The sequence below is a fragment of the Argopecten irradians genome, unplaced genomic scaffold (genome assembly GCF_041381155.1).
Source record: "Argopecten irradians isolate NY unplaced genomic scaffold, Ai_NY scaffold_0315, whole genome shotgun sequence".
Taxonomy (NCBI): domain Eukaryota; kingdom Metazoa; phylum Mollusca; class Bivalvia; order Pectinida; family Pectinidae; genus Argopecten; species Argopecten irradians.
Window position 1 is genome coordinate 1 of NW_027187782.1, and position 63,149 is coordinate 63,149.

Below are 63,149 nucleotides of genomic sequence, written 5' to 3' on the forward strand. Positions count from 1 at the left end.
CAAAAAATTAAACACTAAAATAATTATAAATCCCCCAATGTATTATTTCAAATTTAAGAATGTATTCTTCCCCGATCCCTAGCTGTAGCGTATCACCATGACTGTCTAGGTCTTGAATGTACCTGGACACCATGTCCACTTTCGTGGACACTGTGATCACACGTAGTGCCCTCCGTGTCTACCATGTAGTCTAAATCTTGTGCACTCTGTGTCTACCTGTAGTTCTAAAATCTTGTAGCATCCCGTGTCTAAGGTGGCTGTAGTCTAAACCATTGGAGCACTCCGTGTGCAAAAGGGTGTAACCTTTAGTCTACTAGCAACTGTATTTCCATTCTCGCAGGCTACGCATGTGTAATGTACCTTCTTGTCAATACGTGCACACAAATTTGCAGATTTTTTAGTGGAAAATAGCATGCGTACACTGTCACCACACTCATGGACTTCAAGGCACATCATTTCTCAAGTAACCATTGAAGTTCTCGTGCATCCTTGGTTTTGCACAGATCTTTTATCTTTAATTAATAAAAAATATCAGCAAATTAATTTCATTCACAGTCTTGCACGCCTTGATTTCATCAACCTCGACTTAATCGTCATTATATTGACGGCGTCGTGAAAGCCACAGAAGAAGATCTAGAGTGTCTTCTATTAGAAGATTTACTTTTTCTTCTCAGGTTGGGCACAATCCTGCATATGCATATGTATAATCCTGCATTTGAGTAACAGTTACCCAGATATGAAAACACATTTGTACAACCCGTTACAATACACTCTTTCCCCATCTCTGTATGTAACCATATGCCAAGGCCAGCTGACGGCCAATGCCTCTGCCACGATTTTGAAACTCGGGACCTCAGTTACTAGTCTGATGCTCAACAGATTGAGCTAAAGAGAAGTACTCTCTAGTCGAGCGGTATATTGCAGATAGTATTCACAGGGTTACATCAGCATGTTACTCAATTGCCAAAACTGTTACATGGAGATGGAACCTGTTAATTTATGGGAGTGACTACTATCGCCTATAATTTTTTAACCATTGCAATATAATGCTATTGGGGAAAAGCACTATTGCGATAGATCATGATTGAGGACAGTCATCTGGTAGACCGTGTTTCCTGTTTGATTGTATGCATTTTATCGTGATTGTTACACTGTAAACTGTTACTGGAAGACTACCAAATCTCTGAGTTCATCTAGCTACATGAAAATATCTGACTATTAAAACTATTGAAAAGCTTATTAGACACTTTCCAGCTGTTGTTATCGACTTATTGAATTTTCCATTGATTAATCGGAATAGAACAATCACAATATTTGTCGATAGTCCAATATTTTTGTTACACTCGTATTAAAATCAATGTAAAATTTGCATGACAGGCTAATCGTACAGAATACAGATGCGATGGAGAGAAAATGGTTACTTGTCGAGAAATGGTCGCTGACCAGTAAGGGCCTGTAGAGTACCTTATCATTGTTTATATTCAGTCTGTGATCATGGGCCGTGAAAAACTCAAACCAACAAACAAAATATATTGCGTAACTCTATATTTAGCATGATATATATCATATTGTAATCTATATTATGTGTGTATAGTTTACATGTGCATAAATCTCAGTCATTTCAAAGGCTTTAATATGATCGATTAGATTACACAATAATTCTTATCATGTAATTATGATCATATCAAATTATCGTATCTTATACATTTCACATCAAGTCTGTATCATCCATATATATAAGACTGGATTATTTAGGGTTAATGTTTATTACATAAAGGCTTAGGGCCTGTAGTTGCTAGTTTTCTCTTATTTCCAGTTAAAGCCAATGGAATGATCGAAGAGCAAGAACGAAAGCTTATATTACATGAGGTAACTGTTTCATATTTTATATTTTTCAGTGTCAAAGGTCCACATTTCACTTGTGATGACAGAATTGCCGCCGTCATAGAAACTAAGCGTGAAGGAACGAGGAAGAAGCTGGCACAGTGTGGAGTACGCTGGAGCATTATTACAGTGCACAGGCAAAGTAACTCTGGCACAGGATGCTTAGTACTTTTTTCTTTTCCTGGCAATTCCGCTGCGACAAGTAGAGCGATGGCCACCCAACTATTAATTGTGTAAGCCTCTGGATATATACACATACACACACAGTATATAAAATAAACACTTGCTGAAAGAATAAATGCTAAAAAGATCACTGCATCTGTATCAGGGTATTTGTCATATTCACCAATGCATCTCAAGGGGATGAAAAGCATTTGCAAGTTTACAGTGACAGATATTCATGTGCCATGAGTACAGAAAGAATAAATGTATGGATGACCTTTTGTGAGATTAATTTTGTCCACAACTTACATTTTGGTTTCCTTTTAAACCTAGCGTCCCCCATTTGTTACATTTTTAGCCCACCATCATTCATTCAAAATTGCCTTTCGTCCGGGGATCCGTGGTCCGTCGTCCTTTTCGTCCGTCCGTTAACAATTCTTGTTACTGCTAATTTCTCAGAAAAAGTACTGAAGGGATCTGTCTCAAATTTCATATGTATGTTTCTCTAGGGCCTTCGTTGTGCATAATGCATTTTGGAAATGATCGGTCAACATAATGGCTGCCAGGCAACCATCTTGGATTTTGATTGTGAAAGTTTGTTACCGCTATTTCTCAGAAAGTACTGAAGGGATATGTCTCTAAATTTTCATGTAGGTTCCCTATGGGCCCTAGATGTGCATATTACATTTTGGGAACGATCAGTTACCAAGATGGCCAACTGGCCGCCATCTTGGATTTTTTGGTAGTTAAAGTTTTGTTACTGCTATTTCTCAGAAAGTACTGAAGGAATCTGTCTCAAAATTTCATATGTTGGTTCTCCAAGGGCCCCTAGTTGCATTGTGAATATTGCATTTTTGGACCTATATGTGAACAAGATGTCCGACAGACCGCCATCTTGAATTTCGGTAGTTGAAGTTTGCTACCACTATTTCTCAGAAAGCACTGAAGGGATCTGTCTAAAATTTCATGTGCAGGTTCCCCTAAGGCCCTAGTTGTGCATATTGCATTTTGGGACTGATCGATGAACAAGATGGCCGATAGGCCGTCATCTTGAATTTTGATAATTGAAGTAAGTGACCGCTATTTCTTAAAAGCACTGAAGGGATCTGTCTCAAATTTCACATGCAGGTTCCCCTAGGGCCCTCGCTGTGCATATTTGTATTGTTACCAATATGAAAGTGGTTAATTAATAAACCTATAGATATACATTTTGGAATATTCACAGTATTAATTAAAAATTAGGTCAATAAAAACAATGTACAACATTAGGTTTGGTCACACAGTAAAACATGTAATGAACACACTTATAGCAAATTCATTGTTGTCTGTAATAGAATAGCGAACTATGCTTATTTTACAACAGAAATATTATAATTGGTCCATAGAAGTTCCTTATATCCGTGAATTTACTGAATTTTGCTTTGTAGAACCTTGTAATTATTATAACAGAGTTTAGCCTTACTAAATTGTCCATTTATTTTTTATTATTTAATCAAACTTAAAATCTATGTGTTGGAGGCAGTTCTATTTCTTCGAATTCAATCTCCTTTATATATCGGATTGAACATGAGCATTTGTTTTTAATTCTTTACTTACAGGACTTACCCACTGTCTGCAATTTATATATTTTAGACAAACAATGTATGCCCATGGAGTTCTGGACGATGGATGGATAGTTTCTGAGCCTATCTTTGTCCTAAAATCTATGGTGTTTAAATCACTTCTTCGCATTAAAATTTAACAGAACAGGGTATGTTAATTTTGGATTATATTAATTTATTTTAACCTGACTGAAGGGCACATCAGTTACATGTTCATCTAAATGTACACATACCAATACAGGTTCTTTCTTTCCCCAAGGCTAGTAGTAGATTTAGTTATAGTGGTTCACAGCCAGACATCATTTAGTTCACATGTTATAAAGGAAAAATCATAAAGCAGAGTTACAAATTGTGAACATGACATCTTGTAATCAGTTTATGGTAGATATCATTAAATCATGATCAATATGCTTGTTTTGTACATAACTTAATACAAATATGTGGCATATGATATATATACTCACATAAAATAATTGGAAATCTATACAAAATGTATAGGAAAATTGCCCAATTGATTGTCAGAACAGTGCTCCACTAGGGCACATAGGCACCATTTTGTATCTGACCAAAAACGTATATTAGGCCGGTTACTATTTCGTTCTAGTAGTGTAGCAGACCACCGTTAAGCTCAGGTTTGATCCCAACTGGCATTGTTACATGGGGTGCTGTAGAACACTCAAATTGGATGTAAAAGAGAGAGATAACCTGGATTGGTTTGTGTTTTAGGGTGAACACATTTTCAAAGGGGAAATTGTTAAGTAGTGTAACACGTTTTAAATGTAAATAGGCATGTAGAGATACAGGTTAGAGTTGCTTTTTAGCTTTTCACTAGGAGGAAATTTCCTTTAGCTCAGTCAGTAGAGAAACAACCAGTACGCACAAGCCGGAGGTCACAGGTTTGATTCTTTGAGGCACAAGTTTATGCTCTATAGGCCTAAGCTAGTTACTGGTCAAGCTACTGAATTCTAAGGGGAGGATCTTCTTAATTTCAAATTAAAGTTAGGATATGTCCATATAACTGTGTTATAGCATTTTACAAATATACAGTACAGTATTTAGTCAGATAAGTGAAGTTCATTACCATATATTTACATTTTCACTTAAGTCCCAAAATATTGTAACCTTACCAAAACAGTTGGCAGTCATATAAAGTATTAATGAATTCAAGCTTCCGCTAATCATTCACGTCATTATCATTGTGACATCACAATTTACACGATTGCCAGCGATCATGGAAGACGGCAGTTCTAATGAATGTTCCATCCATGACAATAATTGATGATATTTCATTAAAGATGCAAAATTCCTTGGGATTTCATCATAAATTGTAACCAAATGTAATATAAGCATTTAAACGTTTTCAGTTTGCGTTCATAGCCAATATGAATTGGAAACTGGCCAAAGGCAAATTCAACATGAAAGCGACTAGATGTTGGTTAGTGGGAATGCTTAAGTGAACTTTTAGTCATTCACACTGAAGACATAATTTGAATGCTTTGAAAATTCAAAATCTGAAACAGTTAATGTGTACTTTCAGGATTGAATGAGTATACTGTATTCAGTTGCTATTAAAGTGGGAGTTGAATGTCAAAAATTTTGCATCAATAAATCGAATAAAGATGTTTCACTCCCATGCAAAGGGTTTAATCACAAAACAAGGATTATCCCATGGGGGATTGGAACAAGATAACAGGAATTGTGACTCATCAAAGCATGCGATGTGGCAAATTGTGAATCGTTATATTGTTGATATAATAAACGACATGGTTGTTTAAAATGGCGTAATGAAAAAGCTGGAAAGCCATGAAAATTTCATATTTTATCCACTGGTATGGGAGAAAAAAAAGAAAAACCTGGATCTGTTCAATACCGGTCAAAGATATTTTTCAACCCTTGAACCAATTGGTAGGAAGAAAAATTGAAGTTTTTGACTACTTTTGTTGGTGAGTCATCCGTTGTCTACACTTTGTGTAACCATGTATGTTCAAAATTTATCTTCATACATTTCGACTTCTTTCCCAAAGGTACTTCAGGCATAAATTTGGACTAAACTTCACTAAAACCTTCTATAAAGAAAAAGCCAATCAGAAATATTTTGAATTTACTGTAGTTGGTTCAAACCCCCATGGAGCTGTGAGATGGGCCAAAGGGGATAAAATTGAATAAACTTTCAAAACTCTTCTTATGAACTCACAGATTCATGATGAAATTGAATACTGTTTAAAAATTGACTGGTCTAATTAAGCTAAGGTCCTTTACAAACAAGAGGCCCAAGGGCCTTAAACGGTCATTTGACTATCTTGGCAATAGCTTTGTATAGGAAAAATTAATTAGATATTGTCATTGTAGCCATCTCCAATCTGGGATCAACCAGAGATATTTCACAACAATCTTTGACAAGATCATATCAGTCCATCGCATTTCATGTTTCAAGTTTCAGTTAAATTTGCACTGGTTAGAAACTTGAGAAGAAGTTCAAATGTGTTTTCAAGATTTATTATCTGTGGCAGCCATCTTGGATCATCTGTGGCAGCCATCTTGTTATGTGATTTTGTGGATCAACATAAAATATAACAACACTTGGTCGGGACCATGTCAGGATCATTTCATGCAGGTTTCAGCTTAATGCACACTGGAACTTGAGAAGAAGTTCAAAATTCAAGATTTTGGAATATTTGACTCTCGTAACCTTGAAAAGTAGGTCAAGGTTATTCATTTCCACAACTTTGATAGCCCCTTTATCTCAGCATGCTACATTTATACTAAATATGAATACCCCGGACCTTTTGGCTAATTAAAAAAGGTGTAGTTAAAAGATTTTAGCTTATTATTGACCCCTGTGACCTTGAAAAGAAGGTCAGGGTCATTCATTTTTATAACTATGGTAACCCTTCATCCCAGCATGCCACCAGCAAAATATGAGTACCCTGGGACTTTTTGGGGCCTTAGTTAACAAAAAATCGTTCAACAGATTTTAAAGCCTATTTGACCCCTGTGACCTTCAAAGATAGGTCAAGGTCATTCATTTTCACAACTTTGGTAGCCCTTCATCCCAGCATTTATTTGAGGCCAAATATGAGTACCCTGGATCTTTCGGTTAGTTAAAAGAGAAGTCGTTCAAAGATTTTAGCCTATTTGACCCCATGGTAACCTTGACAATATTTCAAGGTCATTAAGTTTCACAACTTTTTTTGTAGCCCTTCATCCCAGCATGCTACAGTCCTAAACAAATATGAGTACCAGGACCTTTTGGTTGTGGTTAGTTTAAAAGAAGTCGTTCAAAGATTTTAGCCTATTTGACCCCCCGTGACCTTGACAAAAATGCGTCAAGGTCATTAATTTTCACAAAATTTTGTAGCCCTTCATCCCAGCATGCTAACTGGCTAAAATATGAGTACCCTGGACCTTTTGGTTAACATTAAGAAGAAGTCGTTCAAAAAGATTTCAGCCTATTTGACCCCTTGACCTTGAAAGTAGGTCAAGGTCATTTTATTTTCACAACGTTTTGGTAACCCTTCATACCAGCATTGCTACAAGGCAAATATGAGTTACCCTGGACCATTTCGGTTAGTTAGAAGAATAGTAGTCACGTTCAAAGATTTTAGCCTATTTCCGACCCACACGCCATGCGACCTTGACAAACACGCGAAGTACGTTCAAGGTCAATTAAATTTTCACAATCTATTAAATATGGTAGACCTTTTTTTGTTAGAAGAAGGTTTTCAAAGAATGCCTATGTACAGGCTAAATATGAGTATCACTAATTTACACAACTGACACCTTTCAGGTTATTAGAAGAAGTCGTTGAGCCAACTCCAAAGAATCAAAAATTTAGCCTATTTGACCTGTCCTGTGACCTTGAATAGTAGATCAAGGTCATGGTAAGATTTTTTCAAGCAACTTTTGTAGCCCTTTTATCCCAGAATGCTACAGGCCAAATATGAGTACCCTGGACCTTTCAATTAGTTAGAAGAAGTATGTTCAAAAAAACTTTTAGCCTATTATGACCCCTGGTGACCTTGAAAGCAGGCCAAGGTCAAGGTATTATTTTCACAACTTTGCTGATAGCCCTTCATTCAAGTTATGCTAACAGGCCAAATGGTCTAATGAGTACAGTGGGCAGGTTAAGGGATATTGAGAAGAAACAAATCGACAAGTTTAGAACTGTTAGGAAGCGACGTTCAATACGAACGGATTTTGCATGATGACTATAGGTTGCATCCAAGACCCTTTGGTTCGTGATGACCTAAAAATGTGGATTTTATTGGTCCTGGGATCTCATATCATATTTTTATTCTCTGGGATTTATTTATTATACATAGGGAAAGGGATATCAATATTGCATGGCCTAATTCAATTGCCTATTGCCACCTAGCCATAGGAAATGTGGGGTCGAACATGGAAAATGAGAATTTAATTTATATAGTAGAAACAGTAAAAACAAATATTGTTTACCCCAAAAATTACAGTGGTTGTTAAAAAGTTTGTAGCTATTCCCAGAGACAGGCCTGTGAATGCTTCCACCTGGTTTGGAATTTTCAACTGTAAATGTTTTCTGAAAACAATGAACTCAATTGTTTCTATGTGCTGGAATCAAGGAATTTATATTTAATCCTCTATTTCCCCTGATTGGGGGACCCACTACCTGCCCACAGGGGCGGTTCGACACGCCAAAATTTATAATACAAGTTACATGTTCCCTATTCCCCAAATATGGGAATGTTTATGCCGAAGCCATCATACTTAAATATGGGTTATTACAACTCCTTTCAAGTAGAAATTGGTCATAGGTACAAATTTAAGGCATTTATTGGCTGGCTTATTTAACCCCGGGGGGACTCTTTAAACAAATAAATCGGGTACTTGATCCTAGCAACATTTGCATGTTCCCCCAAAAATTGCTGATAAAACTAGTGAGTGATTAGTAACCTCTAGCCGATCTGTTGGGGGTCAAAAAAATTTAGCAAGTTCTGTTCCACCTGACCTGGGATGAAACATTGAACTGGAGAAAAACTAATAAATCCCTCATGATTACTTTTTGTTAGAAATTGACTAAGGGTACAGGAGTTACCCATTTATGACCGATATGGACCAATCCCTCATGAAATATGACCAGTTCCAGAGCCAAAATTTAACATCTTCGGATTTATTAATTGATTTTCCCTTATTCGAATTACATACTACATGCAATCACCGGGGAATCAGAAAATTTTACCTACTATTAAAATGATTTACCTCTTCCCTATTCCCCCGCCTCCGGTAACAAACTTTGTTGAAAATATAAAAGCTTTATAAAGTTCCTGTTTCCCTGATATCTTTCTGGCGGCCAAATTTGGTTACATTCCATGCTAAAAAACTTTACAATTTCGGACAAGTTAGCATTTAAAAAATTCCCAGTATATTTTTATAGGGCCTCAAAATCCGTCCCCTACTGGGAGACCCTGTGATTATACCTCGCTGTTAGTCTATAATGCATTGAGGAATTTTAGCTTAAACAAGTAGTCTACCTCAACTAATGGATGACAAGTTTTGCATCTGCCAAATTTATAAGTTATAATCCTGCAGAACTGAAACGAAAAAAGGATTCTAAAAACCATTAACTTTATTATCCCCCCCTAAAGGGCCCCTTCAACCAGGCCCCTCCTATTTCAACATACCCTCAACCAAAATTTATAGAAAGGTGTTTCTGTTCCCCTTATTATTCCCTTGGAACCTTTTTTGTACGCTTAAATATTTGATTTTGAGGTTTTTACATTCAATGCAATTGTGTCTTTAATAATAGTAGCGGATATAGATTGCTTAAAGACCTTAACGTCTCTAAATCCCCTAATTGGGGTGCTCAAACCCCAGGGGCGTTTTAGCACGGGTGGGGGTGGGGGTCTTTCAGAGCCAAAATGCAGCCCTAATTTATTCCATTCCCCCCCCCAAGGATTGTTTGTGGCCTAAAAAAATTTGGTTATAGATCAATGTTAAAAATTTGGGTAAAGTCAAGGGTTTCCAGTGATTTAAAGGAATTTCACCTTATTTTCAGGAAGGGTTGAACTTCCATGGGGCTTTAATATTTTGGTAGTATTGTGCCCCGGGGGGGAAATTGATCTTAAGGTCCAAAAAGAACCTTGGCGATACAAGTTTGTTCCCTTCCCCCAAGGATTGGTTTGTAGGCACCAAATTTGGTTACATTGGTCAAAGGGCCATTTATCTGGGGAGAAGGAGAACCTCTAGGATATGTAGCCGTTTTAAGGATTTGAATTTCAGTGATATTAGTTAAATTATTTTACTATTGAAACGGACGTGCCCCGACCCCTTGAATTAATATGGAAGGTAAAGAGACCCAAGCCAGTAACTTTATAGACAAGTTTGTTGCCCTTTAATCATCAGAATGGATGTTTAGGCCAAATTTTTCAATCTATGAGCAATTAACATTATTTTATCAAGTACTCAAAATATATTAGGATTTAACTCCAATTTCACCCTATTGGGCCACATATGGGAAGGGACCTCCAGTCAAGCTTTGGCAAATAAATTTAACTCTAGAATATTGGAATGCCTCTGACGACCAAGGATCGTTTATAGCCAAACCTTGATAATTTGATACTTGTCCAATGGCACAACATTGACCTTAAGGGATAAGTAACCAATTTATAGGTTTTATTGCTATGACCCTTTATATTAATAACCCACCTCTGTACATGTACCCTTAGAGACCTGTTTATACTATTATATGGAATATTCCAAATTTTTGGAGTAAATTAACAGGTTTCAATGGAACTTTTCCAAAGGTTTGGGATAACATCTTTGTAATGGTTTTCAGAAATCTTTCCATAGGTTATTTAAGAATCACCAATCATTTTTCAGTGCCGTGAAAAACTACACTGGACTCTGTATCGACAATAGATGTGAGAAATTCAACGTACAGATGCAACAGAAATTAAGATTGATTATCAAATCTGAAAATGAAAATTCACTATTTATTCCCACATCCTACATTTATTTTCCTGGGGATGAACAAAATATTTTCCTTACTTGAGATATAAATCGGGTTAAAGGAAATTTAATTCTATTATTAAGGATCAGTAAATTGACATATAAATTAATGAGAAAATTAATTTGTAGGCCAACAATTAAACAAGATAAACGTTAAATAAGGTTCACTAAGATGTGATGACATTGTCGGATATTTTACGCTCAATTGGACAAGTACATAATCATCGTAAATGAAGAACTAAAAAGGTTAACATTTTGATAAGCTTAAATCATTAACATTTACAAAAGCTATTTCAAAGGACATTTTTATGTAATTGTACATGGTAACTAGAATTTGGAAAGTTAAAACACTATTAACAATTGTGTAATTAGCCTGATTTCCAGATTTCATTGACAATGAAAAAACAATGTGGCTAAAAGTTCTACAAACTCTACCTATTTACAAAAATGGGTAAACAAATGTATTGAGATTTTAGACCCGACTTGAGATGGTATACCATATGTAATCTGGGTGTTTTATAGTGTTACATCGAAGAGTGGACTCATATATTCAGTGTCGGTTTATATTTCACGCGTAAGATTCTATTTTAAGGGATAACTTGGAATGGTTGACAATGACGTATATACAAGGATCAAGTATTTTACTATTAAAATCTTTGTATGCAAAATGTCAACCATATTTTGTGAATCACCAATGAATTCAGATTTATGGTAGGATAAATTTCTCAACTGAGGATTGTTTGATAATTATTAGGCGTTCTCCAATGGTTTGATTGCCGCCACAGCCAATTTTAAGAAGTAATGACCTGTTTATTCCCAGGTTGCATGTTTCTGAGTCTAAAACACAAATTGCTTTTATTTTTCATAACTTAACATTTTGGAATTCACGTCTATTGTTCCATAATGACTAACGGGAGCACATATTAAATGCGTCTTTACTGTAAATTTTCGAGTAATTATTCAATTGTTAATGAAACTGCTTACAAGAATTACATTTAATAATAACGATCCGTTTCATTACACTAAAAGATAAACGATTTTTATGCCGAGCAAATCTTTGTGTTCATAGTACGAAACTTCGGGTCCGATGATCTTAATGTTCCTATTTTGAAACATCTACGGCTTTGATATTTTAGCATTATTAATACTCTACATAAATATTTTGAATTAACAGCAAGGAGACAACTGTTCATTAGGATCACATCGGTTAAGTTACTGGATGTCAGGCCAATAATGCCAGTTTTCAAATGCTTTTTTTACAGGAGCTGTGTATGTTTTCAGTATTTCCTGCAAAGTCTTGTGTCACACATGGTTCATTGCATTCTTCTGTCACACATGGTTCATTTCATGTCAAAGCGTTCTGGAAAATAAATTAATTTATATAATAAGATGAGACTCTAACAGAACTAACTTCTTTAAAAAAATATCTGGTCTAAAAATGAATGTAGACAAAACCGAAATAATTTGGATTGGTAGTATGAAATACAGTAACGAAAGGATGCTTCCGGAATTCAATTTTAATTGGGGAAAAACTAAATTTACGCTACTTGGTATTGACTTTGATATAAATCTGGATGATATACCAAAACTAAATTTTGACAAAAAAATTGTTAAACTGAAAAGTCTGATCAGCACCTGGAAAAAAGGAAACTGACTCCTATTGGTAAAGTCCATATTATAAAATCACTAATGGTTTCTCAATTTAACCACTTATTCATATCTCTTCCCAACCCAAGTGAAAAGGTTATAAAAGAAATAAATACAATTTTATTTGAATTTTTATGGGATAGTAAAACAGACAAAGTTAAAAGAGCCAATATCGTTCAAGAATATTTTAATGGTGGCTTGAAAATGGTAAATTTAAATGCTTTTATTAATTCCCTTAAATTAGGTTGGATCAGGAGATTATACACCTGCGAAGGGAAATGGAAATCTATTTTAAAGGAACAAATTGATTTTGATTTACTATTAAATGTTGGTGGTGAATATATTTTAAAATGTATTAACCTTTGTACAAATGATTTTTGGAAAGATACTTTTAAAGCCTGGTATAAATTGAACAGTTCCAAAGAAGTTAAAGATTTACAAAATAAATCCTTCTTAACAGAAAGTATCTGGGATAACAAAAATATAATTGTTGATGGTAAACCTGTTTTCTACAGGGCTTGGTATAGATTAGGAGTTCACACAATTGCTGATCTTCTGAAATATCAAATAAACATAAATTTTTACTCTTTTGAAGAATTTTTACAAAAATATGATAATTTACACACCAACTTCCTTCAATTTCAAGGACTAATATCTGCTGTTCGTAAACGTCTGCCTAACCCTCAGCCGCAAAACCTATTACCACTTATACGTCCATATGTTCCCCTAAATATACGGATTTTCTTTTCAAATATGAAAAATTCAAAATTTCTATATGCTATTCTTAATAAGTCAGAAACTGAACCTACAGGTAAGCTGAAATGGCAAGAAGAATTTTTATTAGATGAAGAAGAGTGGAAGCATATTTATAACATTCCTTTTAAAGTAACAAAAAACACTAAACATCAATGGCTTCAGTTTCGTATTTCTCATTATATTCTGACAACCAATTCAAATTATTTAAGTATAGTATAGTAGCTAGCCCTATGTGTACTTTCTGTAATTCAGAGAGAGAAACAATGATTAATTTAATGTGGGAATATCGAGAAGTACAAAATCTATTGCAAAACTTTGAAACTCTTTTAGATGCTCTTTATATTCCTTTTTCAATTAACAAACCAATCTTTTCTTCTTGGTCTTACAACTAACAACATTAATGCATCAGTCGATAATGTTATACTTTTAATCATTAAGCAATACATTTACAGAACAAGGTGTTTTCATAAAACCTTAAATATAAACACATTGGCAAAAAATACAAGAGGCCCAGAGGGCCTGTATCGCTCACCTGGTTTTTTGTTAGTAATTATCACAAGACTCTGACAATTAGAAAAATAAGCAAATTGACTCCCAAAGTTTAATTTTGAATCACAACCATACAATGATGCTATTGATACCATACAAATATGCTATCCAATACATAGGTTCAGAGATAAAGTAATTTATATGAAAATAGTAGCCTAATTGACCTTTTGACCTCGCATCTATTGCCGTCTAAGGCCCCGGGGGTCAGCCCTATCATTTGTACAATTTCAAATCCCAGCCCTATAAGGATGCTACCATTGCATTATAAGTGCTCTTCCATTCTTAGTTGCAGAGAAGAAGTCGTTTATATGGAAATAGCTAAATTAACCCCTTTTGACCCCACCCTTCAGGCCCCCGGGGGGTCAGCCCCATCATTTGCAAAAATTTTGAATCCAAACCCTATAAGGATGTAACCATTGCATTATGAGCGTAATCCCATGTTAAGTTGCAGAGAAAAAGTCATTTATATGGAAATTGACCACTTTTGACCCCGCCCCTCAGGCCCCCGGGGGGTCAGCCCCATCATTTGCACAATTTTGAATCCCCACACTATAAGGATACTACCATTGCATTATGGGTGCTATACCATGCTTAGTTTCAGAGAAGAAGTCGTTTATATGGAAAGAGCCAAATTGGCCACTTTCGACCCCGCCCCTCAGGCCCCCTGGGGGTCAGCCCCATCATTTGCACAATTTTGAATCCCCACCCTATAAAGATGCTACCATTGCATTATGGGTGCTATACCATGCTTAGTTTCAGAGAAGAAGTCGTTTATATGGAAATAGCCAAATTGGCCCCTTTTGACCCCGCCCCTCAGGCCCCCTGGGGGTCAGCCCCATCATTTGTACAATTTTGAATCCCCATCCTATAAGGATGCTATCATTGCATTATGGGTGCTATCCCATGCTTGGTTTCAGAGAAGAAGTCGTTTATATGGAAATAGCCAAATTGAACCCTTTTGACCCCGCCCCTCAGGCCCCCCGGGGGGTCAGCCACATCATTTGTACAATTTTGAATCCCCAACCTATAAAGATACTACCATTGCATTATGAGTGCTATCTCATGCTTAGTTTCAGAGAAGAAGTCGTTTATATGGAAATAGCCAAATTGACCCCATTTGACCCCGCCCCTCAGGCCCCCGGGGGGTCAGCCCCATCATTTGTACAATTTTGAATCCCCACCCTATAAGGATGCTACCATTGCATTATGGGTGCTATCTCATGCTTGGTTTCAGAGAAGAAGTCGTTTATATGGAAATAGCCAAATTGACCCCTTTTGACCCCGCCCCTCAGGCCCCCGGGGGGTCAGCCCCATCATTTGTACAATTTTTAATCCCTACCCTATAACGATACTACCATTGCATTATGAGTGCTATCTCATGCTTAGTTTCAGAGAAGAAGTCGTTTATATGGAAATAGCCAAATTGACCCCATTTGACCCCGCCCCTCAGGCCCCCGGGGGGTCAGCCCCATCATTTGTACAATTTTGAATCCCCACCCTATAAGGATGCTACCATTGCATTATGGGTGCTATCCCATGCTTGGTTTCAGAGAAGAAGTCGTTTATATGGAAATAGCCAAATTGACCCCATTTGACCCCGCCCCTCAGGCCCCCGGGGGGTCAGCCCCATCATTTGTACAATTTTGAATCCCCACCCTATAAGGATGCTACCATTGCATTATGGGTGCTATCCCATGCTTGGTTTCAGAGAAGAAGTCGTTTATATGGAAATAGCCAAATTGACCCCTTTTGGCCCCGCCCCTCAGGCCCCTGGGGGGTCAGCCCCATCATTTGTACAATTTTCAGTTAGTAGCCCATAAGGATGCTACCAGTCAAATTTTGTTGAAATCCGACCAGCGGTTATGGAGAAGAAGTCGATTGTTGACGGACGGACGGACGGACGGACGACGGACGACGGACGACGGACGACGGACGGACGACGGACGCCGGACGCCACGGTATGGCATAAGCTCACCTTGGTCCTTCGGACCAGGTGAGCTAATAAAAAAAACAAATGTCTATTCATAGACATATTTTTGTACCATAAAGATTCACACATAATTGATTCCCATTTACAAATATGTTAATTAGTCCTAATTTGATTGGCCATAGGTCACTGACCGCTGTAAGCCCCATAGTAGATTTAAACGTCTTCTGATTGGTCAAGCCCCTGATTTAGCCCTTGTAAGACAAAGGGAGTCCCCACTATAGAGCCCCATCCATACAGCTTCAGACGCCATCTTTGAAAATTGGGAATATTTCTAAAAATGTCAGCATTTACATACTGTTTTAGAAGGTAGAAGAAATTTAAAACATCCCTCCAACCAACCCCGTCCTTCCAACCTTTATGTGTGAATTTATGGTTGTTTTTATTCTTATTAATATATCTTTGTATCATGCATATTGTAATCCTCATCCTTTGTTTTCGTTTAGGTTACATGTTTGTTGCGTTATTTTCGCTCACCTTCGCTAAAAATTTTCAAGAAATTTAAAATCATATTTCCTTATAAAATAAATCTATTCAAATAAACGGCTTCCCCTCTTTATCAGGGGTATGCCAAGATTTAAGAGCCATCCTATTGTTTAGTCTTTATTTCATGAAAATTTTGAGCAAACAAAGCTCGAGGTACATGTATGGACTAAGAAGCCTTGCTGATTTGAATGTAAACATGTATATAACTTTAATCTTTAGCAGGACAAAAAGAATATTATAATACTCACAGACACATATCAAATGGTCAAAATGATTTTTTTAAAGCAAAATTTATAAAAAGTTGGAGTAAGTGGACACCATTTATACAATTTGATATATGAACTTTTACGAAAAAAAAAATAAGAACCAAGGATAAATTCTCTACCATTAGATAAAAAATACATATATTCCACATCTCGACTCTATCCTCCTATACAACTTTTTCCTCTCTAACCTATCTTTCTTAACCTCTTATAAATGTCATGTACAGTTGGGAGCAAGCTAAACTTGGTAGTGAAGTGCACTGGAGTGTACAAGTAAAGTTAACTCCGGTTCACTAGCTAGTGCACTAGAGTTAACATCGTAGTGCACTAGAGTTAACATTGTAGTGCACTAGAGTTCACATCGTAGTGCACAAGATAAATGAGCCTGATACTCCTACTTATTGCATAAATTGTACATGTACAATCTGTTCATGTATATATTTCATTGAATGGTTTTAAATATCTTTTAATTATTTCAGATGAATTACCAAATGTACACTGTATTTTAAAAAATTAGCATAACTAAGTGAGCTATATATATGAAAATAATAAATTCATTAAATAAATTGGCTACCTGTTTATTGGTAGTAACAGTGTATGTTTATATTGTGGAAAACAATCTGAAGTAAAGAAACGCCTAATGCATTGAGTTTTGTTATTGAAGTATGACTTATTACCGGAAGCTGCAAATAAAGCTTGACATAGGCATTAATTCCGTAAGATATAATTTTATGGCCTAGACTCACATTGACAGATTTCAATTTATCTATTAGGATAAAATATCTGTATACTTCAGAAAATACAATTTGCTAATAGCTACATTTATAACTTCAGGATCTCAAATATTCGGTATTTCTTAGATATAATAAGCATATGTATTTTTAATTATTTCATGTATTTAATTAATATTTGATTTAGATTTATTATTTATTTATTTGAATCATATATCTTTGTTTTTGCCATTCTAGAAATTAACAGCTATATATAATTTTATTTCACATTTAGAATGTCAGATTTTGTACATTTAGCAGTTTTGGGCTATGACACACTTTTATTATACCCTCATAAGTCGCTTGGTGAATATTACCTGTACTGGCCAGGCATTCCAGGCCTGGGGCAATAACCAAATTGTAAGCTAACTTGGGTCCACCTGTCTTGTCATGCATGACTGCCCCTCACCTAATCCTGTAATTACCTATGAAGCCAGTTCAATTAACACAAAAATTGTGATTCCTGAAAATACAGGTGAACAGGTGCCCTATGAGTTTTGATTTTTGAAAAGTTACAGAATTTTGGCATTTTGTCAAGAAGTCAACAATTTAACTGAAATAAATTAAGTTGATATTAGCTTCCTTTTGTACCCAAATAACTCTGTCAGAGACATACAAATATAGATTTTATATGTCTCTAACTCTGTTAATAAATTCTAGCAAGAAATTTATATGGTTATTTATAATTAACAAGCTGTGCAATTGGGACGATCAGTCTATCAAATTTGCGAAATCATTCCATATGATAAACGGGACCACGTTGTGATGAGTCTAATTATTTAAATCAAATCCTTATTTCTGTTTAAAACATATATTTCTACACATGTAATATTACATCATAATATTTGAAATATATTTTGATTGATATATTAAATTTTAATTTATTTCTATATACCGTATTTATAATGCTATTAAACATATTGAAATCTAATATCAAAATTAAGCAGGCATAAGTTGTGTATATTTTAATTAAAAAGGATTACTTAACTAAAAGTGAATGAACAATCGACACTTCAAGTTCATTAAAATAATGCTGTATTGTCGCATTATAAATCATTGATGTGGTTTTTAGTGCTTACACATGACAAATAATAATGACAATTATTTATATATCATATACATGTATCAAGGGTTTTCTATTTAAGCTTCATACGCTGTACATAATAATTATTTAATTTGTTATCATATGTAATTGAAGTGTAATTGGTTACATAAAATCAGTCACACATACACTTATTAGTTCATGTACTTGTACATTGGACAAAGTACAAGGGAAAGCAAGAACAGTCACGGTATATACGACCTGTACCCCCCGCGTAGAATAATTAAATGACTTGTGTATACTGTAAACTCTTGGCACACAGGTCTGTCGTTATGGTCACTAGGCCTAGGGCCCATTTTCTCCCTATTTCCCCATTCCACCACTTGAGGTGACACCTTACCTGAGATGATCAGTCAGGCGTCACAGGTAAGGTATACCTATTTTCTTAAACCCCAGGGGGTCCATTTATAGCATTCAATTCAATAGATATATATATATATAGCATGCTGTGACAGCCTCTGTACCTGATTAGTTTAGTAAAGTCTAACTGTCTACTTGACCCCATGTGTGTTTTGTTTCATATAATTACTTACATAATATATAATTAACTTACATTATATATAATAATAATAATAATAAAAATAATGTAAGATATTTCTTCATAATTCCAGTTGTTCTGAAACCAGAACGATTTTTTAAGTGTTCCAGCAAAATTGATGTTGTGTAACTTACTTACTTTTGAAGAAAATCGTCTTTTTGTGTCCCTATTTCCCTGATGCAAATTTTCACTCGGAAGGTCTTTATCACTACGGTGTTTATTCACGTTGAAAACAAGCGTTCTGACGCCCTTCGCGGGTTAAGTTCATTTTACGAATTTAAAATCAACATTAGGTAGCGGAATAATATAAAAAAAAACCAATGCATTTTCAGCTCTAATATCGACATTAGTCGGGCACAAAACCCGATATCGGATAATAAGAATTTCCTGTAATAGTTGCAATAGGAAAATATTACGATGTCAGTAAATAAATGTTTAATTTCTTTCGTTTGATTCAATTTCTAAATTTGTTGACTTGATCACCAACATTCCAGTGACGTCACTTTTAGCATGTTAGTAGGACCGTGAAAAATTGGAAATAACGGCACGTCAGGTCCCCGCCTAAACAGTGACGTCACAATTCAACCGGGAATGACGTCAGAGTCCGTGTCGCTTACATAATTCCCCACGGTAGTAAAAAGGGAGTAAACCACTTCATTCAGTTTTAATTTGAATGCCAACTTTTTATTGATCATCAAAGAAAAAATGAGTTTCGCTTTGAAGCTCGAAATCGTGTAAAAAACAGGCAATTTGCCTTTCGTTTTGAATACGCCATCTTCTTGTATGTTATAATGAATACAAGAATTACTAGGATAAACAGAATAACCAGGTCACTATCTTACAATACAAGTTTTAATTTTGTTTTGATTGTCGACAGGGAAAACAGAGATGACTCTGGCGCTAAAACCTCCACACCACCTACATCTCATCTCATCGCAAAAAACGATAGCAGCATCGATATTAATTATAGCAAAATAAAAATGTCCAACGTTGGAAATATTGCAAGTTCATTCATTATTTACATAAACCAGTAATTAGAATAATTATTTATATCGTCTAGACTAAATAATTTGCGAATCCCATACACCGCCTGCAAGTTGACGACATTGGCCTATCGCTACCCACGATGCTCTCGATCGTGGTCTTATATTATGTAACTTTTCGTGGGATATTAAATCTAGATATATCTGTTTTCGACAGTTAAATATCTATGAACATGTGTAAAACAAGCAGTCTCAACTGCTATTCCGAGGCCGTAAAATGCAATCTTGATCACCTCAGCCAAAACACAGGGGCACGCAAATTATAACAGAAACGTTTACTAGTAATTTGATACGTATGTCATTTAAAAGTATTGGAGACCTTTTGATATGCACATGTATATATCATGACGTTTCAAGTGGCTGCCCGTATTATTTTTTGTGAAAAATAAATTATATATATTATATATATGTTATAAGATTCGGTTAGCTTTTTTATTGTCATTATTATATACACTGTATGTGATATTTAAACGAAAAACATATTTTACCTAAGAAGCCAATTATATATATAATGTAAGTATCGGTTAGCTTGTAATAATAATAAAAATACTGTTAGAGGTATCTTCGTGATTCCAACTGTTCCGAAATCAGAATGATTTTTTTAGTGTTCCAGCAAAATTAATGTATTTTATTTTTCTTACTTTTTGAGAAAATCAACTTTTTATGTCGATGAAAAAATCCACCTGGAAGGTCTTTATCACTACGGTGTTGATTCCGGTTGAAAACAAGCGTTCTGACGCCCTTCGAATTTGCGAATTCAAACTCAACAAAAGTAGCGGAATAATATCAATAAACCAGATATTTTCAACACTAAATATCGAGATTAATCAGGCATAGAACTCGATACCAGGTAATAAGAATTTCCTGTAACAGTTGCGATATGAAAATATTGCGATGTGAGTAAATAAATGATTAATTTTAATTATTCTGATTACCATTTCTAAATTTGACGATTTGATCCCGAACATTCCAATGATGTCACTTTTTAGTCCTCTATGAGCCCGGGTGATTCGACCTTGCAAGCTGACGTTTTGAAGGATTGAATAAGCCCTCATTTGCGGTATTATGGTGACAATTTGCACTCATATACAGCTTAACATAGTTTTAAATAATGGCGTTACTTTATCTTGGAACATTTCATTATTTAAACGTCACTTTGACAAAAAGAAACAGTAGGCATACTTAGGCTACAATGTAAATCTTACAGCGTTTGAGGATACAAGGCTTCGTTAAGTAGATGAATTTCATGAAATATTGCACAAAAAACATCATTAACATGCTTCTGACACATATAATTAATGCGTTGAATTGAATATGTTTGACATTGTGTGTAAAAAATCTATTTTGGTCTTTCGCCGTCGAAAACCGATGAACGCGCGCGCGCGGTACCACTGGGTTGCGAGCAGCTATCGTGATTTTTTCGTGTTTATTTTTTCTAATTCATTAAAAAAGCGATCTTTGACTATCTCTGAGTCCAAAAGGTTTCGGCTATAGCATTCATTTCTTTATATTTGAGTTGAATGCATCAAATCGGATCTGTTCTCGACATCGACTGTGCATTGTATAACATTAGGCCTATTTATGTAACTGATTCTAGTACCCTGTACCCTGTACCCTGTACCCTCTACCCTGTACCCTCTACCCTGTACCCCCTACCCACTACATGAGTTGCTATTACGGACTATCGGCTTGCGCATGCGCGGGTTACGACGCCTTAGATGTTCGAGTGAATTACAATAGATTATGAAGGAATCTTATTACTTGATATAAAAGCAATTTTTCAATTACTTTCATACCAATGGCAGTCGGTAAATTTATTCCGAGTCATACTTGCATACCTTGTACCCTGTACCCTGTACCCTGTACCCTCTACCCTCTACCCTGTACCCCCTACCCACTACATGAGTTGCTATTACGGACTATCGGCTTGCGCATGCGCGGGTTATGACGCCTTAGATGTTCGAGTGAATTACAATAGATTATGAAGAAATCTTATTACTTGATATAAAAGCAATTTTTCAATTACTTTCATACCAATGGCAGTCGGTAAATTTATTCCGATTCATACTTGCATACCTTGTACCCTGTACCCTGTACCCTGTACCCTCTACCCTGTACCCCCTACCCACTACATGAGTTGCTATTACGGACTATCGGCTTGCGCATGCGCGGGTTATGACGCCTTAGATGTTCGAGTGAATTACAATAGATTATGAAGGAATCTTATTACTTGATATAAAAGCAATTTTTCAATTACTTTCATACCAATGGCAGTCGGTAAATTTATTCCGAGTCATACTTGCATACCTTGTACCCTGTACCCTGTACCCTGTACCCTCTACCCTGTACCCTCTACCCTGTACCCCCTACCCACTACATGAGTTGCTATTACGAACTATCGGCTTGCGCATGCGCAGGTTATGACGCCTAAGATGTTCGAGTGAATTACAATAGATTATGAAGGAATCTTATTACTTGATATAAAAGCAATTTTTCAATTACTTTCATACCAATGGCAGTCGGTAAATTTATTCCGAGTCATACTTGCATACCTTGTACCCTGTACCCTGTACCCTCTACCTGTACCCTGTACCCTGTACCCTCTACCCTGTACCCCTACCCACTACATGAGTTGCTATTACGGACTATCGGCTTGCGCCTGCGCAGGTTAAGACGCCTAAGATGTTCGAGTGAATTACAATAGATTATGATGGAATCTTATTACTTGATATAAAAGCAATTTTTCAATTACTTTCATACCAATGGCAGTCGGTAAATTTTATTCCGAGTCATACTTGCATACCTTGTACCCTGTACCCTGTACCCTGTACCCTGTACCCCCTACCCAATCTCATCCCATCCACAATACTCTATGCCTAAGTTTATAATATGCAAATTATATATATATATTGCTCAATATAATCTATTATAATATATATATAACATTTTTTTCTGGTAAATTATGGCACCAGATGAACAGTATTCTTACAAAATTGACATTTTACAAAATTAGATCACTGTGACCTATATTTTGACACTTAAGTTTTATTTTCAAAAAAGTTTTATTTTTAACATATAAATGCATGTAAAATCATTCAAAAATATCATTTGGTTCCAAGAAAACTGGACAAAACCGAAAATTATCCATCCTGTTTAACCCCCCATAACTCACAACGGACTCCGACCTGACCTTAATCATATTTCATATCATGATGTCCTAAACCCCGGGTATCTGTAAACAAAAAATAATGCTTATCGGTCATGCCAACCAGAGGGCCCAAATTGACACTCCTCCTTTAAATCAATTCTTATTGATTGTATTGATTGAAGGAGGAACAAAATCTGCAAAGGCACAAGATCTTTCACGCAAAGGCGATTCAAAGACAGGGCCCCAGAAATATTGGTTATTGACGTGTCATTCCTATCCCGTGTGCGAAATTTGACCATCAACGACATCGATCAAAGACTGACTGTTGCAAGAGAAGAGGTAAGGACCATTAATCGTATCAATTGAATACACATTTAATGAAGTTATGATGAAAAATAGTATATATTGTACTAAATGGTTTGACAATACTGAAAATCTGGAGGAGAATATTCAATTATATTATATTTCTATCTGAACAGTAGAAAACAATATTCCATTCCGCTACAATGTACTATTTATTCAAATTTACCTAAAATTTAAAACGTTCCAAATCGCTATATTGTCACAAACTAATCAATTTGACTTTGTCCGATATTCGCCTGACTATAAATTTATGTCACTTAGGCGATAATCCGCCACCAAAGCATAGCCTTCATTCATTGTAAGATGTAAAACGAAACGCATCAACAAAAAGGGTATGGTTTAAAATTAATTTTCTGTATTAATTTATCTCAGATGACTCTATTTAGTGTAGGTTTTACTTGTTGGTATACATGTACATAAACTCGCATTAAAAAGTAGTTTTCATCTTTTTTGTTCCAGTTATGCACTTTTTGCTGTAACTATCTGTAGGAGGTCCCATTTCATTGCCAAGATCAAATTTGCGGGATCCTGGTACGAGTACGACGGATTAAGTGAGTCCATTAAAGCAGGGACCAGCTTTCAAGGCACAATGAACTTTGCTGTTTTTGTCTCCTGTTAGATTTGTTAGACTTCTCTGCTGAAGGAAATTTTGTTCAAACCTTGTCGAAAGGTTGGTTGTGACATTTGAGTGTTGTTCAAGTGGTTTTAATTGTTAATATTTAAGCATTAATGTTTATTTAGATATTACATGTATTGGGTTTGAAAAACAATTTGTTTGCAAACTGTGTGAATCAGTGATTTTTTAAGGGATTCATTTTTCCGAATCAATACGCAATGTCTTTGTGACGTCACGATAACGTCGGGGTTTCGCGCCATTCTCGGATTCAAAAACGTATTGACCAATCAGAAAGCCAGTTTAGCTATGAAAACGAAGAGAAATTAAATACAAGAGGCCCAGAGGGCCTGTATCGCTCACCTGGTTTGTAATGCCAAGTAATGTTCTGAATACAGGTTCATTGTTTCTTTTCTGAAGGAATTTTAATATTAACCTCTATTTCCCCTATAGGGCCCAAACCCCTCCCGCCCCCAGGGGGTCAGAGCCAAAATTTATACAAGTTCTGTTCCCCTTCCCCCAAGGATGTTTATGGCCAAATCTGGTCACAATCCAAGCAAAACTCTAGGACAAGAAGTGATTTATAGGATTTACCTCTATTTCCCTTATTGGGCCCCACCCCTCCTGCCCCCGGGGGGTCAGAGCCAAAATTTATACAAGTTCTGTTCCCCTTCCCCCAAGGATGTTTGTGGCCAAATTTGGTTACATTCCATTCAGAACTCTATGACTAGTAGCGATTTAAAGGATTTACCTCTATTTCCCCTATTGGGCCCCGCCCCTCCTGCCCCCGGGGGATCAGAGCCAAAATTTATACAAGTTCTGTTCCCCTTCCCCCAAGGATGTTTGTGGCCAAATTTGGTTACAATTCATGTAGAGCTCTAGGACAAGTAGAGATTTAAAGGATTTACCTCTATTTCCCCTATTGGGCCCCGCCCCTCCTGCCCCCGGGGGGTCAGAGCCAAAATTTATACAAGGTCTGTTCCCCCTCCCCCAAGGATGTTTGTGGCCAAATTTGGTTACATTCCATTCAGAACTCTATGACTAGTAGCGATTTAAAGGATTTACCTCTATTTCCCCTATTGGGCCCCGCCCCTCCTGCCCCCGGGGGACCAGAGCCAAAATTTATACAAGTTCTGTTCCCCTTCCCCCAAGGATGTTTGTGGCCAAATTTGGTTACATTCCATTCAGAACTCTATGACTAGTAGCGATTTTAAAGGATATTACCTCTATTTCCCCTATTGGGCCCCGCCCCTCCTGCCCCCGGGGGACCAGAGTCAAAAATTTACACAAGTTCTGTTCCCCTTCCCCCAAGGATGTTTGTGGCCGAATTTGGTTACAATTCATGTAGAACTCTATTACAAGTAGCGATATAAAGGATTTACCTCTATTTCCCCTATTGGGCCCCGCCCCTCCTGCCCCCGGGAGACCAGAGCCAAAATTTATACAAGTTCTGTTCCCCTTCCCCCAAGGATGTTTGTGGCCAAATTTGGTTACATTCCATTCAGAACTCTATGACAAGTAGTGATTTAAAGGATTTACCTCTATTACCCCTATTGGACCCTGTCCCTCCTGCCCTGGGGGACCAGAGCCAAAATTTATGCAAGTTCTGTTTCCCCTCCCCCAAGGATGTTTGTGGTCAAATTTGGTTACAATCCATGCAGAACTCCAGGACAAGTAGCGATTTATAGGATTTACCTCTATTTCCCCTATTGGGCCCCGCCCCTCCTGCCCCGGGGGGACAGAGCCAAAATTTATACAAGTTCTGTTCCCCCTCCCCCAAGGATGTTTGTGGCCAAATTTGGTTACAATCCATGCAGAACTCTATGACTAGTAGCGATTTAAAGGAAATGTTGACGGACGGACGGACGGACGGACGACGGACGGACGGACGGACGGACGACGGACGCCGCGCCATGACATAAGCTCACCGGCCCTTCGGGCCAGGTGAGCTAATAAATGTTTCGAAAAGCAACAAATATTGTGATTGGAAAAAAAGCCCAACAAATATACCTACCCTCAATTTGTATGCATGTTTTTATAATTACTTTTTAATTGTTTTTATACTAAATTCTACTATTTGATTGGTAGGTTCTTTTTCTTCGTACTATTTTGAAGAAAATTCGAGAATGGCGTGAAAACTCGACGTTATCATGACGTCACAATAGAGACGTCGACGTTGCGTATTGATTTAGAAAAAACCCATTGGAAAATCAATGGAATCGTAAGTATAAAATATGTCATCAGGTAGTCCACCTTCAGTCCGTGGTCTCCCGTCCACCTTTCAGTCCGTGGTCTTCCGTCCACCCTTGAGTCAGTGGTCTCCCGTCCACACATGATTCCGTGGTCTCCCGTCCACACATGATTCCGTGGTCTCCCGTCCATCCTTCAGTCCGTGGTCTCCCGTCCACCTTTCAGTCCGTGGTCTTCCGTCCACCCTTGAGTCAGTGGTCTCCCGTCCATACATGATTCCGTGGTCTCCCGTCCACACATGATTCCGTGGTCTCCCGTCCATCCTTCAGTCCGTGGTCTCCCGTCCACCATTAAGTCCGTGTTCTTCCGTCCATCCTTCAGTCCGTGGTCTCCCGTCTACACATGAGTCCGTGGTCTTCCGTCCACCATTATGTCCGTGATCTCCCGTCCACCCTTCAGTCCATGGTCTCCCGTCCACCCTTGAGTTCGTGGTCTCCCGTCCATCCTTCAGTCCGTGGTCTCCGTCCATCCTTCAGTCCTCGGTCTCCCGTCCACCATTAAGTCCGTGGTCTCCCGTCCACCCTTGAGTCCGTGGTCTCCCGTCCACCATTGAGTCCGTGGTCTCCCGTCCATCCTTCAGTCTGTGGTCTCCCGTCCATCCTTCAGTCCGTGGTCTCCCGTCCATCCTTCAGTCCGTGGTCTCCCGTCCATCCTTCAGTCCGTGGTCTCCCGTCCACCCTTCAGTCTGTGATCTCCCGTCCATCCTTCAGTCCTCGGTCTCCCGTCCACCATTAAGTCCGTGGTCTTCCGTCCACCATTATGTCTGTGGTCTCCCGTCCACCATTATGTCCGTGGTCTCCCGTCTATCCTTCAGTCCAGGGTCTCCCGTCCACCCTTGAGTCCGTGGTCTCCTGTCCACCCTTCAGTCCGTGGTATCCCGTCTATCCTTCAGTCCAGGGTCTCCTGTCCATCCTTCAGTCCAGGGTCTCCCGTCCACCTTTGAGTCCGTGGTCTCCAGTCTACCCTTCAGTCCAGGGTCTCCCGTCCACCCTTCAGTCCGTGGTCTCCTGTCCACCCTTCAGTCCGTGGTATCCCGTCTATCCTTCAGTCCAGGGTCTCCTGTCCATCCTTCAGTCCAGGGTCTCCCGTCCACCTTTGAGTCCGTGGTCTCCAGTCTACCCTTCAGTCCAGGGTCTCCCGTCCACCCTTCAGTCCAGGGTCTCCTGTCCACCCTTCAGTCCGTGGTCTCCTGTCCACCCTTCAGTCCGTGGTCCCCTGTCCACCCTTCAGTCCGTGGTCCCCTGTCCACCCTTCAGTCCGTGGTCTTCCGTCCACCATTATGTCTGTGGTCTCCCGTCCACCATTATGTCCGTGGTCTCCCGTCTATCCTTCAGTCCAGGGTCTCCCGTCCACCCTTGAGTCCGTGGTCCCCCTTCCACCTTTCAGTCCGTGGTATCCCGTCTATCCTTCAGTCCAGGGTCTCCTGTCCACCCTTCAGTCCGTGGTCTCCCCTCCACCTTTCAATCCGTGGTCTCCAGTCTACCCTTCAGTCCAGGGTCTCCCGTCCACCCTTCAGTCCGTGGTCTCCTGTCCACCCTTCAGTCCGCTCTAATAGGCAATATTGCATATTGCAATTTTGGAAGAATCGGACAAGAAGGCCGGTAGTTAGCCATCTTGAATTTTGATAGTAGGAGTTTGTTACTGCTTTTTCTTAAAACATTATAAAGCCATCTTTCTGAAATTTCAAATTTAGGGTTTATATTTGTCCCAAGACATTGTAATTATATTTTGAATATTAAAAGTAAACAATAAGACTGATTTGCAGCCATCTTGAATTTTGCCACTTTGTCAGAAAGTACTGAAAAGGTCTAGCTTCCTCAAATTTAACTTTTAGTGTCTTTTTTGTCAGAAGTTTTGCATATTTATTTGGGAACAAAGTCGCGTTTTTAGGCAATGCGTCATCAATCGACGTGTGCAGTCCACCGTGGATAATTTTTCCATTAAAAAATATGTTCAAATAAATGACCTTGACCTTCATTCGAAGCACAAGGGTCGAAAAGGTTTTTTTAAAACGACTTCTTGTCAATATGTAAGAGCCATAGAGATATTTCATTTCCTATGTAGCATGATAGAGGACGGGCTACCAAATGTGTTCAAATCAATGACCTTTACCTTCAGTTGAGGTCACAGTTCAACTATAGTCTCTCTGTGTTTTGTGTCAATAATAAGATTACCGTTAATACACATGGACCTCTTTTTCCAGGATATAATTTTTCGAACGAATACATTCCATTACTAACCAAACTTATCGTAGTGATATATCGTGCTCCGTTTACACCCGGAACCAGACGGCAACGTACATAGTATAGGCTAATTACATTGGTTACTGACGATGGTTCTGTTCTGAAGATACTGTGCGACAAGTATAATGTAAACATGGGTTGTGTGTCGGTTTTTGTTATAATTGTATAGTCTGATCAATACTTAGATTTTAATTTTTGAATGCTTAGTTGTGAGTTATCATATCTTTTTTTATACTTTTTTTTTCTCATTAAGCTAAACTTTGCCTGAAATCCTGACCTGGTCATGACCAAGTAGTGTTATTGTTTTCGATTTATCCTAAAGCCAGGATGGCCACCATTTTGAAAACGTATTTTGAACCTCTTCTCAAGCTTGCCTGGAATGATCCTGATATAACATAGACCCAGTGTTGCTATATTTACAGTACAATCTGAAATTAAAATAACCGCCATGGTGCCATCTTAATAGCACATCTAAAGGTGTTCTAATCACTAATGATTAAAATTGGTTTAATGTGAAAGAAGGCAGCTCAAGCAGTGCAGTTATTAAAATCCATGATTGATACCACATTCACTAAAATTACCACATTGAAAAAAACATTATGTCATAGGACTGCACTTCTTGTTTGAAGTATTTCTGGTCTAGATAAAACAATCTTCAAAACCATGCTGTAAATGTTTATCATAGATTACTATGCAACATCTAGAGCATGCTTTAACGAATTTAAATCTTCCACAATTACATATGGACACTCCAGTGGTTCAAATATAACTATAATCTGTAATTGTTTCTCAGATCCCTGTAGTCATTCCTTGCTATAATATTATTATAAGAGGTATACTTATATAATGGGCCTCACACGTTTTAGTTGGATGTACATAAAACATGTATAAGAAAATGTTTATAGGACATATTCTACAACATACCTTTATATTTACTAAATACATATGATATTTTGATAACTTTGCAATAAGAATTGCATATGGAATAATAATAAAAGTGAGAGATTATGTCATGTGGTTATGCATACTTGTATCAAGATTTAATGTTTGTTTCACATACTTTATCAAAACATTTGGTTTTGTGGTTTGTTTAGATTATTTAATAATTGTATTTATTCCAAGAAATGTTGGCCTTAAAGAAGCTTTGTATAACTTGTTGTTTCATTATCAATGTACACATCTAATTTGGTTAATTTCAAAACATTTGATTTTGAAGTTAGTTAAATTACCAAACAATTCAAGTTATTCCAAGAAGTGTTGGCCTTTAAAAAGCTTTGAAAATATTTTTGTTTTATAACCAATTTACAAAGCTACTTTGGTTTATTTCGGAATATTTTCTAGACCTACACTCCTATTGCCTTTCATAGAATAAGGTTGTTATTTTTTAAAGGATATGTAAAATACATGAACACTTTTGAGCATAGTTTATTATAATTGCATCTCGAATTAGCACATACTTTATTTAAACTATCAGTATGCAATGGCAGTTTCACGCTATACACATATCGTCCATGATTGACCCCCAGGGAAAACTTTAAAACATCTTGTCACATTCCTGTTAAGGTCCATGGGCCTCTTGTTGTTCAAAATACATATTGCAAGAGCTAAATCTTTCTTAACAAATGTAAATTGTAACATATACAGTCGCGAAAATATATTTACCTGCTGAACGACATACAATAAAAGTTGTGCAATGTATTTGATTTAACATTCTGTAGATCATTACATTATATCTTTAAGCTTGTAACTGTATGGATATAGAATATGGTGATTTTGAATCTGTGTAAAAATGCGTGCATGGTGTAATTTTGACAAAGTTAATGTAAATGTTTGAACTTTGACCCGATAGCGAACTTTTTTATTTGATCTAATAACGATATATTAGAAAAAAAGTAAGTCTTTAATACTATTTACATTCATCATGAACATTTTTCCTGTATCTCAATCATTTTTTTTATTTATAGCTAACATCTAAGGTGTCATAACCCGCGCATGCGCAAGCCGATAGTCCGTAATAGCAACTCATGAAGTGGGTAGGGGGTACAGGGTAGAGGGTACAGGGTAGAGGGTACAGGGTACAGGGTACAGGTAGGGGTAGAGGGTACAGGGTAGAGGGTAGAGGGTACAGGGTACAGGGTACAAGGTATGCAAGTATGACTCGGAATAAATTTACCGACTGCCATTGGTATGAAAGTAATTGAAAAATTTGCTTTTATATCAAGTAATAAGATTCCTTCATAATCTATTGTAATTCACTCGAACATCTAAGGCGTCATAACCCGCGCATGCGCAAGCCGATAGTCCGTAATAGCAACTCATGTAGTGGGTAGGGGGTACAGGGTAGAGGGTACAGGGTAGAGGGTAGAGGGTAGAGGGTACAGGGTAGAGGGTAGAGGGTACAGGGTACAGGGTAGAGGGTACAGGGTACAGGGTACAGGGTACAGGGTACAAGGTATGCAAGTATGACTCGGAATAAATTTACCGACTGCCATTGGTATGAAAGTAATTGAAAAATTGCTTTTATATCAAGTAATAAGATTTCTTCATAATCTATTGTAATTCACTCGAACATCTTAGGCGTCATAACCTGCGCATGCGCAAGCCGATAGTCCGTAATAGCAACTCATGTAGTGGGTAGGGGGTACAGGGTAGAGGGTACAGGGTACAGGGTAGAGGGTAGAGGGTACAGGGTACAGGGTACAGGGTACAAGGTATGCAAGTATGACTCGGAATAAATTTACCGACTGCCATTGGTATGAAAGTAATTGAAAAATTGCTTTTATATCAAGTAATAAGATTCCTTCATAATCTATTGTAATTCACTCGAACATCTAAGGCGTCATAACCCGCGCATGCGCAAGCCGATAGTCCGTAATAGCAACTCATGTAGTGGGTAGGGGGTACAGGGTAGAGGGTAGAGGGTAGAGGGTAGAGGGTACAGGGTACAGGGTACAGGGTAGAGGGTACAGGGTACAGGGTACAGGGTACAAGGTATGCAAGTATGACTCGGAATAAATTTACCGACTGCCATTGGTATGAAAGTAATTGAAAAATTGCTTTTATATCAAGTAATAAGATTCCTTCATAATCTATTGTAATTCACTCAAACATCTAAGGCGTCATAACCCGCGCATGCGCAAGCCGATAGTCCGTAATAGCAACTCATGTAGTGGGTAGGGGGTACAGGGTAGAGGGTACAGGGTACAGGGTACAGGGTAGAGGGTAGAGGGTACAGGGTAGAGGGTACAGGGTACAGGGTAGAGGGTACAGGGTACAGGGTACAGGGTACAGGGTACAAGGTATGCAAGTATGACTCGGAATAAATTTACCGACTGCCATTGGTATGAAAGTAATTGAAAAATTGCTTTTATATCAAGTAATAAGATTTCTTCATAATCTATTGTAATTCACTCGAACATCTAAGGCGTCATAACCCGCGCATGCGCAAGCCGATAGTCCGTAATAGCAACTCATGTAGTGGGTAGGGGGTACAGGGTAGAGGGTACAGGGTAGAGGGTACAGGGTACAGGGTACAGGGTACAGGGTACAGGGTACAGGGTACAGGGTACAAGGTATGCAAGTATGACTCGGAATAAATTTACCGACTGCCATTGGTATGAAAGTAATTGAAAAATTGCTTTTATATCAAGTAATAAGATTCCTTCATAATCTATTGTAATTCACTCGAACATCTAAGGCGTCATAACCCGCGCATGCGCAAGCCGATAGTCCGTAATAGCAACTCATGTAGTGGGTAGGGGGTACAGGGTAGAGGGTACAGGGTAGAGGGTAGAGGGTAGAGGGTAGAGGGTACAGGGTAGAGGGTACAGGGTACAGGGTAGAGGGTAGAGGGTACAGGGTACAGGGTACAGGGTACAAGGTATGCAAGTATGACTCGGAATAAATTTACCGACTGCCATTGGTATGAAAGTAATTGAAAAATTGCTTTTATATCAAGTAATAAGATTCCTTCATAATCTATTGTAATTCACTCGAACATCTAAGGCGTCATAACCCGCGCATGCGCAAGCCGATAGTCCGTAATAGCAACTCATGTAGTGGGTAGGGGTAGGGTAGAGGGTACAGGGGTAGGTAGAGGGTAGAGGGTACAGGGTAGAGGGTACAGGGTACAGGGTACAGGGTACAGGTACAAGGTATGCAAGTATGACTCGGAATAAATTTACCGACTGCCATTGGTATGAAAGTAATTGAAAAATTGCTTTTATATCAAGTAATAAGATTCCTTCATAATCTATTGTAATTCACTCGAACATCTAAGGCGTCATAACCCGCGCATGCGCAAGCCGATAGTCCGTAATAGCAACTCATGTAGTGGGTAGGGGGTACAGGGTAGAGGGTACAGGGTAGAGGGTAAGGGTAGAGGGTAGAGGGTACAGGGTAGAGGGTACAGGGTACAGGGTACAGGTAGAAGGTACAGGGTACAGGGTACAGGGTACAGGGTACAGGGTACAAGGTATGCAAGTATGACTCGGAATAAATTTACCGACTGCCATTGGTATGAAAGTAATTGAAAAATTGCTTTTATATCAAGTAATAAGATTTCTTCATAATCTATTGTAATTCACTCGAACATCTAAGGTGTCATAACCCGCGCATGCGCAAGCCGATAGTCCGTAATAGCAACTCATGTAGTGGGTAGGGGGTACAGGGTAGAGGGTACAGGGTAGAGGGTACAGGGTACAGGGTACAGGGTACAGGGTACAGGGTACAGGGTACAAGGTATATGCAAGTATGACTCGGAATAAATTTACCGACTGCCATTGGTATGAAAGTAATTGAAAAATTGCTTTTATATCAAGTAATAAGATTCCTTCATAATCTATTGTAATTCACTCGAACATCTAAGGCGTCATAACCCGCGCATGCGCAAGCCGATAGTCCGTAATAGCAACTCATGTAGTGGGTAGGGGGTACAGGGTAGAGGGTAGAGGGTACAGGGTACAGGGTACAGGGTACAGGGTACAGGGTAGAGGGTACAGGGTACAGGGTACAGGGTACAGGGTAGAGGGTACAGGGTACAGGGTACAGGGTACTAGAATCAGTTACATGCCTATTATACCTGTACCTGCAGTTACCGTGATTTTTTTCATGCAACTTAGTAGAATTTTACGATGCATACGCAGTAGAAAGATATAATCTAAAAAAGATTGTATTGTACAATTTCTCAATGCATAATATAACTTTGATATTCCATGGTATAAAATGAAAACTGTCGTTTTCTCTGTATCAATGTAACACGAGCGTGTGCTTCATCTCGGCGAAATCTAGCTCATTCCTCTCAGGGGGTGTCTTCAACGACGTTCGATCATATCAGAAAAAAATCAATAAAATAACAAAGATTATCGTATACCAGGTATATTAAAGAACAACAAAAAACTTTGTGATTTGTTATCAATGTGTTATTATCCTTTTTTCACTTTTCTTCATGCTGAAACAACAGCTACATGCACATTACATTTACAATTTTTTTTATTTTTCCTATAAGGAAATACTCTATCATACAACAATGTTATCTGCTTCTTATAAAAAAAATCACTGTATATAAAAAAGCAGAAATCTGGTTTAGTGTTAACGTGCAGATCTTCTGATCTTTCGATTCTCACCACCGGCGGCAATTTTTTTTCAATTTTTTTTTTTAATATATCATGCAAACATGCCTATTCAAACTATTCACAATATCTGGCGAGGGCTACATGTACATGTAGCTCTATTACTACAGAATAAATAATTATATATCTGAGGATTTACATCGGATATATACATGGTCAGTATCTTACAGTAGCTAGGCCAAGGACGTGTCCTTGAATAGGCCTGTTAGTTTTATTTTGGTGTTGACACGGAAAGACGAGATGACTCCTGTCTCCTGGACATTAAAACAAATCATTTATTTCATCTAGGCAAATAATAATTTGAAAATTCCATATACCGCCTGCAAGGAGACGTCCTAGGCCTATCTCTACCCACAATACACTTGATCGTGGTCTTATACATATGTATTATGTAACTTTTCATCGATAATTTGATCCAGATATATCTGTCTTCGACAGTTGTATTTAGAATTATGAATATGTGGAAGGAACGTATGTACAAGATAAAAACAACCCATCTCAACTGCTATTCCGGGACCCTTAAATGTAATATTGGTCACCTCAGCCCAAGCACAGGGGCACGCAAATTATTCATTATGTAAAATAATTCCTATGTACGTCATGTCCACATGACTGAAAATTATATATTATGTAAATATCGGTTAGCTTGTAATAATAATAATAATAAACTTACAGCTACTTTTTATCAAAATATGCCTATTCTTTCAATTGAGAATTATAAATTGTTATAATATTGTTTTTTCCCCTCAAAATGAAGATAATGTATTCACATTGTTTTTTATCTTGTTTTAATTTTATTCATATTTTTGAGATGGAGAGGGGTTTATTAATTATGTACTATATAGTTAAATTTATACTACATGTACATGTGTACATGTACATGTATATATGTGTATTCCAAACATGCTTCGAGACAATACCCCTTGGGCTCCTTAATTTATACCCCAGCCCCACCCCAAACCTACCTAGCTATATTGTATGTGTATTTCGCCACTCTGACACTTGAATGAATTGTTGAATGACATGAATTGTTTTACCTGAAATTTAACTAACATGCCGGCTCAGTTATACATACGACCATCATACATACTAGTCCAAGAAAAGGATGTGATTACGTGAATGAACGTGTAAAATCAGATATTTAGATAATATATTGTATAAATTTCTGGTAAAACATATAATCTAGCTAGAACAAATGTAGCTTCATGAACACTGTATCTAAAAATACAAGTTATTTAATTGACAATTTTAATTGTCCATGCACACTGTTGGGATTACTTTAATCTCATCCCCCATATTACAATTCAATGTTAGTAATTGTAAGGTTCCATATGGTATCCGGAAAATTCATTCATTTATTTATTTCAAAATGAATATAAGTTATACCACAAATTTGAATATACTTGTATTTGTAAGGTTATACTGAAACATGTGTGTATCAAGTACAGGCACTGTAAAACTGAAGTGCATTACGTAGTGCACTAGAGTTAACATTGTAGTGCACTAGAGTTAACATTGTAGTGCACTAGAGTTAACACTGTAGTGAACTGGAGTTCACATCGTAGTGCACTCTAGTGACTACAATGTTTAGTCTAGTGCACTACGTTGTTCACTACATGTGCACTACAAAGTGCACTAGATACCAAGTTTAGTTTGCTCCTAACTGTATGTCTGAACGAATGTGGGTGTATGGAAACCTTTGAATGTATATAATAATTTAAGTAAACTCTTTGGTATATGTGTTAGGGTGTGTGATTGTGTGAACCCCAATTTGACCCCCGGTGACCTTGACAATATGTCAAGGTCATTAAGTTTCACAACTTTTGTAGCCCTTCATCCCAGCATGCTACAGGCCATATATGAGTACCCTGGACCTTTTGGTTAGTTAAAAGAAGTCGTTCAAAGATTTTAGCCTATTTGACCCCCGGTGACCTTGAAAGTAGGTCAAGGTCATTTATTTTCACAACTTTGATAGCCCTTCATCCCAGTATGCTACAGGCCAAATATGAGTACTTTGGGCCTTATGGTTATTGAGAAGAAGTTGTTTGAATGAAAAGTTTATGCACGGCGCACGGCGGACAGCGGACGACGACGGATGGTGCATGATGACTATAGGTCATCCTGACCCTTTGGGTCAGATGTCATGAAAAATAATAATAAGGTATTGATTATAACGAGAACCATTACAGATAACACACCCCCCCCCCCCCCCCCCCCCCCCAGAAAGGCATGTTGTTCAGCATTCCCTTAGTCCTAGTCCCTATGTATCAATTTTCAACAAAATATATTCTATATTGCAATTTTTTTTTATTCTGAAATAATATAAAGCTCAAACATTTCAATGATGGTAAAAGTGTAAAGTAAGTAACTTGTGTTACTGAAAGATAATATATACTAATGAATCTGATCCTGTTTTTGAGAAATTAAAATTACCATGCGTTGGAGGTGAAGAATCTTTAATTCTCCTTTTGTATATATTAGTATGTTTGCTTGTTGTTTTTGTATCTTTAACAGCTTCCAGGTACTTAAGGATTATTCTCAGTATACGTATCTTTTGGGCTTATGAAGTCATAGACAAACAAGAGGCCCAAAGTGTCTGTATCACTCACCTGGTTTAATTTCTAAGGCCAAGTAATGTTCTGAATACAGGATCATTGTTTCTTTTCTGAAGGAATTCAAAGATTTACCTCTAATTTCCCAAAGGGCCCCACTCTTTCTCCTCAAAACAACATTGGTAAAGTACAATTTACCGTCGATTAATCCCAACATCAGGTGATTATTACGATATCATTTGATGTGAGTTTCGTGACGTCATAATCACCAGAAGGTAGGACTAATCGATGGTAAATTGTACTTAACCCACCTCATTTTGGGATCTTGAAACCCCTGTATTGGAAGAACTCTAGGTACCAAGAGAAGCAATATATGAAATTTCTGCGAGAAACTTTCAGTACTTTTTCCAGAAATATTAACAACAAACTTCAATTGTCAAAATCCATGATACCTACTGTTGGACATCTTGTAGAAAGATCAGTCCAAAACGCAATATGCACATCTAGGATACTACACATGAAATTTGAAACTTTAGTACTTTCAGACAAATAGCGGAAACCTTCTTAAAATATTGTAATCCAAAATGACACCTTATCAGCCATCTTGTTGACTAATCTGTGCCAAAATGCAATATACACAAGTAGGGCCCAAAGGAAGCCTACATATGAAATTTGAGACAGATCCTTTCAATACTTTCTGAGAAGTAGCAATAACAAATTTCTAAGTTGGCTGCCTCTTGTTGACTTACTGGTTCCAAAATGCAATATGCAGAACATGGGTGATGTGGGAAGTTACTTATCCCAAATGTGAGAATAATGATTAGACTTTATTACCTGATCACATAATTTCTTAAAAGCTGTTCTTCAGATCCCTCAAAGAGTCTGGTTTGTCATTTCTGGAGATCCAAGCAAAAAGTTTAGAAAATATCAGCAGTGTTGACATGTGATATAATATGGGGGTATCTGGGAGACTTCCTCGTTGTCTTCAAAGAGGCTGACTGAAATAACAAGGAAAAAATACACATTGTGCAATAAGGTTTTTGAATTGCATTGTCAAACTCAAAATTATAAATAACCCTTTTCATATTAGTCACAAAATAAAAAGAGAACCATGGGCCTTAACATTCAAATCAGGTTTGATACAGAAAGTCACATAGATATGCTTAGACTATTTGGCTCCATGCACCAATCAGCCTCATTTGATGTCATTGAAGACTAATATGAGCGCAATAACGTTTTGTAAAATAATAAAGAGAAAAATGAAAAATTTTATTATCTAGAGAACCACTATAACTGGTTGCATTGACTTGACTTCTCACACTATGAAGAGTACTTTCCATCACATCTGTGAGTTGAGGTGATTCTTGTTATTTAAGTCATTTTGTCATTTTTAGCTCACCTGGCCCGAAGGGCTGGTGAGCTTATGTCATGGCAAGGCGTCCGTCGGCGTCCGTCTGTCCGTCAACATTTCCTTTAAATCGCTACTTGTCCTAGAGTTCTGCATGGATTGTAACCAAATTTGGCCACAAACATCCTTGGGCGAAGGGGAACAGAACTTGTATAAATTTTGGCTCTGACCCCCGGGGGCAGGAGGGGCGGGGCCCAATAGGGGAAATAGAGGTAAATCCTATAAATCGCTACTTGTCCTAGAGTTCTGCATTGATTGTAACCAAATTTGGCCACAAACATCCATGGGGGAAGGGGAACAGAACTTGTATAAATTTTGGCTCTGGTCCCCCGGGGGCAGGAGGGGCGGGGCCCAATAGGGGAAATAGAGGTAAATCCTTTAAATCGCTACTTGTCCTAGAGTTCTACATGGAATGTAACCAATTTTGGCCACAAACATCCTTGGGGAAAGGGGAACAGAACTTGTATAAATTTTGGCTCTGGTCCCCCGGGGGCAGGAGGGACAGGGTCCAATAGGGGTAATAGAGGTAAATCCTTTAAATCACTAATGTCATAGAGTTCTGAATGGAATGTAACCAAATTTGGCCACAAACATCCTTGGGGGAAGGGGAACAGAACTTGTATAAATTTTGGCTCTGACCCCCGGGGGCAGTAGGGGCGGGGCCCAATAGGGGAAATAAGAGGTAAATCCTTTAAATCGCTACTTGTCCTAGAGTTTTACATGGAATGTAACCAAATTTGGCCACAAACATCCTTGGGGGAAGGGGAACAGAACTTGTATAAATTTTGGCTCTGGTCCCCGGGGCAGAGGGCGGGGCCAATAGGGGAAATAGAGTAACTTTAAATCGCTATTGTCTAGATTTGCATGAATAACATTGGCCACAACATCTGGGAAAGGGAACAATTGATAATTTTGGCTCTGGTCACCCGGGGGCAGGAGGGCAGGGTCCAATAGGGGAAATAGAGGTAAATCCTTTAAATCGCTACTAGTCATAGAGTTCTGAATGGAATGTAACCAAATTTGGCCACAAACATCCTTGGGGGAAGGGGAACAGAACTTGTATAAATTTTGGCTCTGGACCCCCGGGGGCAGTAGGGGCGGGGCCCAATAGGGGAAATAGAGGTAAATCCTTTAAATCGCTACTTGTCCTAGAGTTCTGCATGGAATGTAACCAAATTTGGCCACAAACATCCTTGGGGGAAGGGGAACAGAACTTGTATAAATTTTGGCTCTGGTCCCCCGGGGGCAGGAGGGGCGGGGCCCAATAGGGGAAATAGAGGTAAATCCTTTAAATCGCTACTAGTCATAGAGTTCTGAATGGAATGTAACCAAATTTGGCCACAAACATCCTTGGGGGAAGGGGAACAGAACTTGTATAAATTTTGGCTCTGGTCACCCGGGGGCAGGAGGGGCGGGGCCCAATAGGGATAATAGAGGTAAATCCTTTAAATCACTACTAGTCATAGAGTTCTGAATGGAATGTAACCAAATTTGGCCACAAACATCCTTGGGGGAAGGGGAACAGAACTTGTATAAATTTTGGCTATGGTCCCCCGGGGGCAGGAGGGGCGGGGCCCAATAGGGAAAATAGAGGTAAATCCTTTAAATCACTACTAGTCATAGAGTTCTACATGAATTGTAACCAAATTTGGCCACAAACATCCTTGGGGGAAGGGGAACAGAACTTGTATAAATTTTGGCTCTGACCCCCCGGGGGCAGGAGGGGCGGGGCCCAATAGGGGAAATAGAGGTAAATCCTTTAAATAGCTACTAGTCATAGAGTTCTGCATAGATTGTAACCAAATTTGGCCACAAACATCCTTGGGGGAAGGGGAACAGAACTTGTATAAATTTTGGCTCTGACCCTCTGGGGGCAGGAGGGGTGGGGCCCAATAGGGGATTTAGAGGTTAATAAATTCCTTCAGAAAAGAAACAATGAACCTGTGTTCAGAACACTACTTGGCATTACAAACCAGGTGAGCGATACAGGCCCTCTGGGCCTCTTGTTTGTTCGCCCATTAATCCCCTGGGGTTATTTTGGTCCAGTTTGACTATATGTTAAATTTCATTTTACCATGTTCGACATATTTCCTATGGAAATTGAACAAATCATGCATATTGATATGCTTTCCCTATTATAATAAATAATATCCACAGAGAATAAAATATGAGAGATCCCAGGACCATAAAATCCACATTTTTAGGTCATCTGACCCAAAGGGTCAGGATGACCTATAGTCATCATGCACCGTCCGTCGTCGTCCGCCGTGCGCCGTGCGCCGTGCGTAAACTTTTCATTCAAACAACTTCTTCTCAATAACCGTAAGGCCCACAGTACTCATATTTGGCCTGTAGCATACTTGGATGAAGGGCTATCAAAGTTGTGAAAATAAATGACCTTGGCCTGCTTTCAAGGTCACAGGGGTCAAATAGGCTAAAATCTTTGAACAACTTCTTCTAACTAACTGAAAGGTCCAGGGTACTCATATTTGGCCTGTAGCATGCTGGGATAAAGGGCTACCAAAGTTGTGAAAATAAATGACCTTGATCTACTTTCAAGGTCACAGGGGTCAAATAGGCTAAGATCTTTCAACGACTTCTTCTAACTAACCAAAAGGTCCAGGATACTCATATTTAGCCTGTAGCATGCTGGGATGAAGGGCTACAAAAGTTGTGAAAATTAATGACCTTGACGTATTGTCAAGGTCACCAGGGGTCAAATAGGCTAAAATCTTTGAACGTATTCTTCTAACTAACCGAAAGGTCCAGGGTACTCATATTTGGCCTGTAGCATGCTGGTATGAAGGGCTACCAAAGTTGTGAAAATAAATGACCTTGACCTACTTTCAAGGTCACAGGGGTCAAATAGGCTAAAATCTTTGAACGACTTCTTCTAACTAACCAAAAGGTCCAGGGTACTCATATTTAGCCAGTAGCATGCTGGGATGAAGGGCTACAAAATTTGTGAAAATTAATGACCTTGACGTATTGTCAAGGTCACGGGGGGTCAAATAGGCTAAAATCTTTGAACGACTTCTTTTAACTAACCAAAAGGTCCAGGGTACTCATATTTGGACTGTAGCATGCTGGGATGAAGGGCTACAAAAGTTGTGTGAAACTTAATGATCTTGAAATATTGTCAAGGTTACCGGGGGTCAAATAGGCTAAAATCTTTGAACGACTTCTTTTAACTAACCGAAAGATCCAGGGTACTCATATTTGGCCTATAACATGCTGGGATGAAGGGCTACCAAAGTTGTGAAAATGAATGACCTTGACCTACTTTGAAGGTCACAGGGGTCAAATAGGCTAAAATCTTTGAACGATTTTTGTTAACTAACCCAAAAGTCCAGGGTACTCATATTTTGCTGGTGGCATGCTGGGATGAAGGGTTACCATAGTTATAAAAAATGAATGACCCTGACCTTCTTTCAAGGTCACAGGGGTCAATTAAGCTAAAATCTTTTAACTACACCTTTTAATTAGCCAAAAGGTCCAGGGTATTCATATTTAGTCAATAGCATGCTGAGATAAAGGGCTATCAAAGTTGTGGAAATGAATAACCTTGACCTACTTTCAAGGTTACGAGAGTCAAATATTCCAAAATCTTGAATTTTGAACTTCTTCTCAAGTTCTAGCAGTGTGATTAAGCTGAAACCTGCATGAAATGATCCTGACATGGTCCCGACCAAGTGTTGTTATATTTTTATGTCGATCCAAAATCCAAGATGGCTGCCACAGATGATCCAAGATGGCTGCCACAGATGCCATCTTGAAAACACATTTGAACTTCTTCTCAAGTTCTACCAGTGCAATTTAACTGAAACTTGAAACATGAAATGCGACTGATATGATCTTGTCAAAGTATTGTTATATCTCTGGTTGATCCCAGATTGGAGATGGCTACCATGACACCATATCTAATTATTTTCCTATACAGCTATTGCCAAGATAGTCAGATGACCGTTAAGGCCCTTGGGCCTCTTGTTTGTAAAGGACCTTAGCTTAATTAGACCAGTCAATTTTTTAAACAGTATTGAATTTCATCATATCTGTGAGTTCATAAGAAGAGTTTTGAAAGTTTATTCAATTTTATCCCCTTTGGCCCATCTCACAGCTCCATGGGGGTTTGAACCAACTACAGTAATTCAAAATATTGATTGGCTTTTTCTTTATAGAAGGTTTTAGTGAAGTTTAGTGATTTTGCCTCAGTACCTTTGGAGGAGAAGTCGAAACTGTAAATTGTTTACAGACACACAACGGACAACGGATGACCACAAACAAAAGTGATTGTCGACTCAGGCCTACCAATTGCAAGGGTTGCAATATCTTTGACCACTTGACAGATCCATGTTTGATTCTTTTTCTCCCATACTAAGTAGATAAAATATGAAATTTTCATGGCTTTCTAGCTTTTTCATTACGCCATTTTAAAACAAGAATGTCGTTTAGGTATCAAAATATATGACATCGACAATGCACATCGCATGCTTTGATGACGTCACGTAATTGTCTAGTTATCTTCTTCCAATCAACCATGGGATATCCTTGTGATTTATGCATGGGAGAAATATTTATTCATTATAGATGCAAAATCTCTTGACATTCATACTCCCATAATAGCCAACTGAATACAGTCCGATACTCATTCAATCCTGAAAGTTCACTAACTGTTTCAGATTTTGAATTCAAAGCATTCAAATGTGTCTTCAGTGGTGAATGAGCTAAAAGTCACTTAAGCATTGAACATCTAGCGCTTCATGTTGAATTTGCCTTTGGCCAGTTTCCATTCATATTGGCTATGAACGCAAACTGAAAGACGTTAAATGCTTATATTACATTTGGTTACAATTTATGATGAAATCCCAAGGAATTTTGCATCTTTAATGAAATAATCATTGGTTATTGTCATGGATGGAACAGCGATTTGAACTGCCGCCTTCCATGATCGCTGGCACGGCAATTGTGACGTCACAATGATAATGACGTCATGATTAGCGCTTGAAGTTCATTGTCTATATATGACTGCCAACTGCGTTTGGTAAGGTTACATAGTGGGACTGCAGTGAAAATGTAAATATATGGTAATGAACTTCACTTATCTGACTAAACACTGTACTGTATATTTATAAATGCTATACACAGTGATATGGACATATCCTAACTTTAATTTGCATTAAGAAGATCCTCCCCTCAGAGTCAGTAGCTTGACCAGTAACTAGCTTAGGCCTATAGAGCATAGTGTGCCTCAGCAGGAATCAAACCTGTGACCTCCGGCATGCGTACTGGTTGTTTCTCTACTGACTGAGCTAAAGGAAATTTCCTCCTAGTGAAAAGCTAAAAAGCAACTCTAACCTGTATCTCTACATGCCTATTTACATTTAAAACGTGTTACACTACTTAACAATTTCCCCTTTGAAATGTGTTCACCCTAAAACACACACCAATCCAGGTTATCTCTCTCTTCTTACATCCAATTTGAGTGTTCTACAGCACCCCATGTAACAATGCCAGTTGGGATCAAACCCTGAGCTTAACGGTGGTCTGCTACACTACTAGAACGAAATAGTAACCGGCTTAATATACGTTTTGGTCAGATACAAAATGGTGCCTATGTGCCCTAGTGGAGCACTGTCTGACAATCAATTGGGCAATTTCCTATACATTTTGTATAGATTTCCAATTATTTTATGTGTATATATATATGCACAATGTATTAATTTTGTACAAAACAAGCATATTGATCATGATTTAATGATATCTACATAACTGATTACAAGATGTCATGTTCACAATTTGTAGACTGTATGATTTTCCTTTATAACATGTGAACTAAATGATGTCTGGCTGTGAACTTGATATATGTACACTATAACTAAATCTACTACTAGCCTTGGGGACTTAAGAAAGAACCTGTATTGATATGTGTACATAGATGAACAATGAAATAACTGATGTGCCCTTCAGTCATGTTAAAATAAATTAATATAATAAATTAACATACCCTGCCTTCACTTTAATTTGTTCATGTGACGAAGATAGGCCAGAAACTATCCATCCATCGTCCAGAACTCCATGTGCATACATTGTTGTCTAAAAATATATTATTGCAGACAGTGGGTAAGTCCTGTAAGTAAAGAATTAAAAACAAGTGCTCATGTTCAATCCATATATAAAAGAATTCGAAGAAATAGAACTGCCTCCAACACATAGATTTTAAGTTTGATTAAATAAAAATAAATGGACAATTTAGTAAGGCTAACTCTGTTATAATAATTACAAGGTTCTACAAAGCAAAATTCAGTAAATCACGGATATAAGGAACTTCTATGGACCAATTAAATAATTCTGTTGTAGTTATAAGCACAGTTCGCTATTCTATTACAGACAACAATGAATTTGCTATAAGTGTGTTCATTACATGTTTTACTGTGTGACCAAACCTAATGTTGTACATTTTTTATTGACCTAATTTTAATTAATACTGTGAATATTCCAAAATGTATATCTATAGGTTTATTAATTAACCACTTTCATATTGGTAACAATACAAATATGCACAGCGAGGGCCCTAGGGGAACCTGCATGTGAAATTTGAGACAGATCCCTTGTTGACTTACTGGTTCCAAAATGCAATATGCAGAACATGGGTGATGTGGGAAGTTACTTATCCCAAATGTGAGAATAATGATTAGACTTTATTACCTGATCACATGATTTCTTAAAAGCTGTTCTTCAGATCCCTCAAAGAGTCTGGTTTGTCATTTCTGGAGATCCAAGCAAAAAGTTTAGAAATATCAGCAGTGTTGACATGTGATATAATATGGGTATCTGGGAGACTTCCTCGTTGTCTTCAAAGAGGCTGACTGAAATAACAAGGAAAAAATACACATTGTGCAATAAGGTTTTTGAATTTCATTGTCAAACTCAAAATTATAAATAACCCTTTTCATATTAGTAACAAAATAAAAAGAGAACCATGGGCCTTAACATACAAATCAGGTTTTTATTGACCTAATTTTAATTAATACTGTGAATATTCCAAAATGTATATCTATAGGTTTATTAATTAACCACTTTCATATTGGTAACAATACAAATATGCACAGCGAGGGCCCTAGGGGAACCTGCATGTGAAATTTGAGACAGATCCCTTCAGTACTTTTAAGAAATAGCGGTCACATACTTCAATTATCAAAATTCAAGATGACGGCCTATCGGCCATCTTGTTCATCGATCAGTCCCAAAATGCAATATGCACAACTAGGGCCTTAGGGGAACCTGCACATGAAATTTTAGACAGATCCCTTCAGTGCTTTCTGAGAAATAGTGGTAGCAAACTTCAACTACCGAAATTCAAGATGGCGGTCTGTCGGACATCTTGTTCACATATAGGTCCAAAAATGCAATATTCACAATGCAACTAGGGCCCTTGGAGAACCAACATATGAAATTTGAGACAGATTCCTTCAGTACTTTCTGAGAAATAGCAGTAACAAAACTTTAACTACCAAAATCCAAGATGGTGGCCAGTTGGCCATCTTGGTAACTGAACGTTCCCAAAATGTAATATGCACATCTAGGGCCATAGGGGAACCTACATGAAAATTTAGAGACATATCCCTTCAGTACTTTCTGAGAAATAGCGGTAACAAACTTTCACAATCAAAATCCAAGATGGTTGCCTGGCAGCCATCATGTTGACCGATCATTTCCAAAATGCATTATGCACAACGAGGGCCCTAGAGAAACATACATATGAAATTTGAGACAGATCCCTTCAGTACTTTCTGAGAAATAGCAGTAACAAGAATTGTTAACGGACGGACGAAAGGACGACGGACCACGGATCCCCGGACGAAAGGCAATTTGAATGATGATGGTGGGCTAAAAATGTAACAAATGGGACGCTAGGTTTAAAAGGAAACCAAAATGTAAGTTGTGGACGAAATTAATCTCACAAAAGGTCATCCATACATTTATTCTTTCTGTACTCATGGCACATGAATCTGTCACTGTAAACTTGCAAATGCTTTTCATCCCTTGAGATGCATTGGTGAATATGACAAATACCCTGATACAGATGCAGTGATCTTTTTAGCATTTATTCTTTCAGCAAGTGTTTATTTATATACTGTGTGTGTATTTGTATATATCCAGAGGCTTACACAATTAATAGTTGGGTGGCCATCGCTCTACTTGTCGCAGCGGAATTGCCAGGAAAAGTACTAAGCATCCTGTGCCAGAGTTACTTTGCCTGTGCACTGTAATAATGCTCCAGCGTACTCCACACTGTGCCAGCTTCTTCCTCGTTCCTTCACGCTTAGTTTCTATGACGGCGGCAATTCTGTCATCACAAGTGAAATGTGGACCTTTGACACTGAAAATATAAATATGAAACAGTTACCTATGTAATATAAGCTTTCGTTCTTGCTCTTCGATCAATTCCATTGGCTTTAACTGGAAATAAGAGAAAAACTAGCAACTACAGGCCTAAGCCTTTATGTAATAAACATTACCCTAAATAATCCAGTCTTATATATATGGATGATACAGACTTGATGTGAAATGTATAAGATACGCATAATTTGATATGCATAATTACATGATAAGAATTATTGGTGTAATCTAATCGATCATATTAAAGCCTTGAAATGACTGAGATTTATGCACATGTAAACTATACACACATAATATAGATTACAATATGATATATATCATAGCTAAATATAGATAATATATGTTTGTTTGTTTGTTTGAGTTTTACGGCCCATGATCCAGACTGAATATAAACAATGATTAGGTACTCTACAGGCCCTTACTGGTCAGCGACCATTTCTCGACAAGTACCAATTCTCTCCATCGCATCTGTATCTGTACGATTAGCCTGTCATGCAAATTTACATTGATAAATTAATACGAGTGTAACAAAATATTGGACTATCGATATATTGTGATTGTCTATTCGATTAATCAATGGAAAATTCAATAAGTCGATAACAACAGCTGGAAGTGTGCTAATAAGCTTTCAATAGTTTTAATAGTCAGATATTTTCATGTAGCTAGATGAACTCAGAGATTTGGTAGTCTTCCAGTAACAGGTTAACAGTGTAACAATCACGATAAAATGCATACAATCAAACAGGAAACACGGTTACCGATACTGCTCTCAATCATGATCTATCGCAATAGTGCTTTCCCCAATAGCATTATCTTGCAATGGTTAAAATTATAGGCGATAGTAGTCACTCCCATAAATTAACAGGTTCCATCTCAGTAACAGTTTTGCAATTGAGTAACATGCTGATGTAACCCTGTGAATACTATCTGCAATATACCGCTCGACTAGAGAGTACTTCTCTTTAGCTCAATCTGTTGAGCATCAGACTAGTAACCCTGAGGTCCCGAGTTCAAATCGTGGCAGAGGCATTGGCCGTCAGCTGGCCTTGGCATATGGTTACATACAGAGATGGGGAAAGAGTGTATTGTAACGGGTTGTACAAATGTGTTTTCATATCTGGGTAACTGTTACTCAAATGCAGGATTATATCCATATGCATATGCAGGATTGTGCCCAACCTGAGAAAAGTAATCTTCTAATAGAAGACACTCTAGATCTTCTTCTGTGGCTTTCACGACGCCGTCAATATAATGACGATTAAGTCGAGGTTGATATCAAGGCGTGCAAGACTGTGAATGAAATTAATTGGCAATTTTTTTATTAATAAAGATAAAAGATCTGTGCAAAACCAAGGATGCACGAGAACTTCAATGGTTACTTGAGAAATGATGTGCCTTGAAGTCCTTGAGTGTGGTGCAGTGTACCATGCTTTTTCCACTAAAAAAATCTGCAAATTTGTGTGCACGTATTGACAAGAAGGTCTACACATGCGATGACGAGAATGGAAATACAGTTGCTAGTAGACTAAAGGTTACACCCTTTTGCACACGGAGTGCTCAAGGTTTAGACTACAGGTAGACACGGAGTGCACAAGATTTAGACTACAGGTAGACACAGAGTGCACAAGATTTAGACTACAGGTAGACATGGAGTGCACTACGTGAGATCACAGTGTCCACGACGAGTGGACATGGTGTCCAGGTACATTCAGACCTAGACAGACATGGTGATACGCTACAGCTAGGGATCGGGGGAAGAATACATTCTTAAATTTGAAATAATACATAATTATAATTTTTTAGTGTTTAATTTTTTTGATTACAATATCTAATAAGTAAGTGTACAGTACATATAACTATACGGTATTTTTCTTAGTAAATATATCTCTGCTACATAAATAAAACCTTTTCACTGCAAAAGTAACAAAGATTAATTTATTTTCATTAAGTAAATGTCTACTAGTGGGCGACACCTGAAGGAATGTCGCAGATGAAATGAAGAGAATTGCGAACGGGATTTAACTCTAGCTTAGAGAGCAATTTCACTAGCTCAGGAAATAATATCCCACATTTTAAAGTCATTTTACGATTTAAGTCTATTTCACCCTTGTGACTGTGACCTTGAATGAAAGTCAAGGTCATTCATTTGATCAAACTTGGTAGTCCGTCATCTCGGACTACAAACTTATTATCATGGCTACAGATCTGTCAGATATTGATAGAGGAGTCATTTAAAGATTTTAGCCCATTTGACACTGACCTTAAATGAAGGTAATTAGGGGATTTATTTAAACAAATTTGGTAGCCTTCCATTTCAGCATGTTGCAGGCCCAACATCAGTTCTGTTGACAATAACTCACTCATTGCAGCTAGAATAAAACTAGTAGTAATTCTTTTATGACTTAGCCTAATCTTCGGAATTAGTCCGTTTCCTTAATGACTGTCACCTGATATTTCATAAAAATTAGTCATTTACTAGCCAACTGATGTCTTTTGTTCACGAAATAGGAAAATATATCCAATAGGTCTACGTACAAAGTTTCATTAAGATTGGTGCATATTAACTCACATTATCGTGTTCACAAGTTCAATAATTATTATCGCAAAAGGCAATAACTCCGTAATTAAGTTAAAGTTGAATCAAGCAGATTTTCAAACTCGTCCAAGATTATTCAGATGTTAGTCTACATACAAAGTTTCATTAAGCTCGGTTTATATTTACTCAAGTTATCACGTTCACAAGGTCCAATTACAATTATCAGTGCAAAGGGCAATAACTCCGTAAATAACAAGCAAATCACACTGATTTTCGAACCTGTCTGAGATCTTTCCAATGTTAGTCTACATACAAAGTTTCATTAAGCTCCATTCATATTTACTCAAGTTACCGCATTTACAATGTCCAATAATAATTATTAGAACAAAGGGTAATAACTCCGTAAATTACAATCGAATCATGCTACTGTCGAACTTGTCCGAGATCTTTCTAATGTTAGACTACATACAATGTTTCATTAAGATAGGTTTATATTTACTCAAATTGTTGCGTTCACACGGTCCGATAATAATTATTAGTGCAAAGGGCAATTACTCCGTAAATTACAGTCACACTAGGTCACCATAACCTACAGGTGACCTAATAAAAATGTATAGTAATTAAGCTTCTCCAATGAAATAAAGCAAAAAACAATGATTACATAGTATTTAACCCTGACATATGACTTTAATTCATAATCACTTAAAAGTGACAATTCTGAATATGCATTAAATGTTAATTTATATTGGAATAAACCAGTTCTTCTGAAAGGTGAAATTGTAATTGGTATCACTGTGATCTGCCTACAGGCATGTACTGTGGAGTGTTCCGTGTTTGTAGTGCAAAGAAATAAAGAATATAAGCTGGACATAAATTAATCAAACAAACAAGTTCGCCAGCCGAACTTGAACCAAACCACATCAGTGGAGAAAAGTTCAGAACTACTCAAATCACTTTTATTTTGTCTTAAAAGTAACTTTCCCTAATAAAAGTAGCATCAAAATGGCTATCAAATGATTTTATGTATCCCTTGTGAAAATCTGCCTTGGTCTGCGAAATTATTTTTTCATGATTTCTATGAATTTAGGGCCCCTGGGGACAATCCGACATGCATTGTTTATTATACCGAAAATCCGCTAATCTATTTAAGTTATAATATTACTTAAATCTGTGGTGATCGATTAAATGTTTCCGTGTTAAGTATATAAGCTTTGTCCGTTATCGTTGTGCAATTGGAAGGGGAGATAACTCTGTGTGAAAGATGAACAGTCACTATTGGGACATGCACCAGCTCAGGGAAATATGATGCTTTATTTCTCTCGATGGAAACACAATGTCTTATTTCTCAGCCATGTGATATATTTCAACTAATTACACACTGCTATATATTTAGCATTATACTTTGAGACACTCTATAGCTCAAAAATGACTAAAATAGAAAATTACCTCCCTTTATTCAGTCCCACTGTGATTTCTGTAATAATAAATATGGAACAGCTTACCAGGTAATACTTCAATTATAAATAATAATTAAAGGTACAATTCAGCCTAAGAGTACATTAAAATTTGCACATATACCAGAAACAAACCAGTTCTAATATAAAGATATTACCTGGGTAGATTAGTTGGTTTTACTATGATATGCCAGAAAAGCCCACTGTAGTGAAATGTATGTAAATGTTCAAACTCGCTTACTGTCCGCCATTACACATATAGTGGTCAGATGTCTTGTATGCAGAACACTGGCCCTTGCCAGTGCAGTAAAGAATTTTTGTCCAGAACTACCCAAATCGCTCGATTTTCAGTAGTGTATTTACTTTATTAGATACATGTTCTTGTCTAAAAATAATTTCATCAACTACACGGTGGTTATGTATTGCATTTGTTTAACGTGCGTGACTTTGGCTCGGGTATGGGTACAGCGTACATGTTGTACCTGCTTAACAATGTCTTGGAATTTGTCGATATTTCTTGTTATATGTTAAATAAGGAATGTTGAACAACACATTTATGTAATAGTGGTTATGTAACAGAATTAGCCTCACTGAATTGTCCATCTCAGAATTTGGTAATTGAAAGCACACCCTTTCAAAGTCAGTTTTCAGTAGTAATAGAGAAATTCATTGTTTTTAATTTCATAATTGAATCAATCTACATATACCATCTTTTCCTATTAGGGCCAACTTTACATTGCTTTAACAGTACTAATCCATGAAGAATGTTTGTTTTCAGCACTGTAAGTATAGGGCCAAAGTGGCCGACATATTACCACAAGCCCTCCACCTCTGGGATGCGAGTTCAAATCCCATGTGGGGCAGTTGCAAGGTACTGACCACTGGTTGGTGGCTTTTCTCAGAGTACTCCGGCTTTCCTCCACCAACAAACCTGGCATGTCCTTACATGACCCTGGCTGTTAATATGACGTTAAACTAATAAAACCAAAACCATAAATACTCAATGACACCACCAATATCAGCACAAATCCTACTGACACTGTTGTTCTGCAATAGATAAAATGCACGGGGGTAATCGTGGTACATCGGTTTTTTAATTCCGTCAGAGTGGTACAACGGTATTTCAATTCCGTCAGAGTAAAATGGTGGCTACAAATTCCGTCAGAGCAAAATTGCAGGACATGTGTGACTTTTACTACATGTAGAAAGATTACTATTGTGAAACATGCTGCGATTATTGCGGTATGTCACAACATCACTATTCCGAACACTTTATTATTTGATTTTTGGCGAGTGCGAATATATAACTCCAGATAAATGCATCTTTGTAAAGAAAATGTGTCAATTAGTTGAAATTACATTTTGGATACATAAAAGAGTTCTGAAAAGTATTTTGTTAAACAAACAATATAAGGATATGATCATTTGATCATTATAACAGATCAAAGCCGGCAAAAAAGAAATTTTATGGCGGTTTTCTTTGATCAAAATAAAGTATTTGAAACAATGATACATTTTCCGTTCACTACTGATACAATTTCCGTTACCTACTGATTGAGACGTGATACAATTTCTGTTCATCTTAAATTAAGAAATAAAAAGTTTTATTACCGTTTCAATCGGGAAAATGTACATAAAGTACGTATGCGAAGCACAATAAACATCCTCACTAGATTAAATATTATTGGTATTCATCAAGAAACAAGGAATATTCTATTTATTACAAAAAAGTATATTTTTTCTCGCTCTCATCTACAAAAAACAATACTACTAGATTCGCCAAAGGTTATTCCGTCATTGAATTAAAACAATTATTTACCTTTTCGATTATTAACTATAAACTAATGACGTAATAATCAATATGGTATTTTCACCGTCAATGCTGCATTCATATTGGTGAAAAGCGAGTGAAAACATAACTATTGATATTTTCACTGGAATGAAGTATATCGTTTTTATGTTCACCTTATATTTTATTGCGGAAAATCCACTAAAATGGTATAATACCTTTTAAATTAAAAGTCAATGAAAAGTATTAATATATGCTGACCAATGGAAATAATAGACATTGCTGTGCAGGAAGAAGAAGTCCAGGTGTGTTAGGATGCATTTAACACAGTACTCTAACACAGATCATCAGAGAGGCCAAGGAAAGGAAAGGGGATCTGGCTGTTATGTGGTTAAACCTGGAAAATGCGTATGGTTCACGCTGTAGAGTTACCATGTGCCGGGGAAGATAAGCTATCTGCTTAAGGATTACGTTGACAGACTTCAGATGAAGTTTACAGTGCTGGATTACACAACCACCTGGTAGTGTCTAGTAGCTGGAATAGTTACCGAATGTACTGTGTCAGTAATTTTGTTCTCTATGAACCTAATGGTTAAATCTTTTGAAAAGATGAGTAGAGGGCCATGGATGAAAGCAGGTATTCGACAACTTCAGTAAAAGCTTTCATGGGCGACATGCCGGTAAGCACAAAGACAGCAGTCAAAGCTATGTGGAGCATGGTATCGAAGAAAGGAAAAGTTACCAACATACATTTGAGATAGAAGAAGACACTATTCCAACCGTGTCCAAGAAGACAGTGGAATGCCCTGGTAAATAAATATTACAACGGCTCATTGAGTGACACCAAGACCGTGAGTGAAACCAAACAGCTGAAGAAGTGGATGGACACAATAGAAAGAATCGGTCTACCTGGGAAATACAAGCCCTGGATTTATCAACACGGCGTGCTACCTCAAATCATTTGGCGTCTACTAGAGTACGAAATGAAAATGACGGCAGTCGAGTGGCAGTTCAGAAAAAAAAATACAACTTCCCCTGATGTCACTAACAGAGGAGTACACGGTCACCAAAGTCAGACAGCTACTAATGTTTAGGGACAGCAGAGATGCTAAGGTGGGAGGAGCGAAGGAGGACATCACATCTGGGAGAAAATGGTTAGCAAAGAGGACAATGAATAGAGTAGAATCATGTTTGAGGCATGGTGACATCGTGTGAAGTGTGGCAGTGGGCAGGCAAGCACTCGATGTAACAACTAGAGCAAGATGGGGAGAAGCTACGGATGAGAAGAGACAACTTATACAGAAGGAAGTCCGCCAGATGGAGGAACACACAAGAACGGTCCGGGCAACAAGCTTGACGCAGCAGGGCAGTTGGTTAAATTGGGAAGGTACTGGTCAAAAGAAGTTAACATTGAGCGATATCTGCTCTATGGACGCGCAGAAACTGCAGTTCCAGCTGATGTCAGTATATGATGTTTTGCCCTCACCAACAAACTTCGTAACATGGGATATAAGAGGAACCAAATTGCAAGCCCTGGGGAAAACCAGCAAATGAAGAGCACATCCTGTCTTCATGCTCAGTAAGGTTGGCGGATGGACGATATACATGACGTCACAACAAGGTTATATCTGTCCTTGCAAATGCATTAGAGAAGAACAGGAAGAAGCCAGAGAAGGGCAAAAGGGTATGAAACTTGTCACATTTGTCCGAACAGGAGAGCAGATTACGAAAGGCGGTGTGTAAGGAAGTGGGCTTCTTTGCGAGCAAATCTAGAATGTTGAATGCAGTTTCCACCAGAGATAATGTACACGTAACAACGACAAATCAAAGACCAGGTATTGTCATATGGTCTACCAAACAGGTTATCTTGGTGGAGTGGGGAAAAATGCGTATGAAAGAAAGGGAGCCAAATACCAGGATCTAGTAGCAGACTGTCATTAAGGAGAATGGAAGATGGAAGGTAGGATGCTTTCAGGTGCAGATGCGAATCATTGGTGCCACCTGAGCAGAGAGGAAGAAGTTGACCGGATGTGTGTGCCGGGAGACAGAAATGGCTTCATTATGGGTGTGGAGGAAACGAGAGGAGCTGTGGAAAGTGCTACACAAGTAAGACCTACTGTGTATGATCATTTCTCCGAAACATACCAACTGATTGCAGCCATTCTAGATTGTCGGATAGCTGAGTGTTCCCGAGCTGGGACTTGATCATCCCAGTCGGCGTACTTCTGCAGATTGTAGTGGACAGCGCTGAAACAATCCCGAAAGGAGGATCCACCTAATGACGGAATGATGTACTTAGGCATTGAATCAGGTTTACTTATTTGGAAATGGAAATTTATAATTTTATTATGGGGAAAAATAAGGAATATTCCAATAAAATAAGTACATGTACCATATTTGTGTTCTAGTTCTAATTACAGCATGATGTTACCGGTCATTGTGAATTTAATGCATTCTAATATACAGGGTTATTCCGTGTCTCTTGGTGAATGATAGGGATGGTTCATCCGCTGTGGTGGAGTTGCGAAAAAAAACAAACATTTTATTCAGTTTACTATTAATTTACATTTTGTTCGCTTCCTTTCACCGGATCCATCAAATGCCAACTCTCAATCTACCAGAGTTACTAACAAACAATCTCTAATTGAGCTATCATTCCTTGCGGGTAGGTACCGGTTAATACGTCTTATGTTTGTCATATTGAGAGACCGAAAAAATACCTGGCAGAGATTGGGAAATAACATAATTTACGCACACATATTTAGGACGTGCGTAACAATCAATGCTTGCCTTCTAGGGTATAAGAGTACGGAATATTTTCACAGCGAATACCGCATTCTGATCAGTAAAATGTGATTTACGATATTAACACTATGTCGTGGTAATTAAAAAGGTACATGAATATATGTGTATATATATCTACAGAAATTTGTACATACACTTTGCGTGAAGATCAGTATACGTGTATTAATGAAAAAGACTAATTACAACCAAGACAACCACAAAACTACTGTAATACAATTGTAAATTATCGTGCTTGTTTTCAATTTTGTCTTTATTCCCTTCAAAACAAGAAAACTGAACCTGAAATAGTCTTCTAATGAACAAAACAGATATAATTAATTAGCTTTGTCACAACAAAATAAAACGATTGAAATAAGAAATACAGATAAATAAGCTACAAATGTCTTCATTGATGTAAATGGAATATCAAAAGACATGAACGGAAATTGTATCGTACTTCAACGGAATTTGTATCATCCTACATTTTTAACTTGACGGAAATTGTATCATTGAATTTTACATACAGTGAAAACAATCTACAAACCATGATTTTACTTACCAATAGGTCACTTATTACACAAATAGTATGATTATCGTAATAATTACTCTGGTTATAATCTATGGACAATAGAAATACATCTAAAAACACACAAAAAGCAATTTTTACTAACTATTTACGGCAATCTTGATATAATTCCATAGCAACTTTCAGTAGATGTGTATTACCATAGCTTGACATTAAAATTGTATCTATATCCATGTCTCGCAAGTAAAAAGATGGTTTTAATCACATATACTTTCTTTTTTTCTGCTTCAAAGTGCCAGTGTATAACTTTTTTCCTCCGACGGAATTTGTAGCCAACATTTTGCTCTGACGGAATTGAAATACCGTTGTACCACTCTGACGGAATTGAAAAACCGATGTACCATGATTACCCCCGTGAAATGATTCTCAATCTAATAATAATTACATGATATGAAAGATTTGGAAATGTCATGTATATGACATCACAAATTTTGTATAATTACTGGAAACATGTATTTTTATGAATAATTATGTAAAAGTTTCCGCTAACCCCATTTTATCAAATAGAGACTGTTTTTTCCTCAAAAAAAAAAATAAAAAAGAAATTGCTAACAGTCCACAATATCATCCTGGCCGAACACTCGATCTCTTACAAATACATACATTTTAGGAAACAAGAAAAGTTAAATAGTGTTTTTACAAGAATATCAAAATAACACTATAGTTTCCATGTATATGGACTGTATGGCACTCAATAAGTTATTATATATTGAGTTAGTTTTTCAAACAAAAACAATAATTTTAGCTGAATCATTTAACATTAACCTTGATTACATACCATGGCATGAAATTGTGAAAATAAGCCAATTACCTCCCCTTACCCATCCCTGGTTAAAATCTTGGTTTGGGCCAACCTGAACAACATCGGGCATTACACATACAACCTGAACGACATCAGGCATTACACATAATACATGTGATTTATCTCCCATCTGTTGCTCCGGTTGGTTTCGTACAAGTTTTGGTCAATTTATAGAATATCAAAGGCACATGTCAGACTTAGAAATCTAAATTTATTCATTCAACTGTTAAACATACCTGTACAAAAGTATATATAATTTATCTGCACAACATATGCAATTGCATTATGATATTCAGATAGTATTTCTCCATTTCCTGTGCTTATTCATGCAAATTTATATCATGAAAATCTGCCAAATATCACGACTTTAAGTTTTGACCCAAAATTGCAGGAAATTGTACACAATACATTTCAAAGAATCCTTCAAGAATATTCAGTCTGTGAAGGAATATGTATCTGTTTGTAATTTTCTATGGATTTTATCAGCATGGGAAAATAACTCCATATTGCAGGAAATTTTGAGCACCAGCCATCCAATAAACTTACAAACCTGGTGTTATGTGTTTTGTTATATAAGTTGTTATGCATTAAATACATACTGTTTCCTTAAATTAGATAAAATCAAAGATGTGTAATGGAAGGTAGGTATGAATAAGAAGAAGATAAAGAAAAAATCGCAATTTAAATGAGAGGTCAACCACATTTAAATGAGTAGCTATATAGGTCAGCCATACGTGCTTGTATAAACACACAGGCATATACATGCCTTTGTGTTAAAAATACAATGAACAGAAAAGGATGGATGTAGTGAGCATCGATCGGGAAATGGGTATGTCCAGACCATTGGTCTTTTAATGAGGAACAAGCCCCCCTCCACCACCACCACTCTCTCAGATAAAAAATATTAATGTGGTTTTATTATAATTTAAAAGTCATGATTAAATGATCATACATCTAGGATTAGTATTACATGAATATTATTATGTTATCATACCATTTAGTGAGGCGCTATAAACATGGTATAACAAGAGAAGAGACGTGTTGATTTCAATTCTGAAAAATACAGCCCCCCCCTAACCTAACACACACTATTTAATAATAGGGTGCACATTTATGTATATTGTATGTACATATACATATGTGCCAGTATACATATGTACATGATGCATGTGTACACATGGACTTGCTCATTCCCTAATCCCATTTTATCAAAAATAAACTGTTTCCTTAGATAATATCTCTTAATTATTTAGCATTGCTATGCTGCTGAGTAATTTTGAAAATTAACAAAACAGCAAATTACCTCCCTTTACCAAATCCAACTGAAAACTTTTCAATGACATGTAGTTCAATAATTAATGGTATGAAGCTATAGTACAGCTAAATAAAGAATAACAAAGCAGTGAATTTGTGCATGCCCTTTCAAAGCCAGTTTTCAACATTTTAATGGCAAAATCATGATCAATTTTTGAAAATAAGGTTTAATTGACATACATGTATATTTGAACCATGCAGTGTCATTTAGGAATGTGTCAGACATAATAATGGAGAAAGCCTAAATGAAAATGGTGTAAAAAAAATATCTATGTAATAAACACTCTCAAAGAAAATAAAATTTCCTTCAGTAGTTAATTGTGTTTATTGATCATAAACAAATAGACTTTGTGTTTAGTGTTGGGTTTTTTTCATGTGTTTGAGGGGGGAGTGGGTCTGTGTCTGTATACATCACTTTTAGCTCGAAAACTTTTGTTTAACTTAGTAACTGTTTGCCATGTATTAAAATTCAAACATATAACATGTGTACAATGAACATGTACCGAAATACATGTATATATATATATATATGTAGATGTAAATATAGATCTACAATAATATCTTTGTTGAGGTTTTAATCAAAGTTTACAAAATGTCAAGTACTGTAAATGAACTTTTTTCTCCCCAGTACTGTGTATGTTTTCTATTTTAAAAATCACGACGCATACCGGTACATTTTGTATGTGCCAGGTTTTGATCGCGGAGAAAAGCCGGAGTACCAGGAGAAAAAACCACCAAAAAAAAGTTAGTACCTGGTAACTGCCCCCCACATGGGATTCAAACTCACTATCCGACCCAGAGATATATACATGTACTTTTTTTCACATTTAATTTTCTTAATACATCATTACATATAATCCTTGTATACATCTGTAGACAGTGGTGTCGCAAACAGGAAATTAATGAGTATGCGCCGAAGGCGAGTATTTCTGAATATTTTGAAGGTTCGGGGTTTCCCCTGGGAAAAAACATATATAGAATGGCCGAGATGAGTTTTACAATGTATTTTAATGATTTTGTGAGCGCTGATGGCACAATATTTTGGTGTTTGGGGGTCTCCCTGGAAAAAAAAATATTACGATTTAGAATGGCTCAGATTAGTTATATGATATATATTTTGATGATTTTAAAGCGCTCTAACATGGTAATTTTTTTCTATTTAAAGTTACCTCCATCTAGAAATGATTACATGCTTGAACATTTTAGGAAATGCAAAGCATAGCGGAAAATTTTCTAAAATGTAAAATGAAGAACGAACAAGAGATCCCAGAGGGATCTTGGCGCCCACCAAAGAATGATCTATGTCTGACAATGGAAAGAGGGATCTTTTCCCTGCTTTTCAAACTTTTCAAACACGACTACACATAAAATTTGAGACAGATCGCTGCAGTACTTTCTAAGAAATAGTGGTAACAAACTTCAATCCAAGATGGCGGCCGTGCAGCCATCTTGTTGACCTATCAGTTACAAAATGCAATATGCACAACTAAGGCCCTAAGGAAACCTACATATAAAATTGGAGAGACATCCTTTCAGTACTTTTTTTAGAAATAGCAATAACAAGTTTTAACTATCAAAATCCAAGATGGCTCCCAGACGGCCATCTTGTTGACTGATTGGTCCCAAAACGCAATATGCATAACTAGGGCCCTAGGGGAACCTATGTATGGAATTTGCTTGAGATCCCTTCAATACTTTCTGAGAAATAGTGGTAACAAACTTCCACTACCAAAATCCAAGATGGCCGTCTGTCTTGTTGACAAATCAGTATCAAAACACAATATGCACAACTAGGTACCTAGGGGAACCTACATATGAAATTTGAGAAAGATCCCTTTTGTACTTTCTCAGAAATTGCGGTAAACAAACTTTAACTATCAAAATACAAGATGGCCGCATGGCAGCCATCTTGTTCACCGATCAGTCCCAAAATGCAATATGCACAACTAGGGCCCTAGTAGGGGAACCTATATATGACATTTGAGATAGATCCCTTTAGTACTTTCTGAGAAATAGCAGTAAACAAACTTTAACTATCAAAATCCAAGATGGCCGCCTGTCAGCCATCTTGTTGACCGATCGGTCCCAAAATGCAATATGCACAACTAGGGTCCTAGGGGAACCTACATATGAAATGTGAGAAAGATCCCTTCAGTACTTTCTGAGAAATAGCGGTAACAAACTTTAACTATCAAAATCCAAGATGGGCGCCTGTCGGCCATCTTGTTAACCGATCGGTCCCAAATTGCAATATGCACAACTAGGGTCCTAGGGGAACCTACATATGAAATGTGAGAAAGATCCCTTCAGTACTTTCTGAGAAATAGCAGTAACAAACTTTAACTATCAAAATCCAAGATGGCCGCCTGTCGGCCATCTTGTTGACCGATCGGTCCCAAAACGCAATATGCACAACTAGGGTCCGAGGGGAACCTACATATGAAATGTGAGAAAGATCCCTTCAGTACTTTCTGAGAAATAGCGGTAACAAACTTTAACTATCAAAATCCAAGATGGCCGCCTGTCGGCCATCTTGTTCACCGATCGGTCCCAAAATGCAATATGCACAACTAGGGTCCTAGTTCTAAAAGTAGTGTACGTAAATAGCTTAATTACGTATCCTTCATTAAAAACTGAACGTCTATAAAAGATCATGCAAAATTAAATCCACTTCAAACTATGTGACGTCTTCCACTTATTGTAGGCTATTTGTTTTGATTCTTAATCACTGGTAAACACAATATATTTATGATCCCAACCCTGCAAATGCAAGTTATCTTGACCGTATATTACGTCATGGTCCAGGGGCGTAGGAAGCGGGGGGCCAATTGCCCCCCCCCCCCCAAACCCCCCCCCCCGTTCCCCAGAGTGGGTGAGCAAACATGTCTTTTTGCCCCCCCCCCCTTCTCCAATTTTCGCAGAGTGAAATTTTCTAAAAATGCACATTTGAAAGAAAAAAGGGTCCTCCTGCACATTTTTGTACTTCATTTTAGAAAATTTTCCACTGTACGGCGCTTGTTCAAACCTTTAATAATGAAAATTCAATTCACACGAACTAGACTAAAAATGTCCATTAAGGGATTATACTATTTAAAAACAAGAGGCCCATGGGCCTTAACGGTCATCTGACTCATTGCACAAAACAACAAAGTCACAGTATAAAGTATTGGTTAACGATTCATATAAACAATTCAAGGAACTCCTTAGTTGAATATGTAAGTTTCTGAAATAGGTAAATGTCATTTGTTAACAAACTTGGTAGCCCTTCATCCATACATGGGTTGTAACCCATTCACGGATTAATATAAGGAGGAGTCAGATTTTAAAGCCAAATTTCAGCAAAAAGCTTCCATTTTGGACATCTGCCATACTATCTCCATGGGTCTTAGCTTGGTCCTTTATAAAATATGATTGTCCTCACCTAAAGTTCCCCCTTCTGAATCAATTAAAACCCCTATAGACCAATTTTCCTTGAGATCAGAGACTGAAACCTGAAAACAGGAAGTAGGCTAGCGGCCATCTTTGAATACCAAAATCTTTATGAAAATGTTTGCATGTTGTTCGAATCAATTTAAAACCCCTATAGACCAATTTTCATTGAGATAGGAGACCGAAATCTGAAAACAGGAAGTGGGCCAACTAAAATTAAGAAAATTTGCCCTTTTGGGGTCGGACCAGACTCATTTATATAAAATACGATTGTCCTTCTCCAATGATATTTCACACCAAATATGGATGAAAATTCATCTAAGGATGAAGGAGGAGTAGGATTTAAAAGCTTAAATTAAGAAAATTTCCCCTTTTTTTGGGCCCCCCGTCCCTCTGCCCCTAGGGGTCGGACCTATCTCATTTATATAAAATATGATTGTCCCTTCCCCAATGATATTTTACACTAAATATAAGATGAAATCTAATTCAAGGAAGAAGGAGAAGTAGTATTTTAAAGCTAAAATTAGGAAAATTTGCCCCATTTGGGGCCCCACCCCTCAGCCCCTAGGGGTTCGGACCTATCTCATTTTATATAAAATATGATTGTCCTTTCCCCAATGATATTTTACACTAAATATAGATGAAATCTATTCAAGGATGAAGGAGGAAGTAGTATATTTTAAAGCTAAAATTAGGAAAATTTGCCCATTTGGGGCCCCACCCCTCATGCCCCTAGGGTCGGACCAGGCTCATTTTATATAAAAAATATGATTGTCCTTCCCCAATGATATTTTACACTAAATATAGATGAAATCCATTCAAGGATGAAAAGGTGTAGGATTTTAAAGCTAAAATTAAGAAAATTTGCCCTTTTTTGGGCCCCATCCCTCAGCCCCTAGGGGGTCGGACCAGACTCATTTATATAGAATATGATTGTCCTTCCCCAATGATGTTTCACCCCATAAATGGATGAAATCCATCCAAGAATGAAAGAGGATTATAGATTTTAAAGCTTAAATTAAGAAAATTTGCCCCTTTGGAGCCCAACCCTTCTGCTCCTAGGGGTTGGACCAGGCTGATTTATATATATGATTGTCCAAGCCCCCAATGAATGTTTCACACCAAATATGGATGAAATCCATGCAAGGATGAAGGAGGAGTAGGATCTAGCTTAAATTAAGAAAATTTGCCCTTTTGGAGCCCCGCCCCTCTGCCCCTAGCGGTTGGATCTATCTCATTTATTAAAAAATATGATTGTCCTACCCCCAATAATGTATTCCACATCAAATATGGATGAAATCCATCAAGGATGAAGGAGAGTAGGATTTTAAAGCTTAAATTAAGAAAATTTGCCCTTTTGGAGCCCCGCCCATCTGCCCCTAGGCTCATTTATATAAAATATGATTGACCTTCCCCAATGATATTTTACACCAAAAATATATAAACACCAAACAGTGCCACACAGGCGCTTAGCCAACAAGCTACGAGCCTATAAATATCTACCAACCAAGTAATAAAATGGATTACAAACTTTTTAGAAGGAAGAAATACAGCACCTCTCAATAAATAATAATAAAACTCTGAATGGACAAACGTATCGTCAGGAATTCCACAAGGTCCAGTTCTTGGCCCTCTTCTGTTTGTGATTTCCGTGAATGATCTCCCTGAATCAGTTAATTCGGACATGTACCTGTTTGCAGATGACACCAAAATTTTCAAGGTAATTAAAAATAGCGAGGACGAAGAAATTCTACAAAAAGATAACTGATTACGATGGGAACCTGAGAAGTACGATACTTGGCTTATTTAACGAATGCAACCCTGAATAAGCAATAGTCGCAAACATATGCACAATGGTATAAACAACAAAGGCCCGTACAGTTGGGAAACACCAGCAACATATTGACCCTAAAACTTCCCCTTGGCAAACGACCTTGCACGTAACGGAATAAGGATGAAAGATATTTGGAAGTAATAAATCGACCCAGAACTAAACATTTGCAATATTCATCAATAAAGCGGAAAGAGAACCATCGAAGGCGATACCAGATATTCGGTACTATGTAGAGAAGAACC

General features: G+C 37.5%; 1 long non-coding RNA gene across 2 annotated transcripts; it reads right to left on the reverse strand.

Moving 5' to 3' along the window:
* Nucleotides 1-11,836: 11,836 nt before the first annotated feature.
* On the reverse strand, nucleotides 11,837-46,388 carry LOC138312425 (uncharacterized). Of its 2 annotated transcripts, none has more exons than XR_011206945.1 (4): nucleotides 46,148-46,388; nucleotides 44,685-44,845; nucleotides 43,984-44,106; nucleotides 11,837-11,991 (listed from the first exon to the last, which is right to left on the reverse strand). It is a non-coding gene; the product is annotated as an uncharacterized lncRNA (long non-coding RNA). The 2 variants fall into 2 exon arrangements; XR_011206944.1 differs by lacking the exon at nucleotides 11,837-11,991 and adding an exon at nucleotides 37,528-37,569 and having other exon boundaries at nucleotides 46,148-46,387.
* Between the last annotated feature and the right edge of the window lie 16,761 nt (nucleotides 46,389-63,149).